A 72,089-nucleotide genomic window follows, 5' to 3' on the forward strand; every position below is an offset into this window, starting at 1 on the left:
CACTCACAACGCATGAATGTTCGACTCAGCATAATTTCATCCCTCAAATGAATGTAAGGCAACTCAAAGCTTCATCACACAATATTTGAGATTCTAAGTAGGCATAAAGTCAGAGAGCGAGCCTCGAGTCCACATGTTTGAAGCTATAAAAACAACACCAAACAAGTCAAAACGTTTAGTGCTACCACCATGGTTCTACTACTACACCCTTGAAAAAGAACCCGACGAAGAAAAACCAAGGGGAATTCATTGCTATCTATACATTTACACTATTAAAGAAAAGAGTTTATATTACAAGTTTCATACAAACATTGGACTATCCTAACCCCAACTAAAAAGCATGCATTGTCCCTAATGCATTGAGAAAGTAAGAGCAAATTTTAGGGGTTTCCTGAGGTGCACTAGGTGCTAGGAGGGGCCGAAACAATCGGAGCAGCTGTGGGGTCAGATGTTGGCACTATGGAAGCAGCATGTGGATCTTCTAACTGGACAGTAGATGGAGTATCTGAAGTGGCCGTGGGGCTAGAGGCAGTGGGTGGCACCTCAGATTGTGCAGTAGTGCCTGGGACCAACATAAGAAGCTCTGCCAATTGCAAAGCTGGGTCTTGGACCTAGGAGCTTCTACCCTCACCCAATTATGACTGTGTGGTCACAAGAGTGTCTTTGGTGACCATATCTACAACAGAATGTGCAATAGCTTTCTGCACACATCTTCTTCCTCCTCATCCGGTGTCTCTATAAAAACAGCAATCTGCTTGGCTTTGTTGTTCTGCTGACCCTCATCCTCCTCAAGTAACCCTTCCTCCTCAGTTTCCTCTTCATCAGTTTCCTCCTCAGACCCTTCGGATTCCTCTTCTGAATGATCCTCTATGTGCACAATAGAGCTTGCAGCTTGTGATGTCTTAGTACCATGGCTCACCTCAGGGGCCACCTCAGCTGTCATGAGGTTGTTGAAGTCAAGTCCAAGGCTCGGAATCTGGGAGGTACCAGTGCCCTGCTCCCCTGCCTCCGGAAGAAGAGAGCTAAAATCAAACTCCAGTTTTTGCATTGCAAGCAACTCTGACTTTAGCTTAGCTACCTCCCTCTTAAGTTGAGGCATGTCCCCAACTTCGCCTCGCTCAACCCTCTCAAGGTGCACTTCAAAGTGCTTGAGTCGATCTTCATGAGATAGATTTTGTTTTTGAAGACTAGTGATTGAGGTTTGGATTGGGGCCAGTGCTTGTTGGATGAGAAATGTAAGTTCTTTCAGTAGTTTGTCTACTTTGGCATTTGCATGTTGTGCCAGTAGACTAAGCTTTGAGAGTGCAGGCAATGAGGCAGTTAATGGTGTAGTGGCTTGTCTAGGAGTAGATGTGGAAGTGGCTGGTACGGAAGGAGTGTCTGATGAGGTAGCATGTGTTGCTGAGGATGGAGGAGGAGTGAGTGAAGGCTCCATTGGATTGTCGACCTCTGTATCTGCAGCATCATTTATCCGGGTGATGTCGATATCCTGAACAGCTTTTGCTATGAGATCATGTTTGGGAATAGGAGGAATCGTTACAGCTTTACACAAGGCATGGATTAGGCATGGAAAAGGGAGCCAAGTTGTTGTCTGCATGCAATGAGGATTTCCTTCTCGATGCTTATATCTGTTTTATTTCTTGAGGGCATTATATGGGAACAGACAAAACTTAGCCAGTACCGACCTTCTTAAGTAAGATCCCTCTTGTGGATCATTTGTTTAGATGCAATCCAGGGCGGAGTTCCCTTGGCTATGACAGAAGCTACCCAAGCACGCTCGGATTCCCTGTTTTTAATCTTTTCGTCATATTTTGCAGTGCCTGGCTCCCAATCCTCTAAGTATACATCAATGATTGATCTTGCATCATAGAGGACTTCAACTCCGTGGACTAAAACAGAGTCCAGCAACCTACGGTTTCTCTTTTGTTCTGCGTTCCTAGATGCAGCATAGGCAACATAGAATTCCCACGTGACTGTCTCATTGTACTCTCCTGGGACATGACTGAAGGACTCCCACCCCCTTTTTTTGATTTTTTCTAGTATATGGGGATAGTGTTCTTTTAAGCCGTTCAAGCTGAGCTTCTTCTCTTCAAGGATTTTTCTCATTCCTAAGCCTTCCCTGTACATGGTCCGAGAGCCGGAAACCCCAAACCTGAGATCTTCATCATTGTTTTGGCGTGCTTCAGCAAGGAGGTCAATAGGTGGCACAAGATCAGTCTGTGTCTCCTCCTCGTTAGACTGGGAGGAATGCTTAGATGTCCTTATGGATGTGTTAGGCCGGGTGCGTTTGAATTGGTGTGCTTGTTGGCTCAGGGCAGCAGCCCGTTTGTTTCCTCGAGCAGGAGGTGATTGCAATATGAGAGACTTCTTTGGTGCCATTCCTGTCAATGAATTAGTGGGTGAGTAGTTGATATAGAATGGGAACATATTGAGAGAATTTAAAGGAAGCAAGAAGTATTTGTGAGGAGTTATGCGATCGCATAACAACTCTACGAGCTGCAAACCCATCGCTAAATTATAGCTCTCAAAAGCCAAAGAAGGAATGCGATCACAAAAGTTACCACATAATAGGTTATGCGACCGTAGAGTGGTCGCGTTTTTACATACCAGATGTTGCAAACTATCTACCTCAGTCTGTGCAATTTCATGGTCCACAAAATGAATCTGCGATTGTGAACCCAACCGTAGAAGCTCTTCTTAACAGGCCACTTAGGGCACCAAATGCGACGACTCTGCGGACTGCAAAGATCATCATCCTTAATCAAAAGGTCGACCCACTCATTTTACACAGCTTCTAACATCTAAATTCCAAAATTGCACACCTATGACATGGAAAAATTTCCCACTCTGTTCTTTACTCCTATTGTACAGATTAAATCTTTGAAACCCAGTTTACCCCCAGCCTCAATTTCCTCCAAACAATGATTTGTACATCAATTATGCACACATTGATACCCTCAACAAGGGATTGAGAAGAAGGGGAAAAATGCAAAAACATGATATTCTTCAATGTAATTAAGCAAGAGAGGGAGTAACATTTACATACCAGCTATCTGAGTAGTTGAAGAACTTGTTTTGAGATACGAACCAGGTGACCTCTTTCTGTGCAATTCCTTTTACTTTTTGTGATTTTGTGTTGTTAATATGGTGTTTTTGTTCTTTTTCTTGTTCTTCCCTTTTCTTTATCGCTTTTTGTTGTGTGGTGCTTGTGTGTGAGAGAGATAGGGTGTGCGACTGAAGTACAAAAGGCCCTATGGCTTACTACCTGGGGGTTCTGCGGTGGAAAAGTGGATTGCATAACACATTATGCTGTCACATATGTGTTATGCTTTGAGTTATTGACTGCTTTGCTAAAACTTACTTCGTGATGCATTCTGCATTCGCATAATCGTTATGTGGACTGTAGAATTAGAAATCTCATTGTATTTTTGAGGGCCAAAATTGCATTTTCTTCTGAGTGTGACTGCGACCACTATGCGGTCTGCAAATCCATTATGTGACCGCATAGTTACCGCAGACCACAGGTCCTTCGTTCCTTCATTCTTCTCAGTCCTTGCACCATGTTTCAATGTATTTTGAGCTATTTGCATTCTATCACACACGTCAAACTGCTCAACACTAACAACTAAACCTACAAAAATTAAAATCTAACAAAAATATGTTACCACACATGGGTTGCCTCCCAAGAAGCGCTTGATTTAATGTCGTGACCTGACGATGTTGACCCCCTTTAGGCTAATCAGTGGTGGGGGTTGGTATAGGGCTATCTTGAGTGCGAATTGTTCTACCGAGTTCCTTTCTACTATGGTTTCAAGGTAATGCTTGACCCGTTGGCCATTTACTTTGAAAGTTCGAGTCCCGTCCTCTGACTTCAATTCAATAGCGCTATAGGGGGACACATTCACAACTTTGAATGGGACAGACCATTTGGATTTGAGTTTGCCCGGAAATAACTTGAGTCTTGAGTTGAAGAGTAAGACCAAGTCACCGGATTTGAATTCCCGCTTCAAAATCTTCTTGTCATGAACAAACTTCATTCTTTCCTTTACATGGTTGCACCCTCATAGGCATGTTCCATCTCATTGAGTTGTGTCATTCTTAGGTTAGCAGCTTCGGCCCAATCAAGATTCAACTTTTTCAATGCCCACATGGCTTTGTGTTCAAGCTCCACTAGCAAGTGACATGCCTTACCAAAAATCAATCGGTATGGCGAGGTACCAATGGGAGTTTTAAATATTGTGCAATACGCCCACAATGCATCATCTAGCTTCCTTGAATAGTCAATCATGTTTGCATTAACCGTTTTTTCTAGGATATTTTTGATCTCCCTGTAAGAAACTTCAACCTGTCTACTTGATTGAGGATGATAAGGGGTGGCCACATTGTGCTTGACTCCATATTTTTCGAGTAGCCCGGTGAAAGCCTTGTTGCAAAAGTGAGAAGCACCATCACTAAGGATGGCCCTTGGGGTACCAAACCGCGTAAATATGTTCTTCTTCAAGAAAGCGGTTACACTCTTTGCCTCATTGTTGAGCAAGGCGATTGCCTCGGCCCATTTGGAGATGTAGTCCACTGCCACCAAGATATATGTCATGCCATAAGAGCTTACGAAAGGACCCATGAAGTCTATCCCCCACACATCAAAGATTTCGACCTCCATTAAAAAGTTCATAGGCATATCATGTCTTCTAGAAATTGACCCTTCTCTTTGACATTGATCACATGCCTTTACCATTTGATTTGCGTCATGGTAGATCGATGGCCAATAGTAGCCACATTCAAGCACTTTTGCCGCAGTACGGTTTCCACCATGATAGCTCCCAACTGGGGAGTCATGACATGCTTTGAGAATTTGTATTACCTCATCTTCCGGAACACAACGCCGAATGATGTTATTGGCACAAATATGGAACAGAAAGGGTTCCTCCCAATAGTATTTCCTACACTCCCGCAAGAATTTTTTCTTTTGATAAGCTTCCAACCCATCAGGAATAAGGTCACTAACCAAGAAGTTAGTGATGTCGGCAAACCAAGGAGTGAAGTTGCTAGACAATGCCAATATGTGCTCATCTGGAAAGGCATTATTAATTTCAAGATCTTCTTTTGGTCTCCCTGCCTCTTCAAGCCTAGATAGGTGATCTGCAACTTGATTCTTTGTCCCTTTCCGACCGTTGACTTCAAAGTCAAACTCTTGTAACAAAATAACCCACCTAATCAATATTGGTTTAGCATCCTTCTTCGCCATAAGATAGCGGAGAGCAGCATGATCGGTGTAAACTATCACTTTGGACCCCAACAAATAGGCCCAGAATTTTTCAAAAGCCTATAATGGCAAGCAGTTCTTGCTCGGTCACAGTGTAATTCATTTGTGCTCCATTAAGTGTCTTGCTTTCATAGTAGATAGGATGAAGGATCTTGTTATGTCGTTGACCAAGCACCGCCCCAATAGCTACACCACTGGCGTCACACATGAGTTCAAATGGAAGGGACCAATCAAGTGTGACAATAATAGGTGCCATGGTGAACCTTGCTTTCAATTACTCAAAAGCTTTGAGACACTTCTCATCGAAGTCAAACTTTGCATCGTTTTCAAGGAGCTTGCACATGGGATTTGCAATTTTTGAGATGTCCTTGATAAAACACCTATAAAACCTGACATGCCCCAAAAAGATCCGAACACCTTTTACCGAAATGGGAGGAAGAAGCTTGGAAATGATTTCGATCTTTTCCCGATCAACCTCTATACCTTTATTGGAAATTTTGTGGCACAGAACGATACCCTCGTCCACCATGAAGTGGCATTTTTTCCAATTTAGCACAAGGTTTGTTTCCTCATATTTTTTGAGCACTTGCCTAAGGTTGTCAAGGCAATGCTCAATGGAATCACATACTACGGAAAAATCATCCATGAACACCTCTAAGAAATCTTCCACCATGTCAGAGAAGATTGAACATCATGCATCATTGGAAAGTAGCTCGAGCTTTGCATAGCCCAAAGCATCCGGCAAAAACCAAAAGTTCCATACGGGCATGTGAATATTGTTTTCTCTTGATCTTCTAAGGTGATGTTAATTTGGTTATAGCCATAATACCCATCCAAGAAGCAATAGAATGACCTTCCCGCTAGCCGATCAAGCATTTGATCAATAAAAGGCATAGGGAAATGGTCCTTACAAGTAGCACTATTTAGCTTCCGTTAGTCCATGCAAACTCTCTACCCGGTCGCTATTATAATTGGGATGATCTCATTTTTGTCATTTTGAATCACGGTCATGCCTCCTTTCTTTGGCACACATTGCACCAGACTCACCAAAGAACTATCGGCAATAGGTTAGACTACCCCGGTATCTAACCATTTGATGATTTCTTTCTTCACCACCTCTTGCATAGAAGGGTTTAACCTTCTTTGATGCTCCATGCTAGGTTTTTTCTCTTGCTCCAATTGTATATTGTGCTTACAAATTCCGGTGGGAATCCCTCGGATGTCTGCTATTGTCCACCCAATGGCTTGTCTGTGCTCCCTTAAGATATTCAACAGTTGTTCAACCTACAAATCATTCAACAAAGAAGAAACGATCACAGGTAGAGTGTCATTAGAGCCAAGAAATTTATACCTTAAGTACGGTGGAAGTGGCTTGAGCTCAAGTTGTGGCGCCTCAATAATTGAAGGCTTAGCGGGAGGAGTGACTCTATTATCTAAGTCAAGAGAAAGTTTCTTTGGTTCATAAGTGTAGGACCCAAGCCCTTCCAATGCATTCACCGATTCCATGTATCCTTCCATATTTTCACCATCAAAGTGTACCAAAATAGACGCTAATGCCTCACCAAGGCATTCTTCTTCCATCTTCAACTCGATTTTATCCTCTACCTCATCAACAATATCAATGACTGAGATGCTTTTATATGCATGTGGCAATTTCATACCCTTACTCGCTTGAAAGGTAAACTCTTCATCATTAACTCGGAACTTGATCTCATTTCGTTTCGAATCCATGAGTGCTCTTCCGGTAGCAAGGAATGGTCTCCCCAAGATGATAGGGATTTCCTTATCAATAGCACAATCAAGGATCACAAAGTCGGCGGCGAGGAAGAATTTTACCACTTTGACAAGAATATCATCAACAATCCCCACAGTCTCTTTATTGAACGATCGGCCATTTGCAACCTCATACTTGTAGGCCTCGGCATACCTAACCCCGCTTTCTTGTAAATAGAAAGAGGCATTAAGTTGATGCTATCCCCATTATCACAAAGAGCTCGTGCAAAATCGGCGCAACCCGATAGTGCATAGATGGTAAAAGCTCTCAAGTCTTCTTTCTTTTGAACGATGGTTGTTGCAATGATGGAACTAACCCGGTGAGTCACATTCACCACTTCATTCTTGGTGGTTTTATTCTTGGTGATCAAGTCTTTCAAATACTTAGGAAAACACGGCATCTCTTGAAGAACTTTCCTTCTAATACAGAGAGTTGGAATATTGCCCCTTTGGTGGAACATAGGGGTTTGAACTCCGATTTGAAAAGTTGTTGTTGTTGTTGTTACTCCAATTCACTTGGTTTGAACTACCTTGGTCATTTCGCCATTGTTGGTTGCCTTGCCCTTGCGGGTTAGGCCTTCATTGGTTTTGTTGTCCTGAACCTTGGTAGGGTTTCCTTTGATAACCTCCTTGAGAGTTGTTGACATAATTTGCTTCCTCGCAATCCTCATGTGACAAGGGTTGCACATCTTCCACAATATTCACCTTTTTTGTTTGGCTTTCAATGAACATCTTGGCCAACACGTTGATGTTGGTAGCAAGCCCGACAATTACTTGATCTCTCGTTTGGTTCTCCTTAACCATGTTGGTCAAGGAGGGAGTACCATATGCGACTCCACCCGTAGTGTCTTCCTAGTGCCAAGCTTGGTTAAGTTCTGCCATCTTGTCAAGAATTTGTGCGACCCTTGCAAATGTTTTATCCATAAAAGATCCATCAGCTGCAGTTTTGGCTATGGATTGGTCCGTCGGCTCGATATCTTGGCCTTCATCATTTTGGACCTCAGCATCATCACCTAAAACTTCTACAATAAAATATTGTCCGGAAAACCATGATTCGGCGACCTCACTATAGCTTGAATCAATCCTGTGCCTCATGTAGATGCTCTCCAGTAGTTGCTTGAAGAAGAAAATTTTATCCCGAAGCTTGGACTTCTTGCTTTGCGGGAACCATTTAGCTAGGAAAGCTCGGATGCGTTCAAGCCAAGAATGAAAGGAATTAGGTAGTAGATTTTGGATCCATTTCCTTGCCTTTCCGACTAGTGAGTACTCGAACACTCTCGGCCTTAGAGCATCATTTGAGACGTTATTCTGCTTGTGCATCGCACACACACCCAAGAATTTTTTGAGATGTTGTGTCGGATCATCATCAGTAGAATTTCTAAAAACTCCCTCTACTTTGAGCATTAGGATTAGACCGTGTTCCATCTTGAAGGTGGCAGCATCAACTCTTGGAGGGACAATGGCATTTGTATCCTCAATATACTCATCTATATCCACAAAAGGGTTCTCTTCGTTGTATTCGGCCATGTTTACCTAGTAATACCAAGCAAAGCAAGCAAAGTGTGTTGGAGTAGAAGAAGACGTAAAGTACAGCACACACTAAATAGTAATTTCAAAATTGTATTCCCCGGCAATGGCGCCAAAATTTGATATGCTTAAATTACACATAAATAAATAGTGTAAAGCAGTCGGTGTCAAATATAATAACCCAACACGTTGTTGTCCTGAACCTTGATAGGGTTGCCTTTGATAACCTCATTGAGAGTTGTTGACATAATTTGCTTCCTCGCAATCCTCATTTGACAAGGGTTGCACATCTTCCACAACATTCACCTTTTTTGTTTGGCTTTCAGTGAACATCTTGTCAACACGCTGATGTTGGTAGCAAGTCGGGCAATTACTTGATCTCTCTCTTGGTTCTCCTTAATCATGTTGGTCAAGGAGGGAGTACCATATGCAATTCCACCCGTAGTGTCTTCCGAGTGCCAAGCTTGGTTATGTTCTGCCATCTTGTCAAGAATTTGTGTGACCCTTGCAAATGTTTTATCCATAAAAGATCCATCAACTGCATTTTTGGCTATGGATTGGTTCAAAGGATCCAAGCCCATGTAAAGCTTATACAATAAAATGTTGTCTGAAAAACCATGATTCGGCGACCTCACTAGATATAGCTTGAATCCATCCCATGCCTCATGTAGATGCTCTCCGGTAGTTGCTTGAAGAAGAAAATTTTATCCCGAAGCTCGGACTTCTTGCTTTGCGGGAACCATTTAGCTAGGAAAGCTCGGACGAGTTCAAGCCAAGAATGAAAGGAATTAGGTGGTAGATTTTGGATCCATTTCCTTGCCTCTCCGGCTAGTGAGTACTCGAACACTCTCGGCCTTAGAGCATTATTTGAGACGTTATTCTTCTTGTGCATCGCACACACACCCAAGAATTTTTTGAGATGTTGTGTCGGATCATCATCGGTGGGATTTCTGAAAACCCCCTCTGCTTTGAGCATTAGGATTTGACCGTGTTCCACCTTGAAGGTGGCAGCATCAACTCTTGGAGGGACAATGGCATGTGTATCCTCAATATACTCATTTATATCCACAAAAGGGTTCTCTTTGTCGTATTTGGCCATGTTTACCTAGTAACACCAAGCAAAGTGTATTGGAGTAGAAGAAGATGTAAACTAAAGCTCACATTAAATAGTAATTTCAAAATTGTATTCCCCGGCAACGGTGCCAAAATTTGATATGCTTAAATTACACTTAAATAAATAGTGTAAAGCGGTCGGTGTCAAATATAATAACCCAACACGTTGTTGTCCTGAACCTTGATAGGGTTGCCTTTGATAACCTCCTTGAGAGTTGTTGACATAATTTGCTTCCTCGCAATCCTCATTTGACAAGGGTTGCACATCTTCCACAACATTCGCCTTTTTTGTTTGGCTTTCAGTGAACATCTTGGTCAACACGTTGATGTTGGTAGCAAGCCGGGAAATTACTTGATCTCTCTTTCGGTTCTCCTTAATCATGTTGGTCAAGGAGGGAGTACCATATGCAATTCCACCCGTAGTGTCTTCCGAGTGCCAAGCTTGGTTATGTTCTGCCATCTTGTCAATAATTTGTGTGACCCTTGAAAATGTTTTGTCCATAAAAGATCCATCAGCTACATTTTTGGCTATGGATTGGTTTAAAGGATCCAAGACCATGTAAAACTTCTACAATAAAATGTTGTCCGAAAAACCATGATTCGGCGACCTCACTAGATATAGCTTGAATCCATCCCATGCCTCATGTAGATGCTCTCCGGTAGTTGCTTGAAGAAGAAAATTTTATCCCGAAGCTCGGACTTCTTGCTTTGCGGGAACCATTTAGCTAGGAAAGCTCGGACGAGTTCAAGCCAAGAATGAAAGGAATTAGGTGGTCGATTTTGGATCCATTTCCTTGCCTCTCCGGCTAGTGAGTACTCGAACACTCTCGGCCTTAGAGCATTATTTGAGACGTTATTCTGCTTGTGCATCGCACACACACCCAAGAATGTTTTGATATGTTGTGTCGGATCATCATCTGTGGAATTTCTGAAAACTCCCTCTGCTTTGAGCATTAGGATTAGACTGTGTTCCATCTTGAAGGTGGCAATATCAACTCTTGGAGGGACAATGGCATTTGTATCCTCAATATACTCATCTATATCCACAAAAGGGTTCTCTTCATTGTATTCGGCCATGTTTACCTAGTAACACCAAGCAAAGCAAGCAAAGTGTGTTGGAGTATATGAAGATGTAAAGTACAGCATACACTAAATAGTAATTTCAAAACCGTATTCCCCGGCAATGGTGCCAAAATTTGATATGCTTAAATTACACTTAAATAAATAGTGTAAAGCGGTCGGTGTCAAATATAATAACCCAACACGTTGTTGTCCTGAACCTTGATAGGGTTGCCTTTGATAACCTCCTTGAGAGTTGTTGACATAATTTGCTTCCTCGCAATCCTCATTTGACAAGGGTTGCACATCTTCCACAACATTCACCTTTTTTGTTTGGCTTTCAGTGAACATCTTGGTCAACATGTTGATGTTGGTAGCAAGCCGGGCAATTACTTGATCTATCTCTTGGTTCTCCTTAATCATGTTGGTCAAGGAGGGAGTATCATATGCAATTCCACCCGTAGTGTCTTCCGAGTGCCAAGCTTGGTTATGTTCTGTCATCTTGTCAAGAATTTGTGTGACCCTTGCAAATGTTTTATCCATAAAAGATCCATCAGCTACATTTTTGGCTATGGATTGGTTTAAAGGATCCAAGCCCATGTAAAACTTCTACAATAAAATGTTGTCCGGAAAACCATGATTCGGCGACCTCACTAGATATAGCTTGAATCCATCCCATGCCTCATGTAGATGCTCTTCGGTAGTTGCTTGAAGAAGAAAATTTTATCCCGGAGCTCGGACTTCTTGCTTTGCGGGATCCATTTAGCTGGGAAAGCTCGGACGAGTTCAAGCCAAGAATGAATGGAATTAGGTAGTAGATTTTGAATCCATTTCCTTGCCTCTCCAGCTAGTGAGTACTCGAACACTCTCGGTCTTAGAACATCATCTGAGTAGTTATTCTGCTTATGCATCGCACACACACCCAAGAATTTTTTGAGATGTTGTGTCGGATCATCATCGGTGGAATTTCTGAAAACCCCCTCTGCTTTGAGCATTAGGATTTGACCGTGTTCCACCTTGAAGGTGGAAGCATCAACTCTTGGAGGGACAATGGCATGTGTATCCTCAATATACTCATTTATATCCACAAAAGGGTTCTCTTCGTCGTATTCGGCCATGTTTACCTAGTAACACCAAGCAAAGCAAGCAAAGTGTTTTGGAGTAGAAGAAGACGTAAAGTAAAGCACACACTAAATAGTAATTTCAAAACTGTATTCCCCGGCAATGGCGCCAAAATTTGATATGCTCAAATTACACTCAAATAAATAGTGTAAAGCGGTCGGTGTCACATATAATAACCCAACAAGGCTGGGGTCGAATCCCATAGGGAATAGGTGTAAAAAAATTACTTGAATAGTGTGAAACTTGACTTAAGTTGTAATTCTGCTCCTTTAGCTAAAAAAAGAATGATGTAATTGTGAATTAATAAGATAACTATTTTGTTGTGAGAATGTAATTAATTTGATTAAGGAAACAAAGTTTGTGTCCCCATCAATGGAATGTAATACTATCGGTGTTAATATGATATATTTTTAATGGAAGGTCCTTTGATATGAAAATGGTTTCTAAATGACTACCCAATATTTCTCAATAGTTGGGTAGTATTTTCTCTTTATGATTTTCCCAAATATAAAAGAGTGGCAATTAAGAATAACCAATTTATGCCAAATAAAACCCATTTATTCCTAAGCGATTCTACTAAACAAGGTTTAAAGCCTTGAGTTTTTGATATTTAATTCTACCAAACCCTAACCTACTTTTCCAAGTAAAGATAGAATAAAATAAAATTAGTCAATATCTGCAACCACCAACAGTAAATGAAGCATAAGAAATGAATAAATATCAACCAACCATTAACATTACACCAATTTAGGGTTCACAACCTTAATATTTAAAACTAGCTACTTATACTAGAATCCAAGAACAAAGCAATAAATAAAGTCATAAAGCTTATAAAGATACAAAATTCTCTCTTCAAAAGTTTCCAAAATAATGGTGTATTTAATGCCTTCAATTTAGCCTCTTTTTCAAACAAGATGACCCACAAAACCCTTGTAAATCTATTTATAATGGGTCAAAAGTCGGGGTCAAAGTTAGATAAAAATGCCCCTGCAGAATACATCTGCGACCACAGAATGGTCGCAGACCATGTATGCGGTCCGCAGACTTCGCTGCATAATTGCACGCCCAGTTGCCAAGTTCCCTATCGCAGATCCATTATACGGTCCGCATGTTGATTATGCGACCGCTGACTTCATCGCAAATATGCTCTCGCAGAATCTCCTATTGCATTTATGAGGTCATTATGCAGTCGGCATAAGCGTTATGCGACCGCATAATAGACCGCATATTCCTCTCTTCAAGGGCTGGAAAAACTGCTTCAGTCTGTAGTAGGTTTGCGGCCCGCACATTACTTCTGCGGTCGCAGATCTGCCGCATTTCTGCCCTTCTATGGCTTTTTGTCTTCTTTTCCATGTGCTTTGGTTCTTCAAGTCTCGTACACTGCAAAACACCAAAACTTCATAATAAATAACTAAAAATGCTTTAAACGACAAGCTAAAGTCTATGTAATTAGTATCAAAAGTGCCGGAATTCTACGGCACATCAGTCTGCGAGCGCCGGGCAGGTATACCTTGAAATCTTCGAACTGTATGGTGCACTCACTAATGCCTAGACTTAGTCGAGGTACCTAGATCTGTACAAAGAAGTGAAGAAGCGTAGTATGAGTATACCACAATGGTACCCAGTAAGTATCAAGCCTAGCCTCGCTAGAATAGTGATGAGGCCAGGTCAAGATACCTACTAGGTCAAGCTAAACAAAACAATAATATAATAATAGGATGTAATGGAAAGTGGAGAATGAGTGATAACAAGCAGTTTAATATGTAAACTAATGATGGGATTTTAAGCAAAAAGGCAACAAGAAGGATACACATAATGAAAACCACAAATAATCAAATACGGACAAAAACTGGTAAGACAAGGAATAATAAAAGCAACAAGAGTTGTTCAACCAATAAATCTTTTCAATATGAAATGTACAACAAGAATCACAATCGAGGTACCGCCTCGTATTCACATTTCACAATCTCAATCGCAATCTTTCCTTATATCACCATGTGAGCCTTACATTTAGTTTTGAAAATCATTTTTCCTGAAATAGCTACACGCGTTTTATCTCACCTTATCTCACCGCGTGGCTTCAAGTAGTTCCCTACTAGCAACATGCGTATCAAGCTCACCTTATCTCACTGTATGCGTATCAACCCCTAGCATTATGCCACCGCATGCGTATTAATATCATAACACAATCACAACTCGCACCACAAGTGCCCATATGCCACAACTTACCAAAAAGCCAATAATACCAATGGTTCCCCAAAACATAGCACATGGTTCAACCACAAAGTATATAATAAACTCAATAACAACAAGATGAATAAGGATTACTCAACAAGAAAAGATACCTCAACAATTAACAATTTCACCTCAATATGATAATGACTTTTACAACTTCAAAACAAATAACCCAATGGGAAGATATTCCATGAAATAACAACCTCAAGTAAGAGTAATTCAAAAATAAAGAGGTAATAAAGTAATAAGAAAAATAACAACTTCAACTAAAACCTATGAGAGAAAATATAACTAGTAAGAGGTAGAACAAGTGCTGCAACATCAAATAGAGCATGTAAGAGTAGATTAACACATGTAAGAGTAGATTAGCAATGAAAGATGTGACATGTTATAATAATTCAATTAAAGGCATGGAAAGAGACAAAATAGCCTAAACCAGTTAAACACCACATATAGCCTGTGTACGCATTCGTCACCGTAGACTTCCACATGACACAAATAGCACAATCAATCCAAATCCTAAGGGGTAGTTTTCCCCCACACTAAGTTAGGCAAGATATTTACCTCAAACAAGCTAAATCAACCCACTAGTAAGACTTTTCCGCAAAAATCCAACTCTGCACGGCTCGAATCTAGCCAAAATAACTTAATACCATAAATACAAACCATAGGAAACCATTCCAGATAATAAAGTGGCAATCTTTAAAGAAAATCAAAAAGTTAACTCAAAAAATCAACTTCGGGCTCGCGCCTCGAAACCCGACCAAACTTATAAATATCCGAACACTCATCAAATAACGAGTTCAACCATATCAAAATTATCCAATTCTGACCTTAAATCGACCTTCAAATCCCCAATTTTCACTTTAGGAAGTTTTACAAAATCCCCCATTTTTCTCACTTTATTTCACACAATAAATGATAAAACTAAGATGGGATCATGATTATTAACAAATCCGAGTCAAAAATACTTAACCATCAAGGCGTGAAAATCCCCTTCGAAATTGACCAAAATCAAGCTCTACAACTCAAATTATTTTAAAATGAACCAAACCCTCGAAATAGAGTACTATATAGTCTGCCCAGTTATTACTCTACACGATCGCGGAAAAGCACTCTCGATCGCGGAGAACAAATACCACCATCTCACAAAAGCCTCTTACGCGATCGCGAGAATACAGTCGCAAACGCGATAATCAGTCATCCTCAGGCTACGCGATCGCAGATGAGTCAACGCGAACGCGATGAACAATGCATGTCACAACACAGCCTCACCTTCCTTCTACGCTGTCACGATTCCACACCCGTGTTCGTGATGCTCAAACATCCCACCCTTCAGCGAACGGTCCTCATCTCTGCAAATGCGAAGAGAAAATATTCATCTGCCAACAAAGACTCTATGTGATTGTGACTAATCCTTCGGGAACGTGATGAAGGAAACCAGAAGCACAGAAAACCAGTAGTCTCAATAGATGAACGAATGGTCCGAACTCAATCTGAAACACACTCAAGGCCCCCGAGACTCCGTCCGAACATACCAACAAGTCCTATAACACAATACAAACTCGCTCAAAGTCTCAAATCATATCAAACAACATCAAAACCAATTGCACATCGATTCAAGCCTAATGAACTTCCAACTTCTAAAATTAATGCCGAAACACACCAAACCAACTCTGAATGACCTCAAATTTTGAACACAAGTCGTAAATGACACAACGGACATATTCAAACTTCCGAAACCAAAATCCGACTCTGATATCAATAAAGTCAACTCTCGGTCAAACCTCTCAACCCTCCAAACCTCGAATTTTCCAACTTTCACCAATACAAGTCAAAACGACATGCGGACCTCCAAATCAATATCCGGACATACGCCTAAGTTCAAAATCATCATACGAAGCTATCAGAACCATCATAACTCAATTCTGGAGTCATCTATCTAAAAGTCAAACTCCTGTCAACTCGTTCAACTTAGGATTCCAACTTTGGGACTAAGCGTCCCAGTTCACTCTGAAACTTATCCGGAACCAATCCAATCACCCCGGTAAGTCACGTAACTACAAATGAACATGGAGGAGGTAGTAAATAGGGAAATGGGGCTATAATACTCAAAACGACCGGCCGGATCGTTACAATTTCACAGCCATAATGCATGAATTGTGGCTTCAAAACCTGCCACAATTTTTGCTTCCAACGTGAATGTGGCAATGACAAACTGTTTTGCACTCTTCTATGATATTGCTCCTTAAGCTAATAGGAACAAATAACCAAACGTGAATTTTCTAGTATTTATACATCCAGCGAAATCAGAATTTGAGTATCCAACAACTTCCAAATGTTTGGATCTCCTATATATGAGCATGTAATCCTTCGTTCCTTTTAGGTACCTCAAGACTTTCTCTGCAGCTTTCCAGTGATCAATTCCTAGGTTACTTTGATATCTGCCTAGCATTCCGACCGCAAAGCTAATATTCGGTCTTGTGCAAGTCTGAGCATGCATCAGACCACAAACAATAGAAGAGTAAAGAATTGATTCCATTTCCTTTTGTTCTATCATTTTTAGGGCATTGCATAAGACTAAAGTTGTCCCCTTTTTGAATTGGAACAATTCCTGCTAAACACTTGTTCATATTAAATCTCTCTAGAATTCTTTCGATATAGCCTTTCTGAGGCAGTCCCAATAATCCTTGTGATAATGCCTCACCATATCTTTAATTTCAAAATTCTTAGAGAGAAATTCTTTAGTCTCATGTAATATGCCAAAATCATTAACAGCAAGTAGAATACTGTCAACATATAGGACTAAGAATATAAACTTGTTCCCACTGATCTTTTGATATATACATCGATCAACAGTATTTTTCATAAATCTAAAAGATGTTATGGTATTATTAAACTTTATATACCATTGTCGTAAGACTTGTTTGAGTCCATATATTGACTTCTTCAGCTTAAACACCATTTGATCTTTTGCTTTAGTCTTGAAACCCTCTGGTTGGTCCATATAATCTTCTTCCTCGACATCTCCATTAAGAAAGGCAGTTTTCACATTCATTTGGTGTAATTCTAAATCATAATGAGCCAGTAAAGCCATAATAATTCTTAACGAGTCTTTCTTTGAGACTGGTGAAAAGGTTTTTTTTATAGTCGATACCTCCTTTCTAAGTACAACCCTTGGCAATAAGTCTAGCTTTATATCGTTCTATATTTCCATTTGAATCGCGTTTGGTATTAAAGACTCATCTATACCCGATTCTTTTAGAATTTTTTAGCAATTCAACAAGGTCCGAGACTTTATTGTATTCCAATGGATTTTAATCTTCCTTAATGGCATCAATCCAATTTCCAAGACTCATTACTTTCTACGGCCTGTGAAAATGAAACCGAATCCTTATTAAGTCCAAAGTCAAAATCTGACTCTTGCAAACAAATCACGTAATCATCTGAAATAGCTGAGTTTTTTACTCTTTGAGGTTTTCTTAATGGAATTCCTTGTGGTTCATTTGTGTTAGATATTTGTGAGTTAGTTTCTTCATGAAGTGTTTCATCCAAATGTTGTCCGGCATTGTCAAAGTGTTCTTTAACAACTGGAACAATATTTGATATTTGTGTGAAAATAGGCACATTCGTGGGTAATAACATTGATCTTCTACACTTTATTTTTCAACACTCCCACTAACTTCAACATTCTCAATGAATATTGCATTACCAGTTTCAATAATTCTCGAACTATGATTTGGATAGTAAAACACATACCATTTAGATTTCTATGGGTAACCAATAAAGTAATCATTTACTGTTCGAGAATCTAATTTATTTTCTTATGGGTTATAAACTCTAGCTTCTGCTAGACAATCTCAAATATACAGGTGTCTTAAACTAGGTTTTCTTCTCATCCACTTTTCAAAAAGAGTCTTTGGAACTACTTTATTAGGAACCATGTTTAATAAATATATAGAGATTTTAAGAGCATACATCCACAATGATTTGAGTAATGAGGAATTATTCATCATGCTGCTAACCATATCCATAAGTGTTCGATTACGCCTTTCTACAATACCATTTTGTTGAGATGTTCCTGGCATAATATACTATGCACATATGCCACGTTCCTCGAGGAACTCTGCAAATGGACCTGGACATTGTCCTGATTCATTATATTTTCCATAATATTCACCACCTCTATTTGACCTAATAATTTTCACCTTTTTATCTAATTGCCTTTATACCTCATTAACAAATACTTTGAGAGAATCTGTTGTTTGAGATTTTTCTTTCAGCAAATAGATGTATCTATAACGTGAAAAGTCATCGGTAAAAGCGATAAAATATTTTTCTCCACCAAAAGATGAAAAATCAAAAGGTACACAAATATCAGCGTGTATAATTTTAAGAAGCTGAGTGTTTCTTGTGGCACCTTTCTTACTATGCATGGTGTGCTTTCCCTTAATGCAATCCAAACATATATTAAGATCAGAAAAATTTAGATTCAGAAGAATCTCCTTCTTTACTAATCTTTCTAACCCTTCTTTGGACTTATGACCCAAACATCTATGCCACAAGTAAGCAGAACTTTCATCTAGTGAACTACGTTTAATTCCAAAGTTATGTTGAATAGTGAGAAGGGATTTAGAAAAACCAATATCAAGTTTTAATTTATATAAATCATCAATAAGAATACCAGAACTATAAAAAATAACATTCTTATATAAACTGAAACATCCATTTCCAAATTTTAAATCAAATCCAGAAACATCAAGTCTTGAAAGATAAATCAAATTCCAAGAAACTGAAGGTACATAAAGAGTTTGTAATAGATTAAGGTTACGTTCAGTCTCCATGATCAAACGATAAGTCCATATGCTTTCAATTGGAGCTTTCATACGATTTCCCATGAACAAGAAATCCTTATTTAGATTTGTGGATTGGATCGTAAGGAATCCATGCAACGTAATAGAAGTAATAGATACATGAGCAGTTACACCAGAATTAAGCCACCGGGTATTATTAGGAACTTCTACTAAATTTGATTCGAAACATATAAAAGTACTAATTGTACCTTTCTTTTCGAACCAAGCTTTACGTTTCAGGCAATCGTTCTGATAGTGTCCTTCCTTGTTACAGAAATGACACATATTTGCCTTACGTTCCTTCTTAGCCTCATGTGAAGCTTTATAAAGTATTTTCTTCTTCTTGAACTTGTTAGCTTTCACTTTAAGTCCTTTACCAGCTCCTTGACCAATGAGGTTAATTGAATGACTTCCTTGTTTCTTAATTCTTGACTCCTCCTAAGTAAGCATACTGGACAATTCACTAACATTCCGCTTATCCTTAATAGTGTTATAGTTAATTTGAAAAGGTCCATACGCAAGAGGCAACGAGTTCGGAATAAACTAACCAAGAAGGAGTCATCCACTTTCATCCCCAAGGTCTGAAGTCTTGCTGCAATGTTAGTCATCTCGATAATATGATTTTGCATACTACACGGCCATCAAACTTTACGGTCGTGAGTTCAACCATTAATGTACTAGCGAGAGACTTATCTACAAGAAAACGTTCTTCCACAAACTTCAGGTACTCCCTGGCACTTTCTGTTTGTGGAATAGTACTCTTAATGTTATTGCAGCGAGTCTCATAGGAGTGCTGCAAACAAATCGTGGATTGTCCATTAAGGGATTTGCAATGGTCCTCCGCAACGGCAGATCCGACGTTATGATATCGGGTTCATATGAACCCATTACTTTTCGCATGGAACATAAATTTATGCATAAAATCCATTAGAAATCACATCAAATAGTAGATATGAGCTCATTAAAAGTATAATGAGTTTGATGCGAAAAACTTTAAAGTTTTTATCCTAGATCCGCCTTTGGTCCTCCGATTTGAGTGAGTGTCTTGATACATGGGCATAGCACGCTGAAAACATCAAATTGGGAAGCTGAATTCCCAGAATAAGAAATGAATGAGTTACTTTCTTACTGAAAGAAACGGGAAACTAAGGATAGTTGACCTTTTCACCCCCTTGAAAATCAAACTACTCATTGTCCATAAAATTCCAGTCAAATGGAAACCAAATAGAAGTGCACTTCTTGGAGCAGGCTAAATTAGCACCTCAGACAAAACAGAGGAAAGGGGGATAAAAATATGTCAATTTACCGGAAGTAAGTCATGCCATTATCAATTCACAACTGGTATTGAACAGAATATGAAATGTTTTTCTTTTCTTCAATTCTAGCAGAAGTGAAGGACTTATTTATAAGGTGTTTCGGGGTCTCCATTGAAAGCACAGTAAAACTAATTAATCAAAGATAGAGAAAATAAATCAAAGCAAAGAATAAAATGCAAAATAAACCAGTACTTAAAAGCGCCATTGCTCTATCCAAAGAAAATAGAAAAATTGAAAATTATTACTAATATAGTATAGTAGTAGTCACAAACTTGTTTCAGTATCTCCCACATTCATGTTTAGTATTTCTCATATCCATCTTCAAGTTCCAAGCTCTCGAAATAGCGCCCACGCACTGACATAAACGAAGCAAACTCTTCTTCCTTTGGCGCATGAAAATAGTCTATCTTTTTTGTAACCAGATCATAAGTGAAGACTTGCTTGACAGCACGAGTTTGTAAAACTACTACAAGAAGCTTATCATCATTCCAGATTCCCAAAGGGATTGCCTCTTTGGAGAAAGGCTCTATAATAAATTTCTTAGTCCAAGATTATTGTTGAATGCCACTTTTATTCATCAGTGCCCATACCTCAGTACCCCTAGAAGCATCCTCAACGGAGACCATCATGGCAAGAGATCCCCTTAAAACCATAAGCCTTCTTCAAACATGTTCACGTTCAAATCCACGATCATCAGGAACGTCTACAAGTTTGAATTCGTCCTTAATCAAATCGAAGCAAATAATAAATTCCACAGCTGAAGTAGCCAGCCAATACACACAACCATCCAGCGAAATTTGAGGTCCCCATGCAACAGTTAGGCTAAGAAGGGTGAACGGTACAGTTTTCCATGGACCTGAACTCAGGGTATAAACCCAAGCCATTTTGGACGCATCATCATTACTCTATGGCTCAAAAGGGACTTTCAAAAGTTTATAGTCTTTGCTTTGTTGAACATAACCGAGTTTTATATAAGTATATCAGGAGCACTCAGAAGGTACACTGATGCACTTATACTTCCGAGTAGCAGGATTCCACAAGATATCTTCTGGTGACATATAGATATCCTTCATCAAATATATTAAACCATTGTAGCAAAACTCAAAATTTGCAGTCCTTAGCCTCAATAGCAAAAGGTAAAGGCAATGGGTTACTAAAATATATTGGATGAAGATGGAGTAAAGAGAGGTCAGGGAAGCAGACATAATTCTCTCTGTTGTAAACAATAAGGGCAGAGAAGCAGGATGAGAAATTTGATGGGAGAGGTGCACCTTAATGAAATGAGGGCTCTTAAGGAAATTGTACCATGATTTGCAGACAGACCTAAAGCGGAGCAGCGACTTCACAGGAAGCCTTAAGAGTATCTGCAACATTGCATCTTTGGGAAAACTGCAGGCCATGAGTGAGTACTCTTCTTCATCGTAGTTGTTGTTGATTTGATCCGCCATGAAATTAAGCTGTAAATTAATTGGTGCTTCACGTCAAAGCTTCTAGAGATGAGGAGAAGCTGAACCACAGCTTCTAAGAAAATCTAGTTCTAAACAGATATTTCACATACTAAATGAAACATTAATCACATTATTGTCAGACTCAAAACACTTAATCGAGCGTAATCAACATGTAAAAACAGTATACAAACACAAATAATGAGAAAAAAGGTTCCTTACATTATGAGCTCTATGGCAAAGCAAACGAGTAACCTCTTATGTAGCACAACAACAACAACAACGACCCAGTATAATCCCATAAGTGGGGTCTGGGGAGGGTAATATGTACGCAGACCTTACCCCTACCCCGAAGGGTAGAGAGGCTGTTTCCAGGAGACCCTCGGCTCAAAAAAGCAATAGGAGATGATATATTAGTGCCATAAAAATGCGTAATAAAAATAACAACAACAATATATAAGAGATATGAAATATGAAATACAGGATACAAAATACGAAATACGAAATAGATGGCTGGTATAGTACAACTAGAAGGGAAAGCCCTGCATCAATAGACGACCAATGACATTCCTAGTCTAACTCCTAACTGGATAGTCTCCCTCTATTGTGCTGTAGAAATATTCACTCTCCCCTAACCTACAACCTTAATGCTCGACCTCCATAATTCCCTATCAAGGGCCATGTCCTCAGTAATCCTAAGTCGCGCCATGTCCTGTCTGATCACCTCTCCCCAATACTTCTTAGGTCTTCCTCTACCTCTCCGCGTGCCCACTACAGCCAGTCGCTCACACCTCCTCACCGGTGCATCAGTGCTCCTCCTCTGAATGTGCCCGAACCATCTGAGTCTTACTTCCCGCATCTTGTCCTCCATGGGGGCCACACCCACCTTCTCTCGAATATCTTCATTCCTAATCTTATCCATCCTTGTATGCCCGCACATCCACCTCAACATCCTCATCTCTGCTACTTTCATCTTCTGGATGTGTGAGTTCTTTACCGGCCAACATTCAGTTCCATATAACATGGCAGGCCTAACCACTGCTCTATAAAACTTACCTTTTAGTAACGGTGGCACTTTCTTGTCACACAAGACTCCCGACGCTAACCTCCACTTCATCCACCCCACCCCTATACGGTGTGTGACATCCTCGTCAATCTCCCCGATCCCCTGCATAACCGATCCAAGGTACTTGAAACTACCTCTCTTGGGAATGACTTGAGAGTCAAGCCTCACTTCAACTCCCGCTTCCGTCGGCTCAACTCCAAATTTGCACTCGAGGTATTCCGTCTTCGTCCTACTCAACTTGAAACCTTTAGACTCAAGAGCATGTCTCCAAATCTCTAGCCTCTCGTTGACGCCGCCTCTTGTCTCGTCAATTAGAATAATGTCATCAGCAAATAGCATGCACCATGGAACCTCCCCTTGAATATGATGAGTCAGTGCATCCATCACCAGGGCAAATAGGAATGGGCTGAGCGCAGACCCTTGGTGCAACCCCGTAATAACTGGAAAGTGTTCAGAGTCGCCTCCTACTGTCCTAACCCGAGTCTTAGCTCCATCATACATGTCTTTAATCACCCTAATATAGTTACTCGGGACCCCTTTATCCTCTAAGCAGCTCCATAAGACCTTCCTAGGAACCTTATCGTACGCTTTCTCCAGATCAATAAACACCATGTGGAGATCCTTCTTCTTATCTCTGTACTGTTCCACCATCCTCCTAATAAGGTGGATAGCTTCTGTGGTAGATCGTCCCGGCATGAACCCGAACTGGTTGTCTGAAATAGACACCGTCCTTCGCACTCTCATTTCTACCACTCTCTCCCAAACTTTCATGGTATGACTTAGTAATTTGATGCCCCTATAGTTGTTACAGCTCTGGACATCACAAGATATAAATTAATATTTTATGTAAGATCCAATTGTTAAACTATTTGAACTATAAATGAAAATTATATATAATAACAACAATTGTAGTAACGAAATGTAACCAAAAACATATTTTGAACGTAAAGTATTCATACAAGATATATGACTTTTAGCTTCATTTAGTAATATTATTATTTATATTATCAAGTGTTAATTCAAATTAGTAAGATGTTAGCCATATGTTTGCAATGCAGTCAACTGGTGGAATACATTGCATCAACCTGGGAGCATTAGCCGATCTGGTACATCAATACATGTTCCTATGCCCATTCCAATCTTGTCTAACTTTGCTAACTCCCCCTTCTCAACCCGTATCTTGTTCGTTCTGGAAACACGTCTTCCTATTCCATCTTTTCTCGAATCTCCTTTAACGGAAGAAATAGAAGCTCGAGAAGGAATACCAAAACCTATTTCACTCGCTGAGTCTTTTTGCATCCATGGCTGAATGGTTAAAGCGCCCAACTCATAATTGGCGAATTCGTAGGTTCAATTCCTACTGGATGCACGCCAATGGGACCCTCCAATAAGTCTATTGGAATTGGCTCTGTATCAGTGGAATCTCATACAAAGTTCAGAATTGTCTAAGTCAAAATATTATTACGTATTTTACAACACTTTTTACAAAGTTCAGAATTGTAAGTCAAAATATTATTACTTTTTTCTACAAAGTTCAGAATTGTCTAAGGCCTCATTTGTTTGCACTTAATGGATGTCTGAATCTTAATCATTCAGATCTCAGACATTAAGTGCGTTTGTTTTTAAAGTCTGAATCTTAATTATTCAGATCTTAATCATTAAGTGTTTTTGGTTTTTTTACTTCACAGCCACTTGGTCTGAATAGGTCTGTATAATTAAGATCCATAACAGAGACTTAATTTCATTAAGATGCTATCACATATTCATTATTAACTGCCACCACCGCCTACCATTATCAACTACCACCATGCCGCCACCACCACCACCACCTCCACCACGCCACCATCATCTTCAATTATAGTCGTCACCATTATCAACCATCACCACCTACTATACCCACCACTCCGACCATGATCATTCTCACCCACAATCAGCATTCATCCACCTCAACTACCACAACTGACCACACTATCACCATCAACAACCACAGCCGGCACTACCCATCATTATAACCTATCACCGCCCACCCACCACCTTCCTCAGTCACAACTACTATCACCACCCGCCATTATTAACTATAACCACCCACTACCATTCTCAATCATAATCGCCACCACTATCAATCACTACTAGCTACTACCATGAACCATCATCATCAACCAAAACTACCACCAACCACCGCCTCTAGTCGGCATTCACTCCTTAGCCATCACCACCAACAACTATCATATTTTAATAAACTATATATTTTATTGATAGAATATTAGATTAGTTAGTATTTCATTTGAATTTTATGTTTATTAATTTTCAAATAAAGATAAATTTTATACAAGTTAAAAATCAAACAGTCTTAATTATTTCTATTCAGATCTTTATACACATCTTAATATATTCAGATGTGTATTCAGATTCAGTTGTCTTAATCTTAATACACATCTTTATATTCAGATGTGTATTCAAATTCAGACGTCTTAATCTTAAAAAAAAAATGAGGCCTAAGTCAAAATTGGGACTGTGAACGTCCCAATCTACAAAAGAGAAAAAAACATTGCTAACAATTTAGAACACGTCCCAATTAAGATTTACGATTTAGAGAATCGGGATGTCAACAAAATCAAGAAAAAATACAGAAAATTCAAAGATTCAATTAAAATAGAATATCCAAGAGTGAGAACAAGACACAAATAAGAGGCAAGCAAAACCTTCTACTTTAGCCCCTTCTCAATCATATTTTAAAAGGGGTTTTTTTAAATCCTAAACTCGAAACTGAAATTTACAATTAGAAAAGTGGAAACAAGATGGAGAATTCCAAGTAGAATTTTCAAAATCTTACCCAGAAAAAGAATCGGCGGCTGCTTGATCCTTGAAGAGAGAGACGTGTAAAGGATGAAATTTGTTTTGGGTTTAGAAGAAATAGAGCCCGTTTGGCTTAGCTGATTTAGAGTAGCTGATAAGTATTAGGTGCTGAAAAGCATTTTTAAGTGCTGAAAATGATTTAAAAAATAAGCATTTAGGTGTTTGGATAAAAGTGCTGAAATTTATAATATGCAGCTGAAGAACTGGGTATAAAAAGAGTTTTGTTTTAAAAAGAAGTATTTTAGGGATAGAATAGTAAATATTTTGGTCAAACTTAAAGTGCTTATAAGCTGAAATTTGATAAGTTGGAGAATATCAACTTATGGCTTTTGGCTTATTTTTGGCTTATAAGCACCTAACTTATAAGCACTTTTAATTTTACCAAACGCGTAGATAAGCCAAAAAATGCTAATAAGCCAGTTTGATCGGCTTATAAGCTAAGCCGAACACCCTCATAGCCTGATGTCAAGAGAGAGAAAAAAGAGGCGTGTATTTTCGGTATTTTTAACCTCTGAACGGAATTAAGACTCAATTAAGGTCTGACCGAATCAGACCCAATCAGACCTATTCACACTTTTTAAAAATAAAAAAAACAAATATACTTAATGGGCTAAGATCTGATTCATTTAGATTCAGACCATTAAGTGCAAACAAATGATAAGTAAGGTATACGAAGGAAAAGGTTATTTGATAATGAACTGACCAAAAGGAATTCGTTTTTCAAAAAACTTTAGCTTGTACACAAATACAGCATCCATGTGAATTCATCTTTGTAGTTTTTCATTTCACCAGGCCGGTAAAATGATTTGAGTTCCGAAATTCAATAAGATTGGGGATGAAAAGAAAGGGAGTCTCATCAATTCTTTTATTGAATATGTAATTCTGGTAATCAACAAACAATTATAATGCATTAGCAGTAGGTCCTAAAATAATTCTCTGCTAGTCACAAGAACCATACACTCGATAAAGAATCACAATGCGGTTAATATGAGTCAGAATTTCATTGAAATAGGACAGGCTTATAATAAGAGAATCGGGAAGTTGTTAAAAATCTTAATCTGTTCCAGAAAAGCATATGAAAGTTGGACAAAACGTACGAAATTCTGATGTGGGAATATGGAGAAGAAGACGTACCTGGACTTGGTGAGTTGACGAAATTAGATTGGCGAACTTTGACTCACATTCACTTCTCCTTTGTATGCAATGATTTTGAACAATGATTTTGATCGATGGAATTTCGCAGTTACAGTTTTTTTGGTAGGTTAGGGATTTTGATCGAGAAAATGACACAAATGATCCCTCCCATTAGGGTATAGGTCTAAAATAGTCTCTTAAATTTATTTTTCAGCAATTTTAGTTCTTTTAGTTTATCAAAACAATTAATTTTGCTCTTCATCAAATATAGCTCTTAAGGTTTGTTTGGTACAATAGTGGAATATCACAGGATATATCATGAGATGGGATATTCTATGAGATTAGATATTCTACCTTTTACATGGGATAATTAATTCTACAATTTTAGTTTAAAAGTTATAATACCCCAAATCAAATAGGATAAAATTAATTTCAAACTTTATCGCCGAATTATAATCCTTATCCCAGATACCAAAAGACTCCTTACGGTTAGCTTTTATAGAAACCAAAAAATAAAATTAATCAAAAACACTACAAATATCCCATCCAAAAATTGCAGCATAAAAAACTGTACAAAACACTGAAATAGATCAATTATAACAGAAGTTGTACCTTAACACTTGTATTTGCAAATACAGAAAGTCAGGATAAACTAACAAATAACTGGATAAACTAACAACTATTGTTTATTAAAATATTTAACGATGACCAAAAGTGCTAACTGGCAAATTCAATGAATTAAAACTACTTAGGGGTATTTAATTAACTATTTTAGACCTTTGCCACTACAATTCTACCTTTAGTTTTACCATTTTGAATTAAAATCAATTGCTTAAGTACTAAAATAACCTAATTCCTAAAGTACTATTTCAATATTTTTTCGAGGAAAACACTCAAAAGATTAGGATGCTGAAACTAAAAAAAGAAAGCCTCAATTAAAATGAACAAATCTAGTGAAATATCACATTATAAAAGTAAGAGGTTGCTTCCTATAAGAAGGGGGTGAAGATGTTATGTTTAAACTTTTGGGGCAAACTGAAATATAAAACAATATCCCAAACCTTATAGCGCTCTCTCAAAATTCAAATTAGGTCTGTGCTGGATACCAATCTTTGCTCTTGCACCGGAGTTTCCATTTCCACTCACTGGTACTTGCATCCATCAATGTCGATTAACACTTCAATACAGTACAATGACCTCTTCTCCTCTCTGGTCTCTGACATCAAATCCTACAATGGCAAAGACCCTCTTTGCCCTTGGCTCCGGTAAGCAACCCTTGAACAAAACTCTCACATTTCTTTTGTATCCATTTCTCTGAGTTTTCAATAATTTACTCTTTTATTTTTTTGATTTGAAGAGGAATAAAGAAAATGAAAGAGTCACTACCTCCGCAGCTGCTGAAGGAGAAACTGCCACGTTTTCTTCAGAAATGTGCACAGACTTTTGAGTCCGATCGCCGTTATGCTAATGATATGCGTTATCTTCGTGTCTGGTTACGACTGGTAACTTCCTTTTTGTTTTTCTTTTTTGTTTTAAAAGAATCTATTAAATCTGGGATTTACAAATGAAATTTTTTTGCAGATGGAATATGTGGATGAGCCAAAAACGGTACTAAAAACCATGGAGTTGAATCGTATCGGGATGAAAAAATCTGCGTTTTACATAGCATATGCTCTTTATTATGAAAAGGTTAAAAAGTTTGAGGCTGCGGAGAAGATGTACCGTTTGGGTGTGCAGAAGTAAGTAACTAATAGTACTAGCTAGTTCCAATTTTAAATATATTGAGTTAATTAGTTTTAAGAATACTTTAATTCAAATTTCTTTATGCATCCAAGGACATTTGTATGATTATTAAGTTGTTATTATTGAAATGTGGGGAAAGAACTGTGATAAATGCTGTTTATTGAATCATTTTCACATTCAGTTAAATCGACATTAGCTTGCTTAGCAATATATTTTCTGTTTCTAAATTGTTGTCAAATTTCAGTGAAAAGGATTCTTCATTGTTTTGCATTTGCTTAGGGTTATCTAAAGCCATATTACTCTAAAGGGAAATGTATTGCATTCAGAAAAACTTTATTCATTTTGTCAACTTAGTGAAAGTCAATTATCCTTTCAAAGTGTATTGCATAATCTAATCCTAGGGTGCACACCAAATGTAATCTTCAGCCAGATTGAGTATCCTACTTATACACACTTTCTTCTTGAGCTATGATATTTGATACTCTAGAAGGTCTGTAGCAGTTTTGTTTCCTATGGCCAATTTCGGGATGTGATCAAGCAGTACTAGTGTAGGTGTGTGTCTTTGCACCATTAGTTTTGCTAATTTAAGTTTATTTACTTTACTTGCTTCTTTGGAAATTATCTGAATTATCTTGTGCATAGTTGCTGCATTGTATACTTTGTTAGATGTATTTTTAAAATCAAAAGCAGCATTGTTCCATAGAGCTATTTAGAAGAGAAATGGCCCAATGTTTTTTCTCACTCTTTTTCCTTCATGAATTAGGGATGTATGAGTTTCCTTTATATTAATCCTTTTTTAATTTCAGGGCCTGTTATCAGAGTCCTAACAATTTATCTATCCTCTTAAATAATGGAATCTTTTTTCTATCGTTATCTGATTGCAACAGCTTAACTAGGTGCTAGCCCCTTTCCCTTCGCTCAATTATTTAAACAGTCTGACCTCGTTTATGTTTGTGATGTCTTTTTCCACTAAACAGATGACGAACAATTCTGAAAAAAAGTAGTTTCACATGTTGCTTAACTGATTTCGGTCTCATTATTCACTGAACAGCCTTGCAGAGCCACTTGATGAGTTACATAAATCATATGAGGAGTTTCTTCATCGCATGGAGCATCGTAAGAATAAGAGGATACAGGTTGGTTACATTGGTCATATTTGTCACAAACCTCTTCTTTTTGTTAATAGGAGCCGTTAACTGACAGTGGAAAGATATTCTGCAGCGCCAAGAAGGAAAAAATAAAATATGTCCTCTTGGTGCTGAAAGCATCACTTTGAAGAACAATGAGATTGAGGAAAATAATGAGAATTTAAGTGGAACAGAAAACAATCCTATCAGCATCAGGGATCAGTTACCCACCGCACAATCCAAGCATTTAAATATGAAAAACAAGGTTGCCATTTCACAGGGCTACAGGAGAGAGTTTACCAGTGAAGATACAGTTGTTGTTAAATTTGTTGGTAATGCCATTGTTGGGAAGTCTGCTGTGGAAGATGCACGACATCATGGTCTGGTGGAACCTACCATTAATACGAAGGAGGCCATATATACAATTAATAACATGTTTCGAGAGCCATTAGAGCCTTCTCTGGCTGGAAAACAATCACGTCGAAACCAGCCAAAAGTTGATCAGAGATCTAACAATGGTTTTGAGGTATTTATTGATGAAAGCACAGATGGTGTTGTTGGATCATCTCACCAAACCTTGGCAAATGGTTCATCGGTGCCACAAGCCACTACAGTTAAAACTCAAGAGCCCATGCAGGAGCCATTTCTGATATTCATTGATGATGACAACACCGGCGATGTGATTGAGGGAATTCATGAGAAGGATAAGTCAGATATGGATAACACTGACAATTTGACTGGATGTACTATTGAAGAGAGGATTGAGAACGGTTTTGTGTTTCCGCGTCCTTCTGATGTTACCTCAGAATGTTCTGTTCCAAATTTTGAAAGGCCACCTCAAACAAGACTCCGTAGGGAGGACACAGTTGTATACAAATTTGTAGGTTCCACCATTTCAGAAGAATCACAGGTCGAAAATGTTTGCCATCATGGCCTCGTAGAACCAACAATTAACTTGAAGGAGGCTATGGATGATATTAATAGCATGTTCGGAAAGCCAATCGAGTTTACAAGGAAAAGCAGGCCAAAGAAACGGGAACAAGCACCTAAGATGGAGAGAGATGACAGTGGGTTCATGATACTTCCAGATGATGAGATACACCATCAACCAAAGAGTTCCCTGCCAACTTCCACGGCAAAAAGGGGAAGTGACTTGTTCGAGCAAACTGTGTGCACAAAGGAGGCAATGGATGACATAAATAAAATGTTTGCAATGCCACTGGATTTCTAAGATACTGGTACAGTCTTCATTTTTTATTTTTTTTTCAAACTGTATTAGTCTTCTTTATTTTCTTTTAAATATCCATGAGTTTTGAGTTTATTGACTGGTTTTGTTCTCTATTCTATCCTGCCTAAATTTTGAGATGTGTGAGATGGATCTTGTCACCCCTTGAAAAAAAGAGATGGATCTGACATCTTATTTGGTCAGACGAAAGCCATTGATCTTATTCGAAAGTTGAGATTTCACAGCACACACCTATAGATAGATAGATAGATAGATAGATAGATAGATAGATAGATAGATAGATAGATAGATAGATAGATAGATAGATAGAGATAGAGAGATTGTAACTGGAATAATCAATTATGAAATGCAATGGGAACAAAAAGTTGCTGCAATGTGAAGAATGTTGCACTCAAGACTCTATTTCTAGAAAGTAGAAATAGATTGTACTCAAGACTCTTGTGAAAACATAGAACCAGGAAAAAAATCAAAATAGTACATGGTGGAAATCAATTAATATTCTGGTTTAGGAGGGCAATAAGCTGGTCGGAAAGCAAAGGGACCAGCAGCATAAATCACAGCCTCATAATTACTTTGCCTCAATGTTTTGTCTAAAAATCGGAGTGGAGCACCAGTGAGTCCATAGTTGATATTAGTGAACACATCACAGTTTTCCAGAGGAGAGGAGACAAGTTTCACGCGGCATGAATGGAGAGGATGGTCAAGATAAGAATGCCCCATTTTGAAGCCATCCAGCTCTGCAAATAAGTAGCCATTTTTATCCGTTTGAAATGCCTTATAGTAGCTTACTCTTTTCATGTAATTTTTGCAGATAACACTAACTTTAGCTGCTGCGATGGGCTTAGCACCTGAGAGAGACCATGATCCATAGTTATCACAGCTCTGGCAGTAGACCATGCCTTCAACTACCACTTGCGCTGTTTTCTCTACAGGCTTAGCTGGGGCTTTTTTATAGGCGGTTGTCAGTGGAATGGCTAATGCAAAGAGCAAAGACACGATCAGGATAAGTTGGCTGCTTGACATCTTCTTGAAATAATGTCGTGTAGCTTATGTCAGTTTTGGAATGTAATTCTTGCTTGATGTTAAAGTACATTTGAGTTGATACCTATATATAGTTTTAGGCATGGATTTGTTTGTATGCTCTGAATGTTGTCAAGGACGTGAATACTACTATATCACATTTGTAGAAGTTCAATGTTCATCCTCAATATTTTCAAGACGTGATGACCATGTTCAGAAGTTTATAGTTTGTATAATATTCTATGAGCTTCAATATGGTCATCCCCACGTAGAGTCATCTACGTGCAACCCACTTACCCCTCCTATAATATGGTAGGGTTAGGTGAGCCAACCTACTTGAAAATTTAATGAGATTACGGTTATCTCATCGAAGTATCATACTAGTAAAAGGGAATAATGCTATATTCGTATTCCATAAAGATCATCATTTTAATGTACTCTGACTATCCCAAATTGAATATTAATCTCGAAATACATGATTAGTATTAGAAAATTTAAATAACAATAATGCTTAATATTCAATTGGTCAAGATGTGGATACTTATGTTGACCTTTGCTCTTTCGAAAAATAAATAGAGTAGAGTTGGTGTTGAAAAGTAAAGTTAAATATGGTAACATATTATTTTTGCTCTTGGTCCTTAATTCCAAAAAAAAAAAAAATTGTCACCTTTTGCTTTTGTCAAAGTAGAATATACTAATTTTGACAAAAACTCTTCAAAAGGTAAGGGTAGAACTAAAGGTGTCTAACGGGCTGGGTCAGCCCGTTTTCGGACCGACCCAAACCGGTTAAAACCGAAACCAGTCCGGATCGGTAGAAGGGGGCCAGGTGGGACTGGGTTATAGGGATAGGGTGGTTTGTACCGTTCACTTTTGAACCATCGGTTAACCCGACCGATCAAACCCGGTCAACGAACAATACTGTTCATCCGGTAACAATTTTTTTTAAGCTTGGGCCTCAGATTCTGACCGTTGGCAATGGTCCATTTCACAATATGGTCGTTGCCCAACGGCTGAAATTGACATTTAGTCCAATTTTGGGATTTATTTTTAAAAAAATTACCCCCCATTGAAAAACTATAAATACACCCCTCCCCCTCTTCCTCATTTCTTCACTCATCTCTCAATTCTCAATTCAAGTTAAATCATGCCTCGTACTTCTAGAATGCGCTCATATGTTTGGGAACACTTTGAGGTAGTAGAAGAAAATGAAGAAGTTCAGAAAGTAAAGTGCAAGAATTGTGGTCAAGTCTTAAATCTTCGTTCAAAGTCTGGCACAGGCAGTTTAAGCAGGCATATAAAGAATTGTCTTGAGCGTCCTCCGAAAATTCGTATTTAAGTTGATTTGAGACAATTTGTGTTATTTTAAAATTATTAGACGTATTTATGCTTAATGTTTTAGTTTGTTAGATTAATTTGAAGATATTATTATGCATGAAAATTTAGTTTTACTTTTTTTTTGTTAATTTACTTGTTAAATGCAAACTTCAATTTTGTAATTTTGAAATAAATGTAGCACTTGCAATTTATAAGTGCAATTTTTTCTCATCTTCATTGTATTCTTTATATTTTTACTTTATATTAATATAACTTACAATAGTTATACAAAAATAAAAATACAAAAAAAAATTAAAAATAACAATAACCTGGCCCAGCCCCATGAACCCGCAATCCTTACGGTTCAATTTTTACCCGGATGAACCCGAACCCGTTAAACCTGTATGCCCCAACTCGTAACCGGCCCGGACCATAACCCGTATGGATACTAAATTCCCCTACCCAGCCCGGCTCGGCCCACCCGTTAAACACATATAGGTAGAACTCACTAAGGGTGTCTAACGGGCCAGGTCAGCCCGTTTCCGGACCGGCCTAGACTGGTTAAAATCGGAACCGGCCCGAACCGGTAGAAGGGGGCCGGGTGGGGCTGGGTTATAGGGGTAGGGGGTTTGGTCCGTTCACATTTTGACCACCGGTTAACCGGACCGGTCAAACCCGGTCAACGAACAACACCGTTCGGCCGGTTAACCGGCCTGGCCCAAACCGGTTTAACGGTAACAAAATTTTTTATTTTTTTATATTTTTAAATGTGGACTCAGATTCTAACCATTGGCAACTTCCCATCTTCATTGTATTCTTTATATTTTTACTTTATATTAATATAACTTACAATAGTTATACAAAATACAAAAAAAAATTAAAAATAACAATAACCTGGCCCGACCCCATGAACCCGCAATCCTTACGGTTCAATTTTTACCCGGATGAACCCGAACCCGTTAAACCCGGTATGCCCTAACTCGTAACCGGCCCGGACCATAACCCGTATGGGTACTAAAATTCCCTACCCAGCCCGGCCCGGCCCACCCGTTAAACACCCATAGAACTCACCCTTGAAACCGAAAATTCTTTAAAATTTTGGAACAAAACGAGTATATAGAACTACTTGCGTCCTAAACAAAGTCTTTACTTTTTCGTTATCCTAAAACGGGTACGTTTTTTAACATGACATTTTGAACATAAGAAGAAAGTCGAGGAACTGAAATTTTATTTTCTTGAGATAACTTTTCTTCATCTTATTTTTCAAACACAGGATTAGTGAAATAGTCTTGGAACATAGGCATCCAATTCAATCGTGGTGTACCCCGCGTAAGAAAAGTAAACAAAATATGTAAAGCAGAGTATTAAATATATATATATATATATATATATATATATATATATATATATATATATATATGGGGACTAGCTTGCACGCAGCTCCACTTATTGTATTATCATGATTCATGACAAGTTACCAATCAGTTAAGTTATCTTCTCCCGTGTCAATTCTTTCTCTTTTTCAAGGACAAGTTAATTTGGTTTAACATCTTGGTGCCTGCATAATTGACTCAAGGTGATTTTGTTACCGTAACTATTCGAAATTGACTGTTATTTCAATGGCATAAAGTTGGACATGGATTTCTGTTTACTAGAACTAAAAAGCTTCCAAGTGATTCTTCTATTCATGTATATGTGTGTTGTTTTTCTCATTTTGTTGTTTAAAAAATACACAAAATAAAACTTGAAAAACAATTGAGAAAAAAAAGTGAAACATACAACATTCAGTTCAAATTGGTTAGCGTGATGCCCTTACCTATTATTGTTCTTGAAATTCTCCAAAAAATGAGGGATTTCATCTATGTTCTCTGGTTGTTCATTTTGTCCAGGCTGCTATTTAGTCTGTTGATAAGAAATAGAATTGCTCCCAAGCCTTCAAGAAAGCAAATCTTGACGCGTAAAAATTAATTTTCCTTTTTGTACACAAACAAAAACTTCTCCATCTGCTTTTCTGATCCACCCAAAAGAAGAAAATAATGGAAAAAGGTTTTCCAACTTTGTATATACAGCTTCTATATTGATTACCATCTAAAGGCAATTTTATGGTGCCTATGCATATTAACAAGCCTCTGTTGATATAATCTCAAGCTCAGCCCACCATAGAGGAGAGAGTCTTGGGATTGCCCCATCTGGTCCTATACCTGTTATCTCTCTCAATCTGCCCGAAACCTCTCTCATCGTCGGTCGTTGTCTTGGCTCAGGATGTACACACATTTTAATCACATCAGCTATCCTCTCTAGCTGCTTCTCTTGGAAAGAATTTAAAGTTGGATCCACCATTTCCCTCAGGGTTTGTCCTTCCCTTAGATAGTCTGCTGCCCAGTCGTCAAGAGAGCCGCTGTTTGCCGAGTAAGGCAGCCTACCGGTCATCATCTCAAATAAAATGACACCAAAGCTGTAAACATTACTTTCTGGACTCAACCCCGTTTCAGCTGCAGCTGTCTCGTTCCAGAACCCAAAATCCGATATTTTAGCTGCATAGTCCTCTGTGAGGTACACGGCGGAGGAGGTCAAGTTTTTATGGGGTAACGATGGCGATAAATTGTGCATGTGCTCAAGGCAGTATGTCATGCCCATTGCTATCCTCATTCGCATTCCCCAGTCCAAGTGTTCAGCTTCCCTTACTACAAAAAACTCTAGAATTAGAAATCTTGTTGATAGTAATGGCGTACATAAGAAAGGAAAAACCAGTTTAAATGAAGTAGTCACTGTAGAGGCAGAAAAATATTCACAAATACGTTCAAGAGCGTAGGAGCTGTAATTACACAGAAACCAAATAAATTAATGTTTTTTTCATGCTAATTCGCCAAAGACCTTGACCAGTCTTTTCCTTTCACTCCACACTCCCCTTTCAATTGTCAGTCCGTTGCAATTGTTGAATAAAGGCATAAGCAGTAGATATTTCAGTTAAATCTAAGAGTGGATATTCATCACATTGGCACAAGAAACATCTAGCAAACATGAGATATTTCAATCACATCAAATGATTGTTGTTTATCACATGGAAAGCTATACTTACATTGTTAAAAGAGCAGATAAAATGAATACCAAAGATGACTTGTACAGGTGTGAACATTCTGCTCCGAATCAATGACTGTTGGAGTTAATAACCGAGAGCATTTGAAGTACAATGGTCAAACATCTTAAGAGGCTAATGCGAAAATGGTTACTTCTCCAATTACAGACATGCATTATCAACATGAGACCAAAGAACAAACACCATACGCTAGGTAGGAAAAAAAAAACTTAGCGACACCTGTTGTTTACACCACCCCAATGAATACACAAGATGTGTTTTCACAGACTGTTATCACTGAACCACCATCAATTTATCATTTAACAATGGTAAATAAATATGGGCTGTGTAAACATCAGGTGCGAGTAAGTTTTTACCCGCTATATAAAAGTATTGCCTAAACATTTCAATCAAGGAGATGAGAAGGGTTGGATAACAATATCGCAGATCACAACGGCTATGAGAATAAGAAACTTACTATGCAGATGTTCAAAGAGCGTCCCATTAGGAGCATACTCAAAAACCATCATTCTGGTAAATGGCTCCTCTTCTTCGCAATAACCGAGGAGGCTGACAAAGTTCTTGTGATTGACTTTTGACATTGTATCAATCTGGTAAAAGCAGGGAGAAAAGCATTTAGAAACTCAATAGATTGAAAGAAATGAAATGTAAAAATCCAACTGGAAGACTTAAAACACCTTTTTCCTGAATTGAGCTTCCATATCTTTAGACCAATCCTTAGCAGATTCCACTGTACGAGAGATCACAGCTATCTCAACTCCACTAGATAATGTGCCTTTATATAGTGTGCAAACAGATGAGGAACCGATTACATTGCTGAAATCTTCACAGGCTGCTTCAAGCTCTGATCTCTTCAGCTTTGGCACACCTGTTTACATAATAAGAAGATAAAACTCAGCTGTCTATCTATAGTGTATTTGCTCATATTGATTAAACAAGTCTTTTGAGATATCCAAAAGAAAAAAAAGGGGAAAAATGTCAAAGATTATTATCAATTAAAAAGAAGCTTATAGCTAGTTCATATGTCCATATAGATATGGATATGATTTTTAAGAGAACCTTTTGGTTCTACAGATAGATATACTATTCATTGATGGAATAGATAGAAAATTACCAGTAACAAATGCTCTCTGCAACTGACCACTCAAACCAGTGGCCCAAGGTTTTACAACGGCTATTTTGTTGCTTCGAAAGAAGATTGCGCCAGTTATCAATATGAACAGTAGAATGGGACCTCCTATAGCTGCAGACAATATTAAAGCTCGATGATGACTTCGTCTGGAATTTTCAAGTCCACTTGGGTTCTCTGCAGGACTGGGAAGTGAAGATGGAGAAGAAGAAGAGGATGTTGGTGAAGGAGCCAGGTGAGGTTTAGCAGTAATTGACGGTGTAGGAGATGGGGAAAGAGAAGGACTTGGAGCTGGAGATGGGGAGGATGAAGGCGCATTGTTCTTAACACCAACTTCAGGAGGAGCTAAAACCGGCTGAAATTGCTTCCAGAAGTTATTCAGGGGAGAAAAAGATGACACTTGTAGTAATTTTCTTCCAGCTACATCTCCAAGTTCTGTTGTACTCCTGAACATAATTTAAATTTCGTTATAACTACATATGTTGCTACCAAAGAAGTATATACCGATAAAGAAGTTAGAGCAAGGCCTGATTGAAAACGAGGTGAATTATCCCAAGAAAAAAAAATTACCAGTTTATCTCTCAGAAATATCGGTAAAAATATAGAACATTGTTTATGAAAACAAGAATTGAAATGTTCTTAACAATTAGCTATCAGGGTATTAAGGGGAAATTAGAGATGTTCAATGTGAATGCCAACCAGAAGAGAACTCAAGACAATTAGAAGACAAGGAAAATCGATAGGACTTGTAAACTTCTTTGCAAAGATTTCAGGGGGGTCAAAAGAACAAGCAATGAATTGCTACACATGTAGACTTATTTCACGAATATGCATTAATCATTCAAGTCACTTTACAATTACTATGGTGAATACTTAAGTTGCTAGGATTACTCTAAAAAAATATACATATTTATTTATTGAAAGATGCATACCTTAATATCAATCTCCCATTGGTAGGTGACATAGGTTGGGCTCCGGGAAAGTGGTTGTTATTTGCTTGAACATCTGGGACCATTTGAAGCCTATTGGTTCCAGAAAATACGTGGCTAAACAGCTCATTGTTGTCTAATAAACTGCATTACGTGTAACTCTGTGAGTAAGGGAACAAGGAGGTGAATTAAAAGAAGTTGACACCACGTCTATCTGAACTCACAGAGAGGGATTATTGCAAAGGTCAGAAGGTAGCGGCTGACTAAAGTTATTATATCTAAGGTCCAGAATCTCCAACTTTTTTAGCTTTGCAATCTCATCGGGTATGACCCCAGAAAAGGAGTTGTTACGTAAAATTCTGCAAAGAAGTCTCCAGTGAGTTGTAAATTATCTTGTAAAGCAAAAAAGACTTAAATTTAGGATCCATAATGACAGCAACTAGACCAACGAAAAATCATCTAGCTAGATATGTACATACATAATCCTCAAGTGAACCAAGCGCGCGAGATCAGGAGCTAGAGTACCACAGAGATGGAGATCTTTCAAGTCCCTGTGAGTAGTTAAAGAAACACCGATTAGTTAAACCCGAAGGAACATCAATATCATGGCTATTTTTACAGTAGCCAATTCAGTTTAGACACGTATACGACTTATTCTGTCTTGAAAATTATATACATGATAATAAATGGAGATATTGTGCATGAAATCCAATGCATTCACGAAAATGGACATAGTTAAATGTGTTTCTAGAGTTAGCTAGGGATGAATATACCCTAACTATGAAATAATTGCACCTTTTACAGAATTTGAGTGTTGTGTTAATTCCTAGAAATATAGAAATCAAGAACACTATTGAGTTTAGACCTAATTTACATCCATTGTCGAGCCTAAGTTTAATTATCTCGATCACTGTAAAGCACAAAATTTTGCTTAGCCTCTCAAGTTATTGAGTAACAAAAATCAAACTGAATGGTACAATAGCTCCCATTTTACAATAATACTATTAGCTACACTTTATACACAAAATTCTTACACTAAGATTTATTCAAACCAAATACCAAAGGCATCATGTAACTTTAGGTTAAAACAAAGGAATCCCTTATTTGCAGCCAATTTTAGTAACTTACAGAGCCACAACATTTCCATTAAAGCACCCAACTCCAAACCAAGAACATGGATTTTCCATGTCATCATCTTTCCAATTCGACAAAGCCCCAAACGGGTCTTTCTCCACTCTCTCCCTAAATCTCAGCAGTGCCAAACCTGAAATAACAAGTTAAAAAATTCATTTAATACGAAGCCCAAAAGATGTAAAGACTCAATCTTGAAGCTAAATCACAACTTTTTTACTGCTACTCTCCAATAAAATAAATCTAAAAATAGTAAATAATCAAAGAAAAGCTCATACCTTCATCGTTGAGGGACCAACAGAAACTCAATTTCTGATTCACAAAACACAAGAAGAGAGCAAAAACCAACAAACCATGTTTACTGAATTTCCAGTGCTCATTCATTTCACAAACCCAAAATTTCTTCTTTTACCAAAACTACTGAGATTAACCCTTAAATCACAAAAACAGTTAAATTCACAAGCCAAGTTGACTCCGTAAAAGCCACCAACTTTAAAGTTAAACTCATCAAAAACCAAAACCCAGAAATTGAATAAACACAGTAAATAAAATCCGTCGGACAGAGAGAGAAAACAGACAAAGAGATAAGGAATGAATGAATAGATTAAGACCAGAAGACGAGTTTGTTTGACAAACGCGTATACAACAAACTAAAACCAAAAACTGGAAACTCTTTATTGACTTAAAAAACACGCGAAAATTCACTGTGTTAACCCCACAAATGGTAAAATGGGATTGTCTTGCTCAATGAATAGAAAGAGAAAAAGAGTTGGGTTTACTGTGTAAAACGTGGGGTTTACGTTCGAGTTTCGAAAAGGGTGTTTTCAGGTGACAAAAGAAAAAAATGCAGACTTTTCAATACTAGTAGCCTACTTCTTCTTCTTCTTCTTCTTCTACTCTAAAGTTTCAGAAAGTTGACACAATGTGTTTTGGATTTTAGGGAAGAAAGATTCACAAAAAATGTGTGACGTAGAAAATGGTTGAGAAATTGAATGATTCATAAAACTGTGACTGAGTAAAAGCCATGGATTCGAGGACAAGTCATCAATAGGAACAAGAAGCTTACTTGGAAAATTCAGGTGGGGCCCATTTCTATTAGTACCATTTGGTAGCCTAGCGTACGTTCCTGACTTTTCTTTATTTATTTGTTTTTGAGGGTTGGGGGGGGGGGGTGGTGGAGGGATGCACAACCTAATGGTTTTTATCTGGGAAATGTGACATTAATATTTTTTAAAATTTTGTTTGTTGGGTACTGATTTAACATGTTAGGAGAATGAGTAAGCAGCAGATAAAGATTTGGACATCTGAATTTTACTAAATAAATGTTCTTCTTTTTAATCCCAAATTTTGCTAGATGTGGATTAGCAGTTGAGGAAATGTATAAGGTAAGTAAAGTTCACTTTCATTAGTTAAGTTAGTTGATACAAGTATAGAGATGGCAATGGGCGGGGGCGGAGCGGGTTTTGCCTTAACCCACAAAATTTCAACCCGCCCCGCCCCACATAGCATGTTCACTCGCATGCACCCACCCCGCATTAACACCCGCGTCCACTCACACCGCCCCGCTCCGCTCTTCAAAAATTTCCCTTTATTATTTCTTTCAATTTGTAATATTTTTATCTTATTTAATTTTGTTTTCAATTATATTCATATTTGTACTGCCGATCTAAAAGTTCTCGTTGGAATTCAAGGAATCCAAGTTGCAAGCCAAAGAAGTCCAATTTTGAATAGCCATAAGCCCATAACTATAAATCCTACCAAATGCTGTCAGTTTTAAGTATTGGCAGTGTTCGATTTTAAAGTTTTTTAATATACTTATTTTTTATTTTATATGCATCAATATTGAAATTTAGTTTGATACATCAGTATGTCATTTCTAGTGATTCACATGTATTGTACACAATGATGAGATCAGATATATAAAATTAATTAAAGTGGGACTTTAAAACACTAAAAATATATAACATAATATTTTCTTCCTAGAGATGCAAATAACAGAAAAATATATATTTACAGTTAACTAAATAAATGTTCAATATGAAATATATTCCTCGTAAAAAACCAAATTAGTTTGAGACTAAAATAATCAATGCATAGGTGAAAAGAACCACAAGTTCAAAACTGAAAAAGTAAATATTTCTAGGTTGTAATAATATTAACAATAGTTGAAATATTATAATTTTGCAAAAAGTTAAAACCTACACCCGCACCGCACCCACAAAGAATTTTGAAAAAATTATTTTGACCTGCACCGCACCGTACCCGCATATGTCTAAACCCGCACCGCCTATGACTATCTCTATACAAGTAATCGAGGAAGGTCTGTAAATCTAATTAAACATGTAGATCTGAAAGTTGCCTATGGAGTTTACTAAGGCCCCCACCTCCAACCTAAGAAAAGGCCTATTCAACTGATAATATCTACAAGAATCTTTAAAAGTCGACTAAACAGATCGATCGAGCTGTATTAAATTGATTATAAGGTTTATTTTAATAAAATTATAGGTTTTTATATAAATTTATAATCGTACCAATAATTAAGGTAAGTTTTTAATTTTATAAAAATAAATCAAAAAAATATCGAACCGTACCAAATAATTCTATATAAGAAAAATATATTTTATATATTAAGTTTAAAATAACAAAACATTAAGTTTTTTCCTTGGCTTTTGTGATTACGGAAATGTTTACTGTCAACAAGACTCACACTCTCAAACTTATTATGCTAGTCCTATTGAAACTAAATTAGATCTATCTAGCGTCTTGAATAGTATGCCACAGTTATTTCATGAGAAGTTTTATAGTGTGCCTCGTATAACTGATATTAATTGTGTGAAGCCTCTTTTTATCTCACAAATTTGTGGTCTCATATTACACTTTCCACAAAATTGCGAGACAAAAAAAGAGGCCTCACACAACTAGTGTCAATCGTGTGAGGCACAAAATAATTTTTTTCGCTATTTCAGCAATCTTGAGTGGCAAACATAAGTATTGAATATATTTCCTCTCGTATGATTTAGATTTTTGGATTCTTATTCTTCTAATAGACTTTATTCTTGAGTCCAATCTTGACTCTCTTCGTTTGATCTATATTTCTTTTGTCTTTGCTTAATTTCTCTTATGTTGTAGTAGAATAGTGGGATGAGCCTCTATTTCTAGCCATCTTTCATATTACCTTGACTCATCGTCTTTTTAACTGTAAAAAAAAAATCTAGAGAGTTTTGCTGAAGTCCTAAGTAAGTACGTATCTTATCGCGTTCTAACATCTATTAGCGACTCTTACATTATATTTTAAGAAAGTTACCAAAAATTAACCAAACCGCATTAATACCGAAGAGAAATCGAGATGATCGGAATGGTTTTAAAAAGTTTAATTTTGGTTATACAAAATAGAGTAATCAAAAAATTAGTATGCTATAATATTATTAAATAACCGGCCAAACCGAATCATTAACACCTTACCTGCAAGTGTGAAAGGATAAGTGTGTCGAGTAAAAACTTACATGTATATTACGTTTACATCAAATTAAGTAATTTTATTTTTAAGTATTAAGGTTAAATTTGTTTAATTTAATGTAACACTTGGGTGTGGATAAAATTGAACCGTGTGTCTGTGTGTATAGATCTATATCCTCTCCCTTTCACAATTGTATGACTAAGATGATTTTAAGTGATAAAAGTCAATCTGTTGATCCGGGAGCAAAGTTAGGAAACTATATAGAGCTGAAAGAGAGTAACTTTTCTTACCTCTCCCGGAAGCTTCTTACTTTGCTCCGACTTAAATCTGCAACCTTCATATTGGAGGTGCTTAATTACTAGCTACTTGAGCAATCCAAATTGACGAGAGCAAAATACAATACGAAGATTAATGTTCGCTGGCCAAAGATAGTATAATAAAATTATCGTCTCCACGGAAATTGGATTTAAGCAATATTCAATATAACTTATGAATTTTTGCTATTCAGGATGATCAACACTTGATTTGAGGTAATTACTAGCTACACGTAACAACTAAATTAAGATTATGATTAGACTTGATCATAGAGAATGAGATTTGAACTAAAACAGTTTGTAAACAAATATGAGAAATAAGGGTCGCGACATAATAGGTGGAGGATAGCTATTCGGGATCTAATTCTGGTTGAGTTCACTTCTAAGGTTCTAATGATTCTCACGAATTCACTCGATAATTAGGTTAAACATAAGGTCAAGATTCCTCTGTCGATTAAATCTTAACTCTACAAAATAAACCAATATGAAACACGGAGAAAATATGCAAGAGCACGTTAATGAACTAGTCTTTAAGAAAACATCTCTAGGATATTTTTCTAACTTGGTTTATCAACAATTCAAAAAGCTCTCTCGATTACTTAGAAGAATCACCAAATTAAACCAACCCAAAATAATGCAAAGGTAATCACCAGAATATGCCTCGTTCGATTAAATAAACCGGTGAATAAAATTGCAAACAATTCAAAGTTCCATCAACGTATTCATACCATTGAACTAGAGTTAAATTCACACATATCAATCACGCAACATATCCGTCAACTTCTATAGTAAACTACTATATAACAATGGAAAAAAGTCATCTAAAAAAGTTTTAAAGACAAAGCCAACATCAACGTTAATGATTCGATACAAACTCTCATATTGCACTGATCATTGGTTGAAATCTTGATGAAATAATGTACCTTTTTGCTTTAGTTGCTTCTCATATTCTTCGTAGGTCAAAAGTCCCCTAAAATTTGTGTTTTTGGTGTATTTATACCATGTAGGAACATACCTAGACGAAACAATCATTTTCAAACCGAAGTGAGCAAATTGGACAGCGAAAATACACCTTGCATGCCGCACCGTGCGCTGCGCAAGTGGACTTTTTCAGAGAGTTGATGTTTTGTCAGAAGTTCGCATCTACACTGCCGCGCCATTCCATGTGGCGCGTTAGTGTAAATTTCTTAGAGCCGGAATTTTTCTCAATTTTTTTACATCCGGACTTGGTCCTTGACCCACAAACGTGATCCTGGTTTAATTTCTTGAATTTTTACTTAGATGTCAAAGCTCCAAATCATCCAACTCAACTCCAAAATCGCTTCTTACACGGAGTCATCTCCTATAAAACATAATACACATAATAAATGCAAATCAATATTATTTAAGCTCAAACATAAATAAAGCGCATGAATTAAAATACAAAATCGTTCTCTTTTCTCATTTATCTTGTTGTGAGTGACGTAAATGTCCAGGTGAAGCAAATGGAATGTATATTTTTGTTATATATTAATACTATATGGTAAATAGGGTCCACGGTAACAATGGTCTTATTGCCTTCGTATAGATTGCTTTTGGCTATTTTTCTTTTGTTGTCTTCAAAATCAAAATTAAGAAGCCACCAAGTAGGGACACTTTTGGAATGAGACACCCAACCATATAAGTCAGCAATAGAAAAAGGGGGCCATCATTAATTCAATGTTATTAAATAATGCAGCCGACTAGGTTAAATGCAAGCTTTATTTGGTATTATTGAACAACATGGACAATAAACCGTGCATATGCATAATTCGTGGCAGTCCATTCCTTGCCGGGCCTTTATGTCCTCTCGCCATTTACGGATTTATAGCGTAGTTTACAAGGTATATGAACCTATGGTTTTTTTCTTAAATTAGGTATTTTATGTATGTATTTTGTAGAATTAATTTAATATTATTTGTTGGCATCTATGCTCCAAAATGTTGAATGTTATATTTGATTGATTACCAGTTATTTAGCCAAAAGAACAAGCCCGCTTAAAACTTTTTTTCTCCTTTCTTTAGTCGTGCACTTATGTTTTAGAGATCCTGGATCCGACTCTGCTTCGCCTAGAGTTTTATCTGTATAGAAGTGCTTTTGAGTAGCATCAAAGTATTTTTCTGCTTCTGGAAAGAAGCTACAAATTCTAACTTTTTCAAAAAAACAAAAGCAAAAAAATAATCTTTTCAAGACGAAAATATCCTTAATTAATTAATATTTTTTTTAGTTTCTACCATCCTTTTTTCTCTTTTTTCTTTCCATCATTCTTTTATTCTCCTTCTTCTAGTGATTTATGGAGTAGATTTTAAATTTGTATTTAGTGGTATATTTTGATATATTTAAATTCTCATGTCAACAGTAAGTAATCATACCAAATACTCAATATTATCGCTTTGGTATAATTATATTTTATATTAATTAAAATCCTTATATTCTATTTAAATAAAAATAAAAAATAATTAAATTATTTTATGATAGATGTTTAAATTATTTCTCTCTTTTAATTAATACTAATTATAAATTGAACCTATTGTTATCCAAAAAATAGAATTTCAGTCAAAGTTAGAATTTAGAAGAACACGAGTTACTGATAATCAAAAAAATATGCAAAGGAAAGTAATTTGAAGTAATTAGAATGTAATCAAGAGAAAAACAAGTAAATCAAAGTATATTCCGATGATATCCCTTGTCCCTACAATTGATCAGATACCTCCTTTTCATAGGTATCTTAAAGATATGCGTTTTCCTCAAATCATAATGAGACTATTATGAATAAATAAAGACATTGAATGCTACGTTACATAATCATTATAATCAATACAAATTCCTTAACGTATCCAGTATTTAATGCCTGTCAAATTCTGTATCTGCGCTCTTTACTATGGTCAGATCCATTCCTTTTGATTCTTGGATATAAATGACTTAAACAGGTACGGCCACCCGTGCCTGTTCCTTTGTCCTTTCTCGTTTCTATTGCTGCTCGTGCCTCTTGATTAATTGTAATTCTTTGACTATTTAACTAGTCCACGTGTCTCGACACGTCATCCTTATATAAATATATTTTTTCCCAATACAGATAGTCCCCCCACTTTTCATTTATTCATCAGTTGAATATTTGGGAAGTGGATTTCATTAAAACGAGAATTTTTGTCATCATTAATGTTATGACAAAATTGATGCTTCAATTGTCACTTCCATTTAATACTCCGTACACGTATCAATTTTTCATTGGTTCTGCAGTTTTTGCAGCCTCTTTCAAGGTTTTTACAGTTCCACTATTTACGAAGTGCTAGTTATCATAATTGTGATCCTTCCTTCACTGTATTTTTACCTTTGGCGGTCGATTATCAATTTAAGTATAACTTCTTCCCTTGTCTTTTACCTCATAAAGTTTTACTGAGCACTTAATTTCCCCATTCTCTGTTTACTTCTTCTTTAAATCATTCCTCTTCGCTATGTCTTCACCAAACCCTCACCCTCGAGAAGTCTCCATTGTTGATTCTTTCCCCAATGCCCCTGTTAGGCATAGAAGGGGAGGTAGGCTTCGTAGCTTAGGATCTTGTCACGACCCAAACTGGAGGGCCATGACTAGCACCCGACCATACTTGTCGAGCACCAACGTACATTTCATCTAACCTTCACTATTATCTTTTAGGGCTGACGAGATCAATATAAATGGTAGACTTGGATCATAGACAACCAGCAATAAAATATGACGGCATGAACATACATAGCAGGGGATGACCAGACAATCAAGAAACTACATATAAGGTATGAGCTACCACGCTACCATGAAAGACTATATAACAAAAACCAGCCGACAAGGCATACCAAACTATACATGAGTCGACACTTGTCTATGAGCCTTTAAATGAACATAAGTGCTGCAACATAGACGGAACAGGGCCCCGACATACCCATAATGTCTATAACAAAAATGCATACCAAGACCAAGGCAAGTCCGGAGAAGGGATCTCGCCAATCATCGCTGAACTGGACAGCCTACTGTGGTGGGGGAGCTGCACCTGTCTGTCTATCAGGACCTGCAGCACGACATGCAGCGTCCACAAATAAAAGGACGTCAGTACGAATAAAGTACTGAGTATGTAAGGCAGGGAACCATAAATACGATCAGTAATGTAAGCAAGGATAGAGAATATACAACCTGTAACATCTTAGTACCTCTGAGGGCTACTGACATGAAATGCATGATACATATGTATAAATACATAAACCTTTAAAACATTCGCCTCTGTGGGCATCATCATCATCATATCGTACCCGGCCATAATAGGCTCGATAAAAAACGTACCCGGCCATTATAAGGCTCGGTTGAATCGTACCCGGCCACGTGGAGCTCGGTAAAACCCAACTGATCAGCGGTTGCACAATAGGTGCCGTACCCGGCCAACTATAGCGTGGCTCGATAGAGAAAAATAGATACATATATATAATGCATGCTCGACTCATGGAATCACATTCTAAACCTTTCGGAGTGACGTAAGGTCGGTATCCTCTGTACACGTTATTAGGACTAACTCTTCACTATGAACCTTATAAGAATCAGGAAGTACCAACAACATTGATAACATAAGAATAAGAGAAGCAACATTAACATCAATCGTTCCATAAGAGGGAAAACAATGTAAGTACTGCTAGCTTCTAAGAGTAGAGTATCTTGGAAGCTCGTTCATTACATTATGTACAATCGGAGTCGTGCAAAAGAAGGAAAGGGATAGCCTCACATACCTTGTATATACTGCCCCAATCTCAAGCTATGCAATTGTCAAAACTCCTTAGTCTACAATAAGAGAAACGATACTATCGTTATCATTTAAGCGTCATAACTATTATGTATCGACCACAACCTATTTTACGATGAAACGGACAACACCTCCCCTATATATATGACCTCACACCATTCAAAACAATCACCAAACAGCCCAAACAACATCAATAATAAACATATTGAGCCTCCCAAAATAGTCCACACACAGCCTAATCACTCCATACATACGACGACCACCGTAGTCGTGTCAAACAACCTGGAAATGTTACGAATAACTATCAGCCCATAACCCTACATATATATGGTGTTTCTCCACACCCTTCCTCCTCCAAAACTCCACAAGATAGTAGTAAAATATGCAGCCCAACAACAACGCAAAACAATCCACAAAACAATAACATTACTACCAAGCCTTTCGATATATATTTCACAAGTTCTAGCTTCAATGGCTTAGCCGCAACTTGGATAATCTTAAATACATATAGAGTAAGAGGTTCCTTACCTTTATACAGAAAGAACAACTCCAATTTGACCTTAAATTTCCATGAAATATCCCTCCAATGCTGCCACAACAACAAAAAAGCGAAACTAGCGATCAATTAGTGTTTTTCGGCACTAGAATCACTTTAGAAGGCTTGAAATCACCTAGGATTGATATTAAGAACATGAGGGAGTATTTACAGAACATAAACCCTTTAAAACAACCTCCCACACGAGCTGGAACGACACAAAAATGAGCAACAACAAGAAGAACAAGAGACTTACTAGCGCCACGGAATTCCCGACACTTGATTTGTGTTGTTTGCCCTTTTTTGGGTCTTGAATCTTGAGAGAACCTTGAGAGGATGTTCCTAGGGTTCTAAGGTCTGAAAATAGTGAGAATAAATGACTTAAAACGGGTTGGAGGCATCCTATATAGGTCCAAATATCTTAAACCGCCTTAGTGGGCCCCATAGAAAGGTGATTGACGCAGTCTCGCGAAAATGCAAATATCTATCTACTACGAGATCGTATCGATGAACGGTTTAATGAGTTGGAAACTAGACTCATAGATCTTTAATTTGGTTGGTATATCACCCCGTAATTCCTTGTAAATTAGGAGAAAAGATTAGAAACATTTGACCTAATGTTTAAGTAAAATTATGAACCTAAGTTGCGACAACTTTTGTCGACTTTTGTTTCATAACTCGTTTGACTTCAAGACTTATGATACGGATATTATATGATTAAAATACCTTAATACATGACCTCTTGAGTGTATTAAGCACCGCTAGATTTACCTGAAAATACGAGTTACAACATCCTTGATTCATTTAACTTCTAATACTTGTTAATCACCCTTATACACTCTTGTATCACTTAAGACCAATAGGATTGACTTATTATCATCTCAAAGATAATTCCTTCTTGGATTTATGTTAACTAATATATGGCATGAACTAACACATGTGGATATGGGTTGTAACACCCTCCCCCCCTTAGGAACATTCGTCCTCGAATGTAAGGGTTCATGGGGAGTTTAAATCATCGTGGATTCCAATGGAAATTTCCGATCAATTTTCCCCTATAAAATGGTCACTAGCAAAACTTGCAAGCAATTAAGCCCAACATATGGCTTCACAAGGCTACACAAAGCATTATGCATATTTACATTATCTACATATCACCATTTTGTATTAAGGAGGAGTATTCTCAAATTATTGCTTACCTCATAGAGCCGTTTCACCTTCCAATGTATCCTGTCTTCCACCAGCATCCTTGTTATCTTCATTCTGGAATAGGTAAGGGTATTTAAACTTCATCTCCTCTTCTGCTTCCCATGCCATTTCTTCCATATTTTTGTTCCTCCACAATACTTTGACGGCAAGTTTGTCACGACCCAAACTGGAGGGTCATGACTAGCACCCGACCATACTTGTCGAGCACCAATGTACATTTCATCTAACCTTCATTATTATCTTTTAGGGCTGACGAGATCAATATAAATGGTAGACCTGGATCATGGACAACCAGCAATAAAATATGACGGCATGACCATACATAGCAGGGGATGACCAGACAATCAAGAAACAACATATAAGGTATGAGCTACCACGCTACAATGAAAGATTGTATAACAAAAACCAGCCGACAAGGCATACAAAACTATACATGTGTCGACACTTGTCTATGAGCCTCTAAATGAACATAAGTGCTGCAAGATAGCCGGAACAGGGCCCCGACATACCCATAATGTCTATAATAAAAATGCATACCAAGACCAAGGCAAGTCCAGAGAAGGGATCTCGCCAATCACCGCTGAACTGGATAGCCTACTATGGTGGGGGAGCTGCACCTGCCTGTCTATCAGGACCTGCAGCACGACATGCAGCGTCCACAAATAAAAGGACATCAGTACGAATAAAGTACTGAGTATGTAAGGCAGGGAACCATAAATACGATCAGTAATGTAAGCAAGGATAGAGAATATACAACCTGTAACATCTTAGTACCTCTGAGGGCTACTGACATGAAGTGCATGATACATATGTATAAATACATAAACCTTTAAAACATTCGCCTCTGTGAGCATCATCATCATCATATCGTACCCGACCATAATAGGCTCGGTAAAAAACGTACCCGGCCATCATAAGGCTCGGTAGAATCGTACCCGGCCACGTGGAGCTCGGTAAAACCCAACTGATCAGCGGTTGCACAATAGGTGTCGTACCCGGCCAACTATAGCGTGGCTCGGTAGAGTAAAATAGATACATATATATAATGTATGCTCGACTAATGGAATCACATTCTAAACCTTTCGGAGTGACGTAAGGTCGGTATCCTCTGTACACGTTATTAGGATTAACTCTTCACTATGAACCTTATAAGAATCAGGAAGTACCAACTGTGAGCACGTGATTTTTGTTTTCGCACGACAATCGCTCCAAAAAGAAATAAAAAATATAATTGGCCCTGCTGTACAATTTCGGATTTCTGTGCGGCACCTTGTTGATTTATTTGTGACTTTGGCCCATTTTTATTTATATACTTTATTAAAATGAAATTCAAAAAAAATATATGTGTCCTGCATAATTCAAACCGTAATCCGGTCGTTAAATAGAAAATCATGAATAGGCATTTTCGTCCGTTGATTTTATTTGGTTTGACTTTACCTGTTTTGAAATATTTTAGTGTGTGCGCAAATAATTGTATTGAGTGTGTATTTAATTTTAATTTGATTTTTTGGCTTAGTTTTGTTTTTAAAATAAATAAGAAAAGGAAATAAATAAATAAAAAATATAATAAAAAAAAAAAGAAAAAGACCCCTTCCCTTCCGGACTTGGGCCAATTTTAACAAAATTGGCCCAAACAAACTCAGCCCAAACCCAGGCCTGCCCGGTCCAACACCAGTGGATGCCCAGGGTGTCTAAACGACACCGTTTTAATCCAGTGTGGTCTGGGCCGTTGATCTCAGATTGATCAACGGCCAAGATCATTTCCCCACAACCCACTGAGGAACCCGACCCGTTTCCACCCGGACCAACCCAAACCCCTTACCCTCGAAACGACACCGTTCCACTTAAGCCATCAGATCCAGACCGTAGATCTAAATTGATCTAACGGTCGAGATCCGCCTACTCATTCCATATATAAGCCCTTAACATACCCTACCCCCCTATCCAATACCCCGACCTCCGTCTTCAACCTCATCCCCCATCAAACCCTAGAAGCCGCCCTTGTATCCCCCACCATGAAAACCGGCGGCATGAACGCCGGTGACCTCGCCATGAACACCATAGAACCCCCTCACCACCCTGAACATAGACCTGTTAACCGTTTGGTTCGAATCACCCCCAGGTCCTCGAATCTTCATTTGAAGATTCGAGTCAAAACTCGATCTACACCAAACAACCCCAGCTTCATACCAGACACTCCCCGGACCTTCCTCGTGACCAAACCATACTTGGTTTGGTCCGAATCTAACCAGGGAAGCACGAATATTAGATCTGAGTTTTGAAACCACAAGGTCCCTCGTCACTGGTTCAAACCGGTTCAAACCAAAGAGTTTAAGGTCTGATGGACTTTAATCAAAGTGTTTCTCATTTGAGAAACACTTCGATTAAAGCCCGTTCAGCCTTAAGAAAGTTGTCCGAGTCCGAGTTTGAGGTTTTGATTTTTCAAGATTTAAGGTGAGTTTCTTTCTCTTCTTTATTTGTTTTGGCCCATTTGATTGTGTTGAAGTCTGTTCATGCTTTGATTTTGTGTCTTTGAATTTTGTCAAATGTGCCCCGTCCATTTGCCTGAACTTCTTGTTTGTTTGAATAAGCCTTTCATTTGATCTGATAATGTATATGAATGTTGTGCAAGTAGCGGATTTTCAAGTTTGGACTGACTAATGACTCCTCGAGTGTATTTCTGCTTAGTCAGTATAATTCGAACCATGTTTAAATGTCTGATTTTGTCTACGATTATGTATGTTAATGCTAATATAGTCGAGTCGACATGTGTCGTCAATTAGTTTCAACTGCTTGAGCAAAGTTAAATCGATTTGCTTCTATTGAACATTTGCATGAATCAATTAAGAGCCAGTCCACTTATAGCTGTTGGATTGTTTGTGTTTAGATTCTGAATTGGAAGGCATGTGCACTCGTGCACAGCATGTGCACTGGTGCATCTCATGTGCTTTGTGCACAGCCTGTGGCCTGCATAAAAGCCTTTGTTAAGTTTTAAACAATTTGACAGCATATGCTGTCAGATACATTCCACTGCCCATACTTGGCTTTAGTTTAAAGAAGTATTTAAACCTTTTAAAAGTGAAATCTGCCAGGGAATGTTGATGGGGTTTAATACTTAATTAGCTAAAGTTGGAAATGGAAGGCACATGGGAAGGGTACTGTGATTTCTGAAAACAGGCTGTTTAAAAAGAGTAGGATAAAGGCTTATAAAAAGGGGGGATAGACATACAGAAGAGGGGGAGGACTGGGAGGGTTGTAAAAGAAAAATACTGTGAGGAGTTTGGAAAGGAGAGCTGAAATACATACAAAATAGATACACATAGATAGAGGGAGATTAAGGGATAGAAGGGATACAACCAACAATCAGAAACTTTCTTCCTCCTATTGTTATTGGGTTTTCAGTTGTTTCAATTTGTTCAAACCAATTCTGATCCTTTGAAATCCCAGTTGTGTCTATTAGTTGAGTGCTTTCATTGGTTTACTACTGTTTTGATCTATCTGGAATTCTGATTCTACTCCACTGGGTGTTGCTGTTATTTGGCTATTGCTTTCTATTGGCCATAGTTGCATCACTGCACTCGAGCTTGTTTCTTGCTGTATTGCTTTGTCTGCTGCTATTCTGCCCTGCTGCTACTGATAGTGCTGTGATTGCTGCTGCATTTTGTTGTCATCATACTCTGCTGACTTCCCCCTTTCCTTCAATTGTCAAATATTTCCAGGTACACAACCTCTGAAACTTTGTATTGTTGAAAGTTTGAAGTTGAAGCAGAAATAAAGAAAAGAACAGTTGTTCATGTTATAACATTGGTGTTAAAAAATAGGTCGAATGTTATTTGGGATTGTATATTTTACTGCAAACTGCAAACACTTTGTATAAACTAGCATACATTCTGTTTGAGATGGACTGTCAGATAGCATTGTTCAATAGTAATGACAGTATGACATAGACAACATGTTTTGATTTAGTATATATTCAGTTCAGTATAACACTTGTTTGGTTTAGTTATGACTGTATAACATAGAGTCATGATAGGCACTTGTATGTATTTTGCCTAGACCACTGAATCAACAAAATTGTGGTACTGGGTCCGGGATAAATGTATCCCAAACAAACTCCCATGCAGTCACATTAAGAGTCTGGCTGTGAATGCCAGTTCTCCTGTCAGTTTATTCGCTCCAATGCAGGTTCGATACTGAGTTTCGGTATAGATTGTTTGTCTCGAAATAATGTGATGATTGTTGAGAAAAACTAATAACCATTTTTGAGTTCACTTAGTAGTAATTCCCCTGATAAAACAGTCGATTTCGTTTATCAATTTCAAATAGGTTAAAGTGTTAAAAAATAGAACTTGGAGGTCGTTAAACATAACTCAATATATGTTGTTAGTTTGTTTGCAATCTCATTTAGCGAATTAATAAGTTATCCACTCGATGAAGACAAAGCATGCGGTAACCCTCACCTTATGAACAATCAATCAGGTAATCAAACAAGTTTAGTTTCGGCAAACATAATAAGGATTCAGTCCGTATTTGTCCAAACCCGCAAAATTCGGCATCATCCTTCTCTTTAAAGATAAATGTAGTAGAAATGTAGTCATTGTAGGGTACCCTTCTAAAATAATGAGACGAGCCTCGCCGAATAAAAAATGCAAACTGCGGGGCCCTCAATAATTGATCACGATAAATACTTAGAATTTGGGAGGGACTGTTTAGAGAATTCCACTGCCTTCCCCAAAGATAATAACGCGTTTAGATTCTTTAGGCGCGACTTTAAGTTAAATTATATTCTTAAATTCGGGTGCACATTGATGTGACCCAAATCCAAATCTCAGCGAAGTCAAAATGTGTTGACGATCACGGGTGCATTGATTGTGACGTGGTTCGAGACGCATCTTCACGACGTTGCAATTCTATAAAAATAAATGATAATGATAAAAGCGGTTTAAACTTAATAAAAGCACATAAGTCACAACATGTATTTAAATCAGATATTTAGCCATTATAACAATTTAAGCGACCGTGCTAGAACCACGGGATTCGAGGGTGCCTAACACCTTCCCTCGGGTCAACAGAATTCCTTACTTAGAATTTCTGGTTCGCAGACTTCATTTGGAAAAGTCGAAAATTTCCTCGATTTGGGATTCAAGATAAACCGGTGACTTGGGACACCAAAAGCCAAACCTTTCCCAAGTGGCGACTCTGAATTAAATAAATAATCCCATTTCGAATATTGTCACTTAAATTGGAAAAACTCCACCCGCGCATCTTACCCCTCGGGGCGGGCGCGCAAAAAGGAGGTGTGACAGCTCTGGCGACTCTGCTGGGGAAAAATTGTACACCCAGAACCACTGGTTCAGGGTTCAAGAATTCGAGCTTAGAATAATTGTTATATTTGGCTTTATTATCTGATTTTTATTACATGTTTTTTGCGTAACGTGCTAAATGTTGTCTTTTACCGCTTTGATATTATCTGAACTGTATATAAACTGTGCCGAAACCTTTCTCTTCTTACTTCCGGGGAGAAGCTCGCTGGTCGGGACTCCCTATTCTGTTAATGTCAATACCTAAAATAAGAAAGAGGACGGACAAGTTACAAAGCCGGACGATCTCGCGGGTCCCCGGTACGTAGCCCCCTCCTCGACTCGAGTTGTCCGCTCGGGTGCACAGTCTAGAACAAATACCCAGGTTACGAACCTAGAATAACTTGACTTCATGCCGGATCCCTAGTAGGAACGCTTATCTGCATCATGTTGCATTTGACTTAGGGGACTCAACACAGGGGTTGGGTCCGTCTAGGACAGGCAGCCTGAAACGAAAAAGACCCCCTGGTGCATCCTATTTGTGTTGTGCATTTATTTGCTTCGGTTCCGCATGTCGACCGGTTCCTAAAAAGGGGAAAATAGCAGCGTAGGGGAGATAATTACTTATTTTTGGAGAATAAAACCAATGTCCAAGTAGTGTCAAAACCTCGCCGGAATTTTTTCTAAAAAAAAAACTGTCTTTTATTGAGAGTTATTAAAAAAAATAAAAAATAAAATAAAATTTCTTTTATCACTTTCAAAATCAAAAAAAAGAAAAGAAAAAGTGTTTATTTTAAAAGTAAAAAAAAAATGGAAAATCCATAATTCAAAAAAGTGTGTTGTTTCTTTTAAAGTACCCCTTTTATAAATTCAGACTAATGATCCAAATATTGCACAAAAAAAAAAATAAAAAAATAAAAATATTTTTTCTTGAGCCTTTATCTTTTTTCAAAATAATAATACTTATTCTTGATTTCTAGGTTTTCTCTATTCATGATATGCCCGAACTACGCCGGTTTGATTCTCACCGGATGTGAGATACGTAGGCAACCCTCGTCGGGTTCAACCCCATTTTTCTAAATAGCCAAAAATCAGTAAATAAATAAATAAAAGATGTGTCAAATTTTTAATAGAGTCGTAAATAAGTCAGGTGACATTGTTTTATCATAAATAGCCAAATGTTCCCGAAAGGGACGCCGGAAGGCTGACTTTGCATAAACAGCCACCTTTGGGTCTTGTTTAGCGTTTTTTTAGACCCACACAGCCTTAAAATCTTCGTCCCCGAAGTGCTTAAAGGCCGTGTTCAAAGCTTGGTCCCCTCTGTAAAATATTTTGAGTCAGTCATTTTTGTTAAAATCACCTTAATAAATGTGCAGGATGAGCACGATGCAAAATGAACATTTTTCAATAATGACCAAAATCCCTGTCAAGTTACGGCTATGGTGGAATGATCTAGGTGTTGAAGGACAAAATGAGGTTAAGAAATATTTGAAAGGTCTTGTGGGTCTGTTGGAAGTCCAGCCTCGGGGAGATATCATAAGAGCTTTGGTTACCTATTGGGACCCGGCGCACAATGTTTTCCATTTCTCTGATTTTGAGCTCACCCCAACTTTGGAAGAAATGGCCGGATACATCGGGAATACTGAACTCCCGTTGAGGGAAAAATACTTGGTCGCCCCAAGAGTCGTCACGGTACATCGGTTCCTGGATTCATTGAAAATACCTAGAACGGTCCACAACCCGGATCTAGCAGCCGGATTCTGTACTCCATGCTTCATATATGATAGATACGGTCACGAGGGGGGATTCAATAATCCAATCAACAAACTGTGCAGCAAAGGAGTTCGTCAGAAGTGGGACGAGCACAGACGGGTGGCGTTCATGAATAACGTTTCTGGGTCTTCTGGTATTTCCGAGAAAAGATGGAAACATTGATTTGAAGATATCTGGGGTCGCCAGCACTTTACTCACGCAAAGTGGCAGCACTCTCGCGCCAATGGTGGTATCTGACATCTTTCGAGCTCTCACAACTTGTAAAGCTGGGGGAAATTTCTTCGAAGGTTGTAACTTGCTCCTACAGATATGGATGACCGAGCACCTCTGCCATCATTCCGAGGTATTGAGCCATGGTTCCCCGGAAAAAACCCGCATAGAAGAATCTTACACGAGAACCAGAGAGATCACTTGGCCTAAAGGAGTCCTGGCATGGACCTCGTTCTTGCAAGCTCTTACTGCCAGCCAAATACAATGGGCGTTGGGATGGTTACCTGTTGATGAGATCTTATATATGTCGGCGGCTAAAACTCATTTCTTACTGATGGGGCTTAAGAGCATTCAACCTTACGCACCCTGCCGAGTTTTGAGACAGTTCGGAAGGTGCCAGACAGTACCTCATGAGGAAGATCTTAGCACTCAAACAGTTGAGATAAGTCCTAACGGACAGTTCCCAGAAGCGAAGATTCGCCAAATCTGGAATGAGGGTCAATATTTGAAATCAGATACTTGCGTGCGGGATCGAGCCAAGGGAGAAACGGCGCCAGGTTACCTTGCATGGTATAGAAGGGAACTCGAGCATGAAAGGCCAGCTAAGAGACCCCACATCCGGGATTTCACCGAGTCATCGCAAAGGCATTGGGATTGGTTAGCAGAGGAAAGAGGTTATTGTGCCGAAATCAGCAGATTAAAGCAACAAGTAGAAGGCATGAAATACGAGCACAGCGTGCAAATTGCTACCGATCTGGGAGAGCGGAACAGGTTAACTCAAGAAAATGAGATGCTCAGAGCTCAGATCAAACAAATAAGGTTGGATGCAGATAGACAACCAAGGCGTCGATCGGACGAGCAGCTGATAAAAGGGCTAAAACATGAAATCAGGGAATGGCGAGATGGCTTGGAGAAATCTGAAAACATCATAGCAGAGTTCAAGGCACAGTGGGAAACAAGAGTAGATAAGCATCGCCGATGTTTGAACCAATTGAAACGTGACCACGAGAAGGTTGTTTCCAAAATAAAGAGGGAGATGGCTACACTTGAGTTTAAAGCAGTTAAACAGGCCAGGGATTTCCAAATGGAGAGTAGATACTGTTACGACTTGTTGGCCCAAATGAAGGAAGAAGTGCGGCAGTTGAGGGATCAGCACATACAGGACTCACAGGTATTCAAGACGAGCAGTGATCAGATAAGGCACCTACTCATAGAGAAAAAGCAAACCAGAGATAGGATCAAGGCCATTGCCCATGCCATCACCAGACGATGTCTACGATGTGAGAACATGTCCAGCGTTACCGTCCTCTCGGCAGTAATGGGTTATGTCAAGCAGACTATGCATGAGCTGGAGCAACTTGAGAGGGATCTCACGCCTAGGACCGCGGTGAGGCCGAACGATGCCCCGCGGACACCAATTTTCAAAACCATAATGCATTCATAGGTCAAATCTGTATTTTAGCATCTTCTGCCTGTTTTTTCATCAAGGTGATTTTCAGTCTATTTTGAGTCTAGGTTCATTTTCCAAGTTTGCTTTTTCTTTTGCAGAATGTAGCTTGTAATAGAACATTTCAACAATGAAGAGGTTGTTTCTTTTACGTCCATTTGTGTTTTTCGAACTACGTAATGATCTGATTCACGTAGGCATCGTGATACGTAGGCAATCCTCATCGGATCCGGTCGCATTTTCTTTTACTACAAAAATAAAAAATATATATATATATATAATAAATAAAATAAAAGGAAAACAAAAGAAAAGGGGGAAAAACTAATAAGAGAAAAAATGCCGGAATGACGCATGCTCTCGTAGCAAACATATAGTAATCCACTTAACTGTATAGGTGCATCATGCCCAACGTGAGATTAACTATCTATTATTTGCTGCAGAATTAACCGTGCGTTTGTCATTGAGCATTATTTCCAGGGTTTTTGAAAAGACGGTTGGTTTGGTGAAAGTCTGGCCTCGCACTCATACTTCACGAGGTCAAGGAGAGGTGTTCAACTACCTATTGTTAGGACCAGAAACAGTACTCACACTTACTTCACCAGGTCAAAAGGAAGTGTGGAAATGTCTTCGGAAATTCCATTGCAAACAGTCCCCGTCTCTGAGGAGAGCTCAATCTCAGCCGTCCTCACACCTGAATCCGCAACTGCGGAGGAAAATAGGATCCTACGGCTCCGCATGTTGGAAATGCTGGATGACTGGAACAATGGGAAAGAGCCGCCAAGTGTCGTCCCCGGATTCCCTGAACTATTCTCCAGGTCAAGTGGGACTTCTAATGTTCCCATAAATTACCCTGCTACCCCATTTGGGTACCCAGCCACCTCCGCCTTCTCTACAGGATCACCTTCTGAGCCTCATCCCCGAATGTCGGCCAGTGATGCAAGCATGAACATCTTTACTGCATCGCCTTGCCCAGCTACGGCACAGCCTGCCACATACAAGCCAAGCCTTGACTCATCCTCTTTTACATTCCAAGCACCGTCGTTCTCAATGGAACCAAATAGGTTCGCTACCAGTACTAATCCTCTACCACCTCAATGCGAGCTCGTACCAGGGCAGGATCAGAACCCCAGAGTTGTAGAACAAAACGAAATGGCCAAAAGGATGAGAAGCCTTGAGCAAAGTCTGAAGAATATGCAAGGATTGAGCGGGCAAAAGAGCGTCTCTTACGCCGACCTATGCATGTTTCCTCACATACACCTGCCAACGGGTTTCAAGACCCCCAAGTTTGAGAAGTACGATGGGCACGGTGACCCCATTGCACATCTTAAGAAATACTGCAACCAATTGCGGGGAGCCGGCGGAAAAGAAGAACTGCTAATGGCATACTTTGGGGAAAGTTTAGTAGGGATAGCCTCGGAATGGTATATGGATCAGGAAATGTCCCGATGGCATATATGGGATGATCTCGCCAGAGATTTTGTAAAACAATTCCAGTATAACATCGACATTGCGCCAGACCGAAACTCTCTTTCAAATTTGAAGAAGAAGCCTTCAGAAAGCTTTAGAGAGTATGCTATTAAGTGGCGTGAACAGGCATCGAGAGTGAAGCCTCCCATGGATGAAGTGGAAATGGTCACTACCTTTCTCCAGGCTCAAGAGTCTGACTATTTCCAGAACATGATGTCGGCCATGGGTAAGCCATTCGCGGAAAGCGATCAAGATTGGAGAGATGGTGGAGAACGGTTTGAAAACGGGAAGGATTTTGAGTCAAGCAGCCATAAGGGCAACCTCCCAGGCCGTCCAAAGTGGGTCTGGAGGAACAACAAGGGGGAAGAAGAAAGAAGAAACGACTATGGCAGCCTTTGAAGCAAGGGAGTATCGTCATCCCAGGCCCCATTTTCCGGAAAGGGCCTCACAACACTACTACCCCCACTCAAATGCGGCATATGCTCATCAACCTTATATGGTCATGAATGCCCAACCTTATAACCATTCACCACAACAAGCCAACCGAGGCCCAGCTCCACCTCCCAGAAATCAGCCTCCTTACCGCAACCACTATAACCCACAACCCCCGCAGAATAACTACCGCCCCCAGGAGCCACCTCGACGGCGGACTTTCACGCCCATCGGTGAACAATACTCCACATTGTTCCCTAAGCTAGTCCAGTTGGGTTTCTTGCAACCAATTCCCCAAACGAGGCAAAACCCGACATCTCCTTCTTATAAAGCCGGAGTCAGATGCGCCTATCATTCAGGGGCCGAAGGACATGATACAAACGACTGCTGGTCATTGAAAAGAGTGGTCGAAAATTTGATAGAGCAGGGAAAAATAGTGCTAAGGGACGAAGAGATCCCAAATGTGACTAACAATCCATTGCCCGCTCACAATAATGGGCCGCTGGTCGGCATGATTTGTGAAGACAAAGAGTTCGACCCTGCCTTGAAAGCCATAATTGCCATTGTCGACACGGGGAGGAGGCCTGAAATAGACCAGAAATCAGAAAAGGGGGAGGAGGTCAAGGCTACAGAAAGCAAGCCTGAAAAGAAGGTGGAGAAGAAAGTGGTACCAGCAAAGGGTGGAGTTCTTTACATACCGCGGGGTCAAGCCAAGAAGACGCAGAACTTCGGGATCAAAAAGACAAAACCTATGTACGTGCCAAAAGGGGCCTATGTGGTCCGGGGGACGATTCAACCACCTCGGCTGAATGAGCCAGTGGTTATCGGACGCGTGCCACAAAAGCCAATGACCAACCCGTCCACAGTGCCGTGGAATTATCAAAAGACTTTGGTAACATACAAAGGTAAGGAGGTCATGGAAGAACTTCCAGAAAATACTTTCGTTGGAGGGTACTCAAATACCCAAGAACTGAACAACGCCACACAAAGGCGCTTCCCTCCAAAGGAGCCCGTGAGTGTTGAAGAAGCGGAAGTGTTCTTCCAACAAATGAAGATGCCGGATTACGAAGTGATAGATCAGTTGCGCAAGCACCCTGAGCAGGTGTCCATGCTATCATTATTGACAAGATCGGCCGAGCATCAAAAGATCTTACTGAAGACCCTGAATGAGGCATATGTGCCGGTTGAAACCTCGGTGGAGCAATTAGAGCAGATGACAGAAAGATTCTTCGCCGTCAACCAAATCTCCTTCAGCAAGAACGATCTACCCCCGGAAGGAGCAGCACACAACAAGGCATTGCATTTAACAGTCAAATGTGAGGACTACTATGTCAAGCGGGTGATGCTGGATGGGGGATCAGGTGTTGACATTTGCCCGCTCTCCACGCTGCAAAGAATGGAAATTGAGACCGGAAGAATCCGACCCAACAACGTCTGCGTGAGAGCTTTCGATGGTATCAAGAGAGACACCATGGGAGAAATAGACCTGCTGCTGGTCATAGGACCAGTCGAATTTCGAGTCACTTTCCAAGTGATCGACATGGACACATCTTACAATTTCCTCCTTGGCAGGCCTTGGATCCATGCGGCAGGAGCCGTGCCTTCTACTCTTCACCAGATGGTGAAGTTCGAGTATGAAGACCAAGAGATCGTGGTCCATGGAGAAGATGAACATGCCATTTATCGGGACCCATCTATCCCGTATCTTGAACCAAGAGAAGGGAGCGAGCATACGGTCTATCAAGCTTTCGAGGTGGTATTGGCAGAGCAGCACGAAGAGGGAGTACCTTGCCCCCAGCCTTTCTTGTCTAACGCTTCGGTTATGGTGGCCAAAGAGATGATCCGACACGGATTTAGGCCAGGGAAGGGGCTTGGACGAACCCTTCAGGGAATGACGGAACCCATTACTTTACCAGTCATCAAGAAACCTTTTGGACTAGGTTTCAAACCTACTCCAGCAGACGAAAAATGGGCAAAGAAAAGGAGAAATGAGGGCTGGAAGTTGCCTCAACCACTGCCGGATTTACATGCGACTTTTGTCAGGCCAAGGTACGCTGAAGAAGAAGATGATGAGGTCTTCACAGTTGAGGAAATCGAGGAAATATGTGGGGCAATGAGGGAAATGCTCTACGAGGTCCACATGGTTCAACCAGGCGAAGGCACGAGCACTGCTGAGATGATGTACATGGGGCCAAACGCCAAGCTCCAAAACTGGGAGATCACGCCATTCCCAACTAGACGGAAGTCCGGGTAGACCTGTCCTGCCACCTTTCCTGTATCACAAGTTATCTCCGGGACATAACTTGAACGTTTTCTTCTTTTCATTTGTTGTTCCGAATTCCTAGTTGTAAACGTTGTTGTCTTCCAATTTTCCAAAGAAAAAAAAATCATCATTGCTTTCCTATTCTTTCTTTTGTTCTGATTTTATTACTTTTCCTCTTATCTTCCTTTTCAGTCCTAATAATGCGGCTTTAAATATGACATGCTTGCGGACTTCACGCCCAGATCACAATGAGCTATTTAACTGCGAATTAATGAACCCAGAACCAGAATATGATGCGGAAGAGGCTTTTAGGGAGATAAACCGAGAGTTGGAATATTTCGAGAATAAACCTAAGCCAAATCTGAATGACACTGAACCGGTAAATTTAGGAACCCCGGAAGAAATCCGGGAGACCAAGATAAGCATTCACACGGACAAGAAAACGCGAGAGGCGATAATTCAACTTCTTCTTGAATTTAAAGACGTGTTTGCTTGGTCATATGATGACATGCCGGGACTAGGTGTCGATCTAGTGGTTCACAAATTGCCGATTCATCCTGATTGTCCTCCGGTTCAACAAAAGCAACGAAAGTTCAAAACCGAGGTCAGTGACAAAATTAAAGAGGAGATCACCAAGCAACTGAAAACAGGAGTGATCCGGGTAGTCCAATATACAACATGGTTGGCGAATGTGGTTCCAGTACCGAAAAAGGACGGGAAAACTCGGGTATGTGTAGATTACCGAGATCTGAACAGAGCAAGTCCCAAAGATAATTTCCCGCTGCCCAACATCCACATCCTCGTTGATAATTGCGCCAAACACGAGATACAATCCTTCGTAGATTGTTACGCTGGATATCATCAGGTGCTGATGGATGAAGAGGACGCCGAGAAAACCGCTTTCACCACGCCTTGGGGCACCTACTGTTATCGGGTCATGCCATTTGGTCTAAAGAATGCTGGGGCTACTTACATGAGGGCCATGACCGCCATTTTCCATGACATGATGCATCAGGAAATAGAGGTGTACGTGGACGATGTAATAGTCAAGTCCAGGACACAGGATAATCACATCCAAGACTTGAGGAAATTCTTCGAGAGGCTAAGGAAGTATGACTTGAAGCTAAATCCAGCCAAATGCGCTTTCGGAGTTCCGTCAGGTAAACTTTTGGGTTTCATCGTAAGCAGGAGAGGTATCGAGCTAGATCCGACTAAGATAAAATCTATCAAAGATCTACCTCCCCCAAGAACGAAGAAAGACGTGATGAGTCTTTTGGGCAGGCTGAACTACATCAGTCGGTTTATTGCCCAGCTGACAAGCACGTGTGAGCCCATATTCAAGTTGTTAAGAAAAGATGCGGCGATTAAGTGGACAACGGAGTGTCAAGAAGCCTTTGATAAAGTCAAAGAGTACCTTTCGAATCCCCCAGTCTTGGTCCCTCCCGAACCAGGGAGGCCACTTTTCTTGTATCTGACAGTCTTGGAGAACTCTTTTGGCTGCGTCCTCGGGCAACACGATGTGACCGGGAAAAAGGAGCAGGCGATCTACTACCTGAGCAAGAAATTCACCAGCTACGAGGCCAAATACACTCTGTTGGAAAAGACATGCTGCGCTCTCACATGGGTTGCTCAAAAGCTGAGGCATTATCTCCAAGCCCACACTACATTCCTCATAAGCAGGTTGGATCCCTTGAAATATATATTTCAGAAACCAATGCCTACTGGGAGACTGGCTAAATGGCAAATCTTGCTTACGGAATTCGACATAGTTTATGTCACTCGCACGGCAATGAAAGCCCAGGCGTTAGCAGATCATTTGGCCGAAAACCCGGTCGATGAGGAATACCAGCCATTGGATACCTACTTTCCAGATGAAGAGGTAAACACCGTAGAAGTGATCTCAGAGGAAGCTCATGTTTGGAAGATGTTCTTTGATGGAGCCGTGAACGCCAAGGGTATAGGGATTGGGGCAATTTTGATCTCACCTGCCGGTCAGCATTATCCCGCCACAGCTAGACTTCGTTTCTTCTGCACAAATAATACAGCTGAATATGAAGCCTGCATTATGGGCATGCATATGGCAATCGATCAGGATGTCAAAGACTTACTGATTATGGGAGATTCTGACCTGATCATCCGGCAAGTTCAAGGCGAATGGGAAACTCGGGATGTCAAACTTATCCCATACCGACAACATGTGGAGGACCTCAGCAAGCGCTTTACCTCAATAGAATTCAGGTATATCCCGAGGTGTCACAATGAACTGGCAGATGCACTTGCTACTCTGGCTTCTATGCTACCCTACCCGGGCGACGCCCACGTCGATCCTTTGGAAATCCAAATCAAGGAAAGACACGGTTACTGCAGTGTAATCGAGGCGGGATCAAATACGCAGCCTTGGTACCATGACATCAAGAAATTCCTGAAGACACAAGAATACCCCGAGCATGCAACTGGAGATCAAAAGAGGACCATTAGGCGACATGCAAGTGGTTTCTTTTTGAGCAGTGAATTGTTATATAAGAGGACTCCGGACCTCAATCTCTTAAGATGTGTCGATATCGAGGAAGCGAGAAAGATCATGCACGAAGTACACGCAGGTGTGTGTGGACCTCACATGAACGGGTATGTCTTGGCAAAGAAAATCCTTCGAGCAGGTTATTACTGGATGACCATGGAAAAGGATTGCTTTAGTTTCGTTCGGAAGTGTCATCAGTGTCAGGTGCACGGTAATTTGATTCATGCACCTCCCACGGAACTGCATCCCATGTCCGCACCTTGGCCATTTGTCGCTTGGGGCATGGACGTCATTGGACCAATTGAACCAAAGGCTTCGAATGGACACAGGTTTATACTGGTTGCCATCGATTACTTCACAAAATGGGTAGAAGCCGTCACTCTCAAGTCGGTCACCAAGAAAGCTGTGGCGGATTTTGTACACTCAAATCTTATATGTCGCTTCGGTATTCCTGCGACTATCATTACGGATAACGCAGCAAACTTGAATAGTCACTTGATGGGAGATGTGTGTGAGCAATTCAAGATAACACACAGGAATTCCACTCCTTATCGGCCAAAAGCCAATGGTGCTGTGGAAGCTGCAAATAAAAACATCAAGAAGATTTTGAGGAAAACAATACAAAGTTCCCGACAGTGGCATGAACAGTTACCTTTTGCATTATTGGGGTACCGCACTACGGTACGCACATCGGTGGGAGCGACTCCTTATCTTTTGGTTTATGGGACCGAGGCTGTAATACCGGCAGAGGTAGAAATCCCTTCGCTTCGAATCATTGTCGAAGCAGAAATCGAGGACAGCGAGTGGGTTAAGACTCGGTTAGAGCAATTGACGTTGATTGATGAAAAGCGGATGGCTGCAGTTTGTCACGGACAGTTATACCAACGAAGGATGGCCCGTGCTTACAACAAGAAAGTCCGACCCCGGAATTTCGAAGTAGGACAATTGGTACTGAGGCGTATTCTGCCGCATCATGAAGAAGCAAAAGGAAAGTTTGCCCCAAATTGGAAAGGCCCATACATCGTAAGGAAAATATTGCCAAGAGGAGCATTGTATTTAGGTGATATCGAAGGAAATGACCCCGACACAGCAGTAAATGCAGATGCAGTCAAGAGGTACTACGTCTAAATCATACTCCAGTGGTCCTGACACGTTTGAAAATGGCGAAGGTTTTATTCCCCACTACTCCCCAAACACTACCCAATTCTCTCTACCAACAGAAAAAAAAGAAAAAAAAAAAAAAAAAAAAGAAAACAAAACAAAACAAAACATTGATTGAGGCCTGAACTACGTTTGACTTGATTCCGAAAGGATACGTAGGCAGCCTCTCCCTGAGGTTCAGTCACACCAACAATAAAATCCCATCCACCCTGAAATTGAAAACCGGGGCACGTCGAGCAGTTGAGAAGTTAGTATCACTACCTCTCTTTACCAAGCACAAGCCTTCAAATCAATTACCAAATATGGTGGGGAATCAATAAGCATCACAAATGGAAACCGGCACACCCTGAGTTGAGAGAAATAAAATGAGAGAGTCTCGGCGGTGAAAACCTTCGGGCACCACGAGGCGACGGGAGTAGAGAAACCAAAATGAGAGAGCTTGTTTAGTAAAAACTCGCAAAGAGTGCTATCAAGCGATGACAGGAAGAGAAATGAGAGAGGTCAGCCAGTGAAAACCCGCAAAGGGCGCTGTTGGCCGAAAAGGAATGACGCCACCCCAAGAAGGTCTCGGCAAAGTTCCACCGGTTTTGGAATCACAAATCTGTTCTGGTTCAGGAAAACGCAAGTTCATGGAAGGTCGGACGTCCAGTCCAAAGAGCATGTCATGTCATTTAAAGCCAGCGTTATCTTCCTCAGATAAGTCTTTCTCGTCCCGGAAAGGGTATTCTTTTGCTGATTTGTTTTCCCCTTCTTTGTTTCTTTTCGAATCCCTTTTGCATTTTAACCCCGAGTTCAGGACACACCAGAAAGGACAGGTGGCATGGTTTGTTTGCACGGAATCCCGTCTCATGAAGGAAAGCGCTTCATCTCGTTTGGCATGATTGCCCAAACATTATGAATCATGATGTTTGATGGTGTTCCGGAGTAAAGGAAAAAGAGAGAAATCTTGAAATCTTCCCCAGCAAATCCACCTTCGGACAAATCCCCACAGAGTCTCCCCCTGTACAAATCCCAACAGAGTCTTGTACAATCTCCCACAGAATCTCCTCAATATAAAAAAAAAAAAAAAAATTGGAATCTCCCCAGCACATCCCAGCGAGTCCTTTTGTAAACATTCCCCAACAAGCTTACCCCAACAAATCCTAGAAATCCCACTTTGAAATAAATCCCCAGCATGCCCATTGTACAAAAATCCACACAAAGAATCCACTTTGTAAATATTCCCCACAGAGCTTCCCTTTTGTACAAATCCCCACAAAATACCTCCAATAAAATCCCCGTTGAGAACCTCCAAGCAAAACGGGACACAAAAAAAAGAGAAAAGAAAAAAGAGCCTTACGAGGCAAATCATCACAGAATCTGGAAATACAAGCCTGAGCGGTCTAAAGGGTTTCGGCATATGAATCAAATCAATGGCGGGACTTCACAACAGAAATGAAGACGCAACAAAGCAACCGGGAACGATCGAGGTCACCAAACCGACCGTCATTTCCGAACTAACAATTGTCCTTTGCTGAAAAGTTGAAACAGGTATGATCCAAGACAACCGTGCAAGGAGCAGGTGTCGCCCAAAGAAGAAGGTACATGGGTACAAGAAACATTTTGGCAATAAGAAATTCACTCAAAAGGTAAGTTCCCGCTAAACTGAACTTTTTCCTTTCAGCCAGCATTAGAGTTTTAAACTCTAAACTGAGCTCTTCCATGCAATCAGCATTAGGGTTTTAAACCCTAAACTGAATTTTCCTTTTAGTCAGCATTAGGGTTTTAAACCCTAAACTGAACTTTTTCCTTTCAGCCAGCATTAGAGTTTTAAACTCTAAACTGAGCTTGTCCATGCAATCAGCATTAGGGTTTTAAACCCTAAACTGAATTTTCCTTTTAGTCAGCATTAGGGTTTTAAACCCTAAACTGAACTTTTTCCTTTCAGCCAGCATTAGAGTTTTAAACTCTAAACTGAGCTTTTCCATGCAATCAGCATTAGGGTTTTAAACCCTAAACTGAATTTTCCTTTTAGTCAGCATTAGGGTTTTAAACCCTAAACTGAACTTTTCCTTTCAGCCAGCATTAGAGTTTTAAACTCTAAACTAAGCTTTTCCATGCAATCAGCATTAGGGTTTTAAACCCTAAACTGAATTTTCCTTTTAGTCAGCATTAGGGTTTTAAACCCTAAACTGAACTTTTCCTTTCAGCCAGCATTAGAGTTTTAAACTCTAAACTGAGCTTTTCCATGCAATCAGCATTAGGGTTTTAAACCCTAAACTGAATTTTCCTTTTAGTCAGCATTAGGGTTTTAAACCCTAAACTGAACTTTTTCCTTTCAGCCAGCATTAGAGTTTTAAACTCTAAACTGAGCTTTTCCATGCAATCAGCGTTAGGGTTTTAAACCCTAAACTGAATTTTCCTTTAGTCAGCATTAGGGTTTTAAACCCTAAACTGAACTTTTTCCTTTCAGCCAGCATTAGAGTTTTAAACTCTAAACTGAGCTTTTCCATACAATCAGCGTTAGGGTTTTAAACCCTAAACTGAATTTTCCTTTAGTCAGCATTAGGGTTTTAAACCCTAAACTGAACTTTTTCCTTTCAGCCAGCATTAGAGTTTTAAACTCTAAACTGAGCTTTTCCATGCAATCAGCGTTAGGGTTTTAAACCCTAAACTGAATTTTCCTTTTAGTCAGCATTAGGGTTTTAAACCCTAAACTGAACTTTTCCTTTCAGCCAGCATTAGAGTTTTAAACTCTAAACTGAGCTTTTCCATGCAATCAGCATTAGGGTTTTAAACCCTAAACTGAATTTTCCTTTTAGTCAGCATTAGGGTTTTAAACCCTAAACTGAACTTTTTCTTTCAGCCAGCATTAGGGTTTTAAACCCTAAACTGAGCTTTTCCATGCAATAAGCATTAGGGTTTTAAACCCTAAACTGAATTCTTCCTTTGTTCGGCGTTAGGGTTTTTAAACCCCAAACCGAACCTCTCCCCAGCTAGCCGGTGTTAGGGCTCCAGCCCTGAACTGAACATGTATATCCTCTTTCATCAATTTTATGAACTTCCTGGTGAATAATTAACGAAATTTTCCTAGTGAAACTGGGGCAGAAAATTTCGTTTGTTTGTTTGTTTTCTCCCGCAGGTCTGACCTCGAGCCACATGGATCGAAATGACCCACGAGATAAATCCCAGTTCGGAATCAAAGAAGAAAAAAGACAAAAAAAGATATCCCGAGATATCAGAGTAAAGGGAAAGCAAATCGACTCCAACATTTGACTAAGGTCCTGAACTCTGCCAGTCACATTTTATTCGGTATCCCGGAGATTAAACAAGTCGCCGCAACTCGCAAGCATCAAGATTCAGATCAGAGTCTACAAGCAGAATCAGCTAAGACCCAAGATCAAGTCGTAAAAGAATCATAGATAGGAATCTTGTAACTAGCAGTTGACATACACATAAGTAGTTAGCTCAGTTTCCAATTTCCATTTGGTTGTAATAAGGCGGTCAGTAACGTAGCAGTGGCAACAGCAGCAGCAGTAGCAGCAAGCATTGCAATCCCATGGTAGTCCCAGCTACCAAAACCTCCCGAACTACATTGACCTGATTCCTGTTTAGCCCAGGATATGTAGGAAATCTTTGAAGCAAGATTCGGTCAGATCTTTCAAAAAATGCTTCATACGGAGTGTTCTATAGGCAAAAATCGCTCATACTCGCTCACTTTATCTTTGCACGAAAACCCTTCGGGTTTCCGAACAAAGAGGGGCAGCTGTGAGCACGTGATTTTTGTTTTCGCACGACAATCGCTCCAAAAAGAAATAAAAAAATATAATTGGCCCTGCTGTACAATTTCGGATTTCTGTGCGGCACCTTGTTGATTTATTTGTGACTTTGGCCCATTTTTATTTATATACTTTATTAAAATGAAATTCAAAAAAAATATATGTGTCCTGCATAATTCAAACCGTAATCCGGTCGTTAAATAGAAAATCATGAATAGGCATTTTCGTCCGTTGATTTTATTTGGTTTGACTTTACCTGTTTTGAAATATTTTAGTGTGTGCGCAAATAATTGTATTGAGTGTGTATTTAATTTTAATTTGATTTTTTGGCTTAGTTTTGTTTTTAAAATAAATAAGAAAAGGAAATAAATAATTAAAAAATATAATAAAAAAAAAAAAAGAAAAAGACCCCTTCCCTTCTGGACTTGGGCCAATTTTAACAAAATTGGCCCAAACAAACTCAGCCCAAACCCAGGCCTGCCCGGTCCAACACCAGTGGATGCCCAGGGTGTCTAAACGACACCGTTTTAATCCAGTGTGGTCTGGGCCGTTGATCTCAGATTGATCAACGGCCAAGATCATTTCCCCACAACCCACTGAGGAACCCGACCCGTTTCCACCCGGACCAACCCAAACCCCTTACCCTCGAAACGACACCGTTCCACTTAAGCCATCAGATCCAGACCGTAGATCTAAATTGATCTAACGGTCGAGATCCGCCTACTCATTCCATATATAAGCCCTTAACATACCCTACCCCCCTATCCAATACCCCGACCTCCGTCTTCAACCTCATCCCCCATCAAACCCTAGAGCCGCCCTTGTATCCCCCACCATGAAAACCGGCGGCATGAACGCCGGTGACCTCGCCATGAACACCATAGAACCCCCTCACCACCCTGAACATAGACCTGTTAACCGTTTGGTTCGAATCACCCCCAGGTCCTCGAATCTTCATTTGAAGATTCGAGTCAAAACTCGATCTACACCAAACAACCCCAGCTTCATACCAGACACTCCCCGGACCTTCCTCGTGACCAAACCATACTTGGTTTGGTCCGAATCTAACCAGGGAAGCACGAATATTAGATCTGAGTTTTGAAACCACAAGGTCCCTCGTCACTGGTTCAAACCGGTTCAAACCAAAGAGTTTAAGGTCTGATGGACTTTAATCAAAGTGTTTCTCATTTGAGAAACACTTCGATTAAAGCCCGTTCAGCCTTAAGAAAGTTGTCCGAGTCCGAGTTTGAGGTTTTGATTTTTCAAGATTTAAGGTGAGTTTCTTTCTCTTCTTTATTTGTTTTGGCCCATTTGATTGTGTTGAAGTCTGTTCATGCTTTGATTTTGTGTCTTTGAATTTTGTCAAATGTGCCCCGTCCATTTGCCTGAACTTCTTGTTTGTTTGAATAAGCCTTTCATTTGATCTGATAATGTATATGAATGTTGTGCAAGTAGCGGATTTTCAAGTTTGGACTGACTAATGACTCCTCGAGTGTATTTCTGCTTAGTCAGTATAATTCGAACCATGTTTAAATGTCTGATTTTGGCTACGATTATGTATGTTAATGCTAATATAGTCGAGTCGACATGTGTCGTCAATTAGTTTCAACTGCTTGAGCAAAGTTAAATCGATTTGCTTCTATTGAACATTTGCATGAATCAATTAAGAGCCAGTCCACTTATAGCTGTTGGATTGTTTGTGTTTAGATTCTGAATTGGAAGGCATGTGCACTCGTGCACAGCATGTGCACTGGTGCATCTCATGTGCTTTGTGCACAGCCTGTGGCCTGCATAAAAGCCTTTGTTAAGTTTTAAACAATTTGACAGCATATGCTGTCAGATACATTCCACTGCCCATACTTGGCTTTAGTTTAAAGAAGTATTTAAACCTTTTAAAAGTGAAATCTGCCAGGGAATGTTGATGGGGTTTAATACTTAATTAGCTAAAGTTGGAAATGGAAGGCAC

General features: G+C 39.2%; 4 protein-coding genes, 1 long non-coding RNA gene and 1 other non-coding gene across 6 annotated transcripts; 2 read left to right on the plus strand and 4 right to left on the minus strand.

Moving 5' to 3' along the window:
• Nucleotides 1–676: 676 nt before the first annotated feature.
• Nucleotides 677–1,597, minus strand: LOC104226302 (uncharacterized). Its single transcript, XM_009778250.1, has one exon. It carries the CDS (start codon nt 1,595–1,597, stop codon nt 677–679), a length of 921 nt encoding a protein of 306 aa, XP_009776552.1.
• Nucleotides 1,598–20,227: 18,630 nt separating this feature from the next.
• LOC104226295 (uncharacterized) lies at nt 20,228–26,979 on the minus strand. Its single transcript, XR_011406119.1, has 2 exons — nt 26,763–26,979; nt 20,228–21,718 (listed from the first exon to the last, which is right to left on the minus strand). It is a non-coding gene; the product is annotated as an uncharacterized lncRNA (long non-coding RNA).
• TRNAM-CAU (transfer RNA methionine (anticodon CAU)) lies at nt 24,068–24,141 on the plus strand. Its single transcript has one exon. It is a non-coding gene; the product is annotated as a tRNA-Met (tRNA).
• An 834-nt stretch (nt 26,980–27,813) lies between the features above and the next one.
• LOC104226297 (uncharacterized) lies at nt 27,814–32,097 on the plus strand. Its single transcript, XM_009778247.2, has 6 exons — nt 27,814–28,027; nt 28,120–28,264; nt 28,344–28,501; nt 29,557–29,641; nt 29,727–30,870; nt 31,690–32,097. The coding sequence occupies exons 1-5, from the start codon at nt 27,927–27,929 to the stop codon at nt 30,861–30,863; spliced, it is 1,626 nt and encodes a 541-aa protein (XP_009776549.1). The 5' UTR covers nt 27,814–27,926; the 3' UTR covers nt 30,864–30,870; nt 31,690–32,097.
• On the minus strand, nt 31,371–31,901 carry LOC104226296 (non-classical arabinogalactan protein 30). The gene has a single exon (XM_009778246.2). The coding sequence runs from the start codon at nt 31,899–31,901 to the stop codon at nt 31,371–31,373; it is 531 nt and encodes a 176-aa protein (XP_009776548.1).
• Nucleotides 32,098–35,146: 3,049 nt separating the features above from the next.
• On the minus strand, nt 35,147–40,467 carry LOC104226300 (inactive receptor-like serine/threonine-protein kinase At2g40270). The gene is made up of 9 exons (XM_009778248.2): nt 39,777–40,467; nt 39,496–39,631; nt 38,847–38,918; nt 38,592–38,726; nt 38,371–38,511; nt 37,424–37,884; nt 36,987–37,177; nt 36,767–36,899; nt 35,147–35,896 (listed from the first exon to the last, which is right to left on the minus strand). Exons 1-9 carry the CDS (start codon nt 39,880–39,882, stop codon nt 35,331–35,333), a joined length of 1,941 nt encoding a protein of 646 aa, XP_009776550.1. The 5' UTR covers nt 39,883–40,467; the 3' UTR covers nt 35,147–35,330.
• Between the last annotated feature and the right edge of the window lie 31,622 nt (nt 40,468–72,089).

Source organism: Nicotiana sylvestris, chromosome 3, assembly GCF_000393655.2.
Source record: "Nicotiana sylvestris chromosome 3, ASM39365v2, whole genome shotgun sequence".
Taxonomy (NCBI): domain Eukaryota; kingdom Viridiplantae; phylum Streptophyta; class Magnoliopsida; order Solanales; family Solanaceae; genus Nicotiana; species Nicotiana sylvestris.

What these genes read in the sequence shown, in the direction of transcription:
- LOC104226302 (XM_009778250.1), bottom strand. Translation starts at nt 1,597, where the DNA reads ATGCAGACAACAACTTGGCTCCCTTTTCCATGCCTAATCCATGCCTTG.
- LOC104226297 (XM_009778247.2), top strand. Translation starts at nt 27,927, where the DNA reads ATGTCGATTAACACTTCAATACAGTACAATGACCTCTTCTCCTCTCTG. An exon ending in TTCGTGTCTGGTTACGACTG is followed by an intron (nt 28,265 to 28,343) that starts GTAACTTCCTTT and finishes ATTTTTTTGCAG; the next exon opens with ATGGAATATGTGGATGAGCC. An exon ending in GTAAGAATAAGAGGATACAG is followed by an intron (nt 29,642 to 29,726) that starts GTTGGTTACATT and finishes GATATTCTGCAG; the next exon opens with CGCCAAGAAGGAAAAAATAA.
- LOC104226296 (XM_009778246.2), bottom strand. Translation starts at nt 31,901, where the DNA reads ATGTCAAGCAGCCAACTTATCCTGATCGTGTCTTTGCTCTTTGCATTA.
- LOC104226300 (XM_009778248.2), bottom strand. Translation starts at nt 39,882, where the DNA reads ATGAATGAGCACTGGAAATTCAGTAAACATGGTTTGTTGGTTTTTGCT. An exon ending in CTTTGCAATAATCCCTCTCT is followed by an intron (nt 38,512 to 38,591) that starts GTGAGTTCAGAT and finishes CACGTAATGCAG; the next exon opens with TTTATTAGACAACAATGAGC. An exon ending in GCTCTTTGAACATCTGCATA is followed by an intron (nt 35,897 to 36,766) that starts GTAAGTTTCTTA and finishes AGTTTTTTGTAG; the next exon opens with TAAGGGAAGCTGAACACTTG.